The following is a 67,025-nucleotide window of genomic DNA, read 5'->3' on the forward strand; positions in this document are numbered from 1 at the left end:
CCCACTACCAATAGCTCCTACTAAACCATGTCCCTCAACACAACATCCAGTCTTTCCTTGAACACCCCCAGGGTCGGTGACGCCTCCATGGGCTGTCCATTCCAGTGCCTGATCACCCCTTCTGAAAAGTAATACTTCCTAATGTCCAGCTTGAATCTCCCGTGCCATAGCTTGAAACCGTTCCCTCTGGTCCTATCACTAATGACACGAGAGAAGAGGCCGACCCCCAGCTCACTACAACCTCCCTTCAGGAAGTTATAGACCTTTAGAGGGTTAATGGGACTATAGGGGTTTGTGGTGGGCAGTGGGAGGGTCTATAGGATGATAGGGGGCTGGGGAGGGTCTATAGAGAGGGTTGTTATGCTATAGGAAGTTTTGGGGGGACGTAGAGGGGCTGAGAGGGGCAGTGGGGGAATATAGGAAGATATGGGCCTATAGGAGGTGTATGGCAGATGTGGTTCCATAAGTGGCTGTGTGGGACCATAGGGTGATGGTAGGCTATAAGGGGACGTTGGGCTATAAGGCTTACCCTCCTCTCCCACCCTATAACCTATCCATAGGTTTAACCTATCCATAGCAGGGTGGCTGAAATGCCAGTCGTGAAACTTAAATCAGAACTGAAGTTTGATTGGAATGGAATAGCACTGTTTTGTGGTCTTAAATCTGACACGTGTTTTCTCCTTGGGCTTCAGGTACAGATATAGTTTCATAATGGCTTTGGAGAAGGTTTCACTATCCAGTCTCCTGATCAGGAAGAAAGAAGAAGGTTTTTGGAGGACTTAATCACGAGTGGAGCTGCTGCTGAACCTCCACTTCCAAGAAGCAGGCAGGTGAGGACGTTGTGCATTTCAGCCTTTGCTCGCTGCAAGGTACCAGCGACTCAGTCTGTGCTGTGTGGTGATTTTCCATCAGCACTTCTGCTTGTGCCTGAGCACCAGGCATCCAGGCATCTGTATTTCCTCCCTCAGACCTCCCTTACCAGCTCCACAGCCCCCCTGGGATCTTGTTCCCCCTCCAGCTGGATCTGAAGAGCCCTTCCAATGTTGAGAAGGCTGCGAGTTTAGTTCAGCATCTCCTGATGTGTCACAGAGATTCAGGGCGTTCAAGAAGACGCTTCTTTAAAGTGCTTAAGATGGTGAATTCTGCCAGACAGAGCGCTTGTCTAATCAACCCTCTTAACCGCAAGGTTTCTTCTGCAGGTCCCGATGATGGCACAGGCATTAAACAGCACAGAGCTCGTCGCTGGGGAGAGGCTGCGCATTGTGTATGAAGGGAGAGATGGAGGAGGGGTTTGAACAGCGTTGTGCAGGAATGGAAAGCTGGTAAGAGAAGCGGTGTGTGTTGTGAGAGCAAGGGCTGTACAGCTCATCTCTGTGTTCTAACAGGAAACGCACGGCAGAGCTCTCTGCTCTCTGTTCTTTCTTGCAAGGTTACTGCCCTTCAAAGTGCGCTGTGGATGGGCAGCACAATGACAACCCAAGGATGGCAGCAGGAGATGCAGCACAGCCCTCTCCAGCAGCAACGTGCATTGATTCATCTTGCTAATTCTCAAAGGAGAAGGTGTGTGTAGCTTCCAAAGTTGGTGGCAAGATAGCATCTTGTGAAGGCTTTGGGGCTCTTCCTCTTCCGCATCCTAAGGCAGTGAAGGAGTTCCCTTGCTGTGTGGGAATGGTTCCTGTGCAAGGGCACGGTCGTCAGCCTGTAACAGATACTGAAGGTGATGGTTTTGTGTCTGCAATTATGGAGTTGGCCTTGTAGTGGCAGTTGCACCCACTAACATGCAGCTCTTTCTGACACAGGCAGCTGAATGGGCAGCGGTACTGCAGCTTCTCTGGCAGTCTTGCAGCTACGTCAGGAAGTAGAAGATGTGGATTTGAAAGAAGAACTCAGTTCCTGGGACGTTCCCCTGTTCTTCCCCTAGCTGTCCCCTTGCCCCAGCCCAGATTCCCCTTGCATTCCTGCAGGTGTTCCTTCCATCCCCCGTGGCTGCCCCTTGCTTTCCCCAAGATAACCCATTACCTTTCCATTACAGCCCACCCATAATTCCCTCAGAGCCCCGACACCTCCCTCCTCCCTCAATACTTTCCCTGCAAGATCCCAGTAGCCCAGCACAGACCCCATTTCCTCTTAATGACCTCATCAGACTAGGAACTTCTCCACTACAGCTGTCCCAAAACCTCACATACCTCCATAGCCCCCAGCAGCACCCCATATTCCCCACTAGACTCCAGCTGACCCCCATTATTTCCTCCCTCAGATCTCCCTTATCGCCTCCAGGGCTCCTTAGCAACGTCAGAGACCTCCACAGTCCTTGACAGAACCCCTGTCACTATTCCAGGACCCCAATAGCCAACCTGGGCCCCTCCTCACCCCCTTCTCCCTCCAGAACCCATACAACCAAATAATACTGGGGCAGGGGCAGCTGCTGCTGGAGAGGAATGTGGAGCTGCAGCACTTCCTGCACAACACAGATGTGGGTGAAAGTGATGTGGGAGCACTGGGGATATGGGCCACAGGCTGCAGGAGCAGAGTGCTGCGCAGGAGAAGGCAACGTGTGAGGTAAAGGTGGGACTTGTGGGTGTGGGGACATGGGATGGCATGGGGATGTAGAGGGTCTGGGGGCATATGGGGAAGGGTTTGGGGTGAGAATGGGGGATGTGGGGTGGTGCTGGAATGCATTTTTTGATTTCTTCCTGAGAGGGGATTGGGGTTCCCTGTGGCCCTGATCTATAACCCCACATGACCCCAAAACCACATAGAGCTCGGCATGACCCCAAGGCTCCACATGACCCATATCCCTGTGAGCACCATAACCCCGGATGAGGCTGTGGACAGTGGTGGGTCTGTTCTGGGGTCGTTCAGGGGACGCTACAGGGTGGCTCTGGGGTCGCTGTACATCATCCGTGTCCTTTGTCTGTCCCACAGCTTTGTAGGGCTTCCCCCATCCCAGCAGATCCCCCCAAGTGCCCGTGGGCTGTGCAAGAAACGCTCTCATCACTGCTCTTCCATCAGGCACAGCTCTCCCTGCAGCAGCAAAGCTCATCTGTTATTGCTATGGCTTCTCTGCACTCTGCCTCCTTGTGGTGAGGGAGAAAAGGCGCAGCTGCTCACTGAGCTCCTTCTGCTCCTGTAGCTCTCCTCCCTTGGCAGTCCCTGCTCTCCTGTTCCCTCTTGGCTGGGGACTGCAGGCTCACAGTCTAGGCCACGCATCCGCTCTGCTGTTTCTCTAGGTGAGGTCTGTGGCCAACCTGGTCCTTTTGGTGTTATTGTTTGCTTTCCTATGCAGACAGGCAGTCAGGATTTCTGACAGCTGTTGCCATTGCATTGTGCATTGTGTCTCATGCTCTGTCCTGCACCTGTGCCTTCCCTCGTGTGCAGTCTCCACCTTACTTTGGTCCGAACAACCTGGCCCTGCTGTGCTCTGCTCAGCATCTGTCTGCTGAACAACAGCACAGCTCTCACTCTGATCCTACTTATCCTGCTATCCGTGCAGATGTTAGAATGTTTCCTGACCGCAACAGCTCAGATGATTGCCAGCAGCACCCAGCTGACACACACAGCCGTGCTGACCACAGCAGGGTGCAGCTTCTTGTTGCAGAGTCCCGTAGCGGTGGGTGACCGTGCAAAAGGGGAATCCCACCGCTGCTGTTCTCCATCCTTCTCCTTCTGCACCACCATGCATTCCTTCCTCCTCGTGCTGCGCTTCCATCAGAGCTCTTTGTCCATTTCTCGGGGTCTTTGCAGTAATTGCTCCAAGACCTGATGTTGGAGCCATTTCTTTACCACTGTCCCAACTGCTCCAACGTCCCCAGTCTGGGACGCCTTTTTGAAAGGAGGTCTGCTGTTCCTTCTGCAGCTGACTTGGATTTCTTCTCCCACTGTCGCCATTAAGGAGTTGATTTCCTGCAGTCCATTCCAGCTCCATCCCTGGTTCAAGTCTTCTTCATTGCCACGCAGCACCCAAGCTCCAGCCCCTTCCTCAGTCTCGGTGGGATCGCTTTGTCACCAAACCTTGTGACAGGTGTTTCCCTGCAGAAGCATTCATGTCCTCCTTCTGGCTCTTTTGGACAGTTCCCATCTCTCCAAACTGAGAGAAACGGCTGCAGCCCACCCCATGTCGCCTTTGGGGCAGCTCTGGGGCAGTCCCACCCCGAGGAGAAGATGCCTTTTCCCCACACACAGATGGTTCTATGGCCACATGGGGTTAGCACAGGGGGTCGTGGGTCACAGGGGGGTCCTGCAGGTCACAGAATTATGGGGTGACGTAGGGTCAGATGGCACTGCACAGAGTTATGTGGTCAGATGGGGTTCTGGGTCACAGCAATGGGGTCAGAAGGGATTGTAGGGTCAGGTTGGGTGATAGGGAGTTATGGGTCTCAGAGTGTTATATGGTGGGGGTGAGGTGGGGGCAGGGATCCCAGAGTTCTGGGGCCACATGGCAGTGGGTCGCAGCGTGATGGGGGCAGGCAGGGTCAGGGAGTGCCAGGGTCGTGTGGGGGTATGGTTCACACAGGGCAGCCATGGGGTCACGCACGTACAGGGTTATGTGGTCATCTTGGGGTATGGCTCATGTGGGGTCATGGATCGTGGCCCCACCTTTGGGCTACAGGGACCCCCAGTCCCATCTCAGGAAGAAATAAAGGCATTCCAACACCGCCCCACCTTTTTACCTCAGACCACTCCTCACATCCCCCCCTTCCCTCTATGTCCCCATACCTCCCCATATGTCTGTGTCCCACCTGCAGTGTATATCTTGCCTTCTCCTGAAGAGCATTCTGCTCCTGCAGGCTCTGTTTCCACATCCATCCCATGTCCCCCACATGTATATTCATACAACCCCCCACAGATCTCCATAGCTCATTAAGGACCTCCTCAGACCTGGTACTCCTCCCTCACATCCAGCCCAGGACCTCACAGCGACCCACAGTTCCCATCAACAACCCTTATCCCTGCTCTGGGCTTCCTCCTTATCCCCTCCCTGTTTCCTCCTTCGGACCTCCCTTACCCATTCCAGGACCCCCTTGGATCTCACAGATCCCCACAGTTTCTGACTGGACCCCCATCACTGTCCCAGGACCCCTGTAGCCCACGTGGGGCTGCTGAACCTGGCGTCCTCACTGTATTGTGCCACAGTGCTGCACCCTGAGCCCTTCTGCAGTGCTGCAGATCCCAGGGCAGCGGGCACTGCTCTGTATGTCTCCGCCCGGCCCAGGAACGCCATCCCTGCGCTGCCTGTGGAAGTCTTTTCTTTGCTCCTGGCACATCTTCCATCTGCAGAGCACATGAGGAGTGTCCCTCAGACTGCGCTCCAGGTTAACCTGCAGCGTCCAAACGAGGAATCCCGCAGCAGCCCTCATCTCAGGATGGGGCTACAGCTGTGCCCCAGTGCCTTCATTAAAGAGAGGAGATTGAATTAGCGTAATGGGGCATCTTTCCTCCTGACATTTCCCACCGTCTGCGTGTTGGCTGTGTCCTGGGAGTGGCATTTGGTCATAGAGCTGTGAGTGCAGGTACGTGTGCAAACAGGGGTGTGCAGAGATCATAGAATCATAGAATGTCCTGGGTTTTTAGTTTTCCATGAGTGTGTGTGCACATGGCTGTGTGCAAGTCTGCAGCTGCGCTCTTGTACTCCTGCATGTGGGTGTGCAAAGTGGTGGGTCTGCACATGTGTGTTTGTATATGAACACTGATGTGTGCATCAAGGTCTTTGCACATGGCTGTGTGTGTTTTCACACATTTGCATGCACATGGGTGGAGTGTGCATGCAGGTGTGCAAGGATGTGCTTGCATGTGCATGTAAATGCACAGGTTTGTGTGCGGGGAAGTCTTTGCACATGGGTGTGTGGTTCTGCACACCTATGTGCATGCAGATGTGTGTGCAGGGGAGCAGCTGAGGTTCCTGGGAACAGGAGATTCCTGGGAGAGGCGGAACTCACACGAGAGTGCTGGAGAGCACAGGGCCGGGAAGCAGAGCTCTGCAGCTCTGCGCTCTGCACAACAGCCTGCGGGATGGCCTGGAGCGCTGATAGAAGCAGGATAGAGTCACAGAATCACACAGAATGGCCCAGGTTGGAATGGACTTTGAGCATCATCTCTACCACCTTCCCACCACAGGCAGGGCCACCAACCTCCACATTTCATACCAGACCAGGCTGCCCAGGGCCCCATCCAACCTGGCCTTGAACACCTCCAGGGATGGATGGGGCATCCACAGCCTCTCTGGGCAGCTGTTCCAGCACTGCAAGTAAAGAATGTCTCCCTGACATCCAACCTAAATCTTCCCTGCCTCAACTTCAAACCATTTCCCCTTGTCCTGCTGTTCTTTACCCTTTCAGAGAGTTGACTTCCCTCCTCTTTAGAGGCTCCCTTTAGGTCCTGAAAGGCTGCCATTCGCTCACCCCACAGCCTTCTTTTCTCCAAGCTGAACCAGCCCAGCTCCCTTGGCCTGTCTTCTTAGGAGAGGTGCTGCAGCATTCTGATCATCTTTGTGGCACTCCTCTGCACCTTCTCAACATCTCTCTGCCTTCCTTGTATTGAGGGCCCTAGACCTGGATGCACTACTCCAGATGGGGAATGTGCGCCGCCTCAGCTTCTACAGGTGGGTGTTTGGGGGGATAGGGGGGCACCAAGATGGGGACTGGGGCTAAGGGAGCCAGGGGCCGCGTGCTGCTCTGCTTTGCCCCCGTGGGGCTTCTGTGTCACTCAGGGCCTCAGCTCGGTGGCAGGAGGTGCTCTGTGTCCCCCCCAGTGGTTTACCCACAACCCCCCAGTCCCTCTTTCTGACCTCCAGGGTCATACCCTCCTCTGTGCTCCCCTTCCCACCTGAATACTGGAGCACCCTCCCAACTCCAGTTCCCCCATTCTGATCCCTGCAGTCCTCCTCCACCCCCCACCTCACTGCCCCCTTCTCAGTTCCCTCCCCATTCCCCATTCTGACCCCCAGGGTGCCTTTCCTCGTCCCCTTCCCCTGTCCCACCCCTTCTATTCCCCCATTCTGATGCTCCTCTTCCTTTCCCCCCCCTCCGCCAGTGTACCCCCTGAATCCCCCATCCAGAATCACACCATCACACCATCACCAGGGTTGAAATCACCAATAGCTCTCACTAATCCGTGTCCCTCAACACAACATCTCAGTGTTCCTTGACCACCTCCAGGGCTGGTGACTCCACCACTCCCAGTGCAGCCCATTCCAGCACCCAACCACTCTGTTGGAGCAGTAATATTTCCTAACGTCCAGCCTGAATCTCCCCTGGTGCAACTTGAGGCCATTCCCTCTCGTCCTATCGCTGTTACATGAGAGAAGAGACCAGCCCCCAGCTCACCACGGCCTCCCTTCAGGAGTTACAGAGGGCAGTGAGGTCTCCCTGAGATCCTTCTTGCAATGAGGGGCCCAGGACTGAACACAGCGCTCGAGCTGCAGCCTCACCAGAGCTGAGTGCAGCGGGACAATCACTTCCCTGCTCTGCTGCCATCACCATTTCTGATACAGGCCAGGATGCCACTGGTCTTCTTGGCCACTTGGGCACATTGCTGGCTCAGCTGCGTGCCAACCAGTAACCCCAGGTCCGTTTCCTCTACGTTGACTTCCAGCTGCTCTGCCCCACGCCCATAGCGGTGCCTGGGGTTGTGGTGGCCAAAGTGCCTCTCCAGTTGACCAGGAAGGCTGACAGATGATGGAAAGCAGCTTGGCTTTTCACCTCCCCCAGCTCCCCAGCACGCTTGGATGAATCTCATCTGGCCCAGTGGACTTGTGGCAGTCCAGGTGGAACAGGATGTGAACTTTGGTTGGAAATGCAATGCCAAGGGCTGCACAAGCGTGGGACAGCTCTGAGTGTAAGGAAGGGCATCTGCTGGGTGAGTGCTTTGCTGGGTGAGCATCGCCCTGCTGAAGAGCAGCCGTTGTCTTTGCAGACAGCCACATCCACGGGGATTGGAAGCTTTTTCTGCCTTCCGGCTCTTGGCTGTTGCTCTGAGAGTGGAGGTTCTTGCCTGGAGAGAACCACCAGCAGAAAGGATCCCACGCGTGGCCTCTGAGCCCCTTCAGACAAAGCAGCTGGATGAGCGTGGCCTGTGACCTTGGCTTGGAGTTAAGCCAGCAGGCTTTGCCCAAAGCAGAATGACCTGTGGGCACAGCGTCCAGCAGGGGGAAGTGACCAACAGCTGGAGACAGCAGCAGCTTGAGCAGCGCTCTTGAGGGAAAGCCTCACTGTGAACACAGGCCCAGCAGAAGAGTAGCTTGTCCCTGTGCTCACATAGTAAGGTCTTCCTTTCTGACCTGTTACCTCTCAGCTGGTGCCTACAGCTGTGTGATGTGCTCTGCAGGAAGTGCTGACGTTTTGCATTTCACCTTGTCTTTCATCTTGCTTAAAAGCTTAGAGGCCACCTTAATTTCCACAGCCGTGAGCTTCGTGCCACAAGAGCTCTCCAGCTTCTACCTGTGATGTGAGGCTGTATTGTATCTACTTTAAGTCATGCTCTTTTCCCTTTTCATTTTAAGGTAGGAAAATTCATTTCTGGGCCGGGAGGAGAAGAAATGCAACAATCTTCCCTGCACTGTTCAGCTTGCCTGAGTTGCCAAGTGTTCCTCGTTTTTCTTGTACCCTTCAATTCCAACTCCAGGTCAGAGGTAAGCACCTACAGTTAAGTAAGCGATTTCACTATTTATTTCTGACTGTGGCAATTCAGATCACAAGTCACACTTCATTTACAGTGCCTGCCTTAATTCTGACAAAGCTTGCAGTTGCAGCTGACTTCCCAAGGCTGCAGTACATGGTGGTGGCACAGCCTTGGGCTTCTGCATTTGTGCTAAGGCCACATTTCCTTTCCTGTCTTGCAGGTCAGCTGGCGCTAGAAGTGGACGGTATCCCAGTGTGAATGAAGGTCAGTAGGAGCAGCTGCTGATGGGAGGAAGGAAGTGCAGGCTAATGGACCTGAAGCATCTCCCGGTACGGTAGCAGAGGAGGCGGTAGTGATGCTGGGGGGCAGTTGCAGAAGAACGGGAGGAACTCCTCAGCAGGAAGCCACAACCCCTGCAGCAAGCTGCAGGAGACTCAGCACGTGTGGATGCCCAGGAAGAAATGCAGGCCCGGTGTTTGAGCAGCGCTGGCCACGGAGTGCTGCAGCCCAAGAACAAAGCTATTCTGCCTTTGCCGAGATGGCTTTTCAGGGTGGACTAGTCTGTTCTCACAAAAACCAGAGGGCTGACTCATCCAAATGCTTGCTGGTTGCTTGGAAGCCCAAATCCTTCAGTCTCCAAGCTGGGGGCAGCCTGGGGGCAACATCTCCTGCGTGTGATCATGCGGTGCCTGAGCGAGAGGATGAGCCAGGCTGCTTACACAACAGGCATCTTAATTTCTCTGTTTTGTTACTTCAGATCACGCCATTGGGTGGCCCTCGTGTCGTTTTCTTAAAATTTGGTACCAGCCCTGGTGACTCTGGGCCAGAGCCCAAAAGGCAGGAACCAGTCCAGGAGCTTAAAGTCACGGCCCCAGTTAGAGAGGCTGGCGCCAGCCCTGGGACATAAAGATGCTGCCAGAGAAGCCAGCAGTGGCCCTGGGGCCTACAAACAGAGCCAGAGAGACTGGCCCTGGCCACGGGACCTGAAGCCACAGCCTGAGTGGCCAGCACCGACCCTGGGGATTAAAGCCCAGCCCCAGCCAGAGAGGCTGGCACGAGTCCTGGGCCTAAACCTGAAGCCACAACACAAGAAGCCAGCACCAGCTTCGGGCCTGAAGCCACAGCCTGAGAGGCTGGTGCCGGCCCTGAAGTCTGCAGCTCCAGCCAGAGAGCCCAGCACCAGCCCTGGGGCCCAAAGCCAGAGGCAGAGGCCGGCACCGGCCCTGGGGCACACAGATGTGCTTCCCACTGGTTTCTACTCATTCCTATAGGACTCCACTGACCACTCTGAGCCCATACTGGTCCTCACTGGGTTTTACTTTGCCACACTGGACTTCTCTGGTCCATACTGCTGTGCACTCCTCCCAGTTCCCACTACTTCCTCTGGGACTCCTCTGACAACTGCGAGGCCATACTGCATTTTCACTGGGCTGCACAAGAGTCATCTTCACTTCTCTGTTGCTTTCCTTCAATTAACCCCCATTCAATCACCCCCATTCACCCCACTGGGTGACCCTGGCGTTGGTTTCCTAAAACGTGGGTCTAGGAGGTGACCACTCCCTTTGCCTGTGATGAAAGCACAGAAGCGATGCAGGCACTCGCTGAGGTCACAGTCGGTGCCAGGGTGGGAGCGTTTGTGCCACAGCTGGTGAGCAGAGCTGGTGCTCTGGTGAGCGTGCTGCACGCAGAGACTGAGCTCTGTGCTTTTCTTGAGAGAGATCACCCTGTGAGAGCCCACTGGAAGCAGCGCTGCGGCGTGTGTGTGAGCTGGGCACAGCTCGGGCTGAGCAGTGACCAGGTGAGCTGGGTTTGGTGCTGGCTGGTTGCCGGGAGGTGTCTCAGCAGAAAAGCTGGGCTGGGGAGGAGTTCCCAGCTCCAGCAGTGCCCTTCTGGCTGTATCCAGAGGAAATGGGTTCTTGTTGAGATTCCATCCCACGATTCGGTGAGGATGATGAAATGTCATTCCTCCCCTGGAAAACTGCTGCCGAGCCCCCCCTTCATGTCAGACCTTTCCAAGGAAGCAGAGCGCAGACTTCACAGAGTGCAACTTGTGGCTCACTGCTCCATGGATTGCTTGGTGTGCCATACCCAGCAGGTTTTCACCACACCGCGCTGCAGTCACGGCAGAGAGCCAGCTGCTCAGCTGTGGACATGGACGCTCAGCACAGCTGTGGGGGAAAAGGGGACCGGGGGGCACTTGCTGACAGAAGCCATGGCAGTCAGACACAAGCTGGAGCTAGTGATGGGCAGCTGTTGCAGCCAGCTGATGTCCAAGCATTGCCCTCCTCCAGAGACTACATTGCATGGCAGAAGAAAGCTGGGACAATGCTTCTTCCTTGTGACTTTTCACTTGTTGATACTTTCTGTAGGGTTCCTGTCCAGAAGGAGAACTCAGGAGTCAAGGCAGCTGAAGATTGCAGTTGCAGTGCTGTAGGCGATGTCAAGTAAGCATCCGTTTGGAGTGCAGGAAGGGGCAGTGAGAAGTGTTTGTGTCAGTTTGTGTTTGGGCTATCAAAGTAGCACCTTTCTGCTTTCCGGGGGGACATGGGCTTACTGGACAATACTTCTCTGCCTGCTGGTGTCTGTGAAATCAACATACAATCTGTTGTTGTAGGGACAAAAGCAGTGCATCTGTGGAATGGTGCAGGGATTTACGGTTACCTTTCCTGTCCTGATTGATAGTGGGAAGCCAGTGTTTAGCCTAGATCCCTTACTGTGAACATGGTACGGGTGAGCTGGCATTGACTCTTTGGGATTTTGTTGCTTTTCCCTGCAGTGGCGACCAGCTCGGATGTGCTGGAGGACATCACGGACATCCAGGGTTTGCTGTCTTGGATCAACGGTGAGTTTGGGGGCTGCAGAGCTGCAGGTGCGTGTTTGCACAGAGTGGGTGCGGGAAGGCTATCATCACCATTCTGGGGGATGTTCTTGCATTTTCAGATGTGGCAAGAGCTGTAGAGGTCCCCCATGAGAACCCCGGCAGCCCTGCCCCAGGATGCTTCGTCGCTGAGCTCCCTGACAACCCCAGGGACAGCAGAGAGCTCAGCACACAGCCTGCCTCCGGGACGCCCGCCGACCCCTTCTGGGGGCTCCCACCATCCCCCGGGTTCCTGCCTGAGCTGCAGTGTGGGTTGTCGCAGCTGCGCCCCATCACGCCACCTGCGAGTGCCCGGCTCAGTCCACGGCCGACCACGCTGGCTGTCACCACGCCTCCCTCAGCCCAAAGCGCACAGCCCACCGAGGAGGTGCAGCAGATGGAGCCCCAGGAGGTTCAGGCTCACTCGCCCCCGTCACCGGGCTCTGTCCCCAGCCGGGCGGCCGAAAAGAAGAAGAGGGGCAGCACCAAGCGGGCCAAGCGCCCTGCGCCTGCCGGCACCCCCCAGAAAGGGGAGAGCTCCCAGCAGGAGCAGCCCACCACCAGCGCTCCAGCCAAGAAAAGGAAGCTGCCGCCGCGCAGGGAAAGAGCAGAGAGAAAAGGCCGCAAGCGCCCGTGCCAAGCGGAGCTGTCTGGGGCCAGCGCAGGAGCCAGCAGCAGCGGGCAAGCGGGCACTGCCAGCGAGCTGCGCGTGCACTTGTGTAAATCCATCCAGGTCGTGCACCCGCTGGGGCAGAGGGTGACTGTGGTGGGCCCGGTGCGCCAGCCACCCTCTGCGCAGCCCCAACCCTCGGCCAGCACCGGCCCTGCTGCCCTCCGGCCCCAAGACAGCGGCACAGACAAGGCAGCGCCGGCATCTCCAGGCAGCGCGGGGCAAGAGGGGGGCACTGCCGAGAAGACGGCGCCGAGCTGCCTGCGCCCGTCCCCGCAGAGGAGCTCACCGCTGCGGAGGGACCCACCATCACCACCACCACCACCACCACCACCAGCAGTGCTGCACCAGCAGCAGCCTCGGCCGCAGCGCCCCGGGGACTTTGTGCCCTGCGTGGGGCCACGGGCGGGCGGCGGTGCGGTACCCATAGTGATGGAGGTGTCGCTGCCCATCACAGCCGAGCAGCGGCCCGAGCGGGAGCGCATGAAGAAGCTGGCCCAGGAGGAGCGGCAGCGGGCGGCCCAGCAGATGAAGATCGGCCCCGTGCAGTTCCTGGTGCAGCGGGAGATAGACATGGCCATAGCCGACCAGTATGGCTACCCGTAACCCTGCGCTCCTCGCCGGCCCCACAGCACCAGGCAGCAGCGGCAGCGTTCCAGAGGCACCGCCAGCAGCCCCATCCCTCCTTTCCAGAACAAAGCTGTCCTCCGGAGTCATCGCGGCAGTGGGACGGGACGTCATCTGGCAATGAACTCTTGTGGGATGGGAATTTTAGGATTATCGTCCTTCCTGTTACTCCTTGTTTTCTATGATACGTTATTAAAAGCTTTGTGTTCCCTTTGCTGTGTCCCTGTGCCTGCAGTCATTTGGGCCCTGTCACAGCCCCCAGCTCCTCATACCTGCCTCTGGGGCAGGATGGGGCACCACAGATGGCCGTGTCCCTCTGCTGCCACCACCAGCCCCAGCCTTCCTCTCTCCCTGCAGTCCTTTGTGCAGCGGGATGCAGAGGGTGTTTCACACAGCTTCCTGTGCTGCCCAGTACCATGAATTGCTGTGGGGATGGGCAGCAGGCACGGGTAGATGGAGGGGAATTGCCCTGGCCAGAAGAGACTCCGACAGGGGCAGTTCCCATGCAGGGGTGAAGCAGGAGCAGCAGGGCCTGACGTGCAGAAAGGCATAAAGACAGCTCCCAGCCATGGCTCTTCTGCCCCCACGTTGTTTGGGTCCTGCCGGTTTTGTCTTCAGACAGGGACCCAACCAACTCTGTACACACACAGCAGGATTTGCCATCTGGCTGCCGCTCACGAGTGCTGCCCCCCAGGGCTCAGTACTGGGGCTGCTGCTGTTGAACACCTTCATCAATGATTTGATGAGGGGACTGAGGACACCCTCAGTGCCAAATCTCACATTCCAAGCCCACAGTCAACATCCCAACCCCACATCCTACAGCCCACATCCCAATCCCAGTTCCAAACCTCATTCCCAGGCCCTCATCCCAAGGCCATCACCCACCTGTCAATCTCAATCCCTCATCCCAATCCCATCCCCTATGGCAATAGAGAGCACCCCGAGGCCCCGCCCCCACAGCCGCTCCACCCAAGTTTAGTTGCAGTCAAGAAAAAACAGTCACAATTAGGGATTGAGAAAGAGCGCACGGCCTGATTTGTCCAGCGACATTCCATGAGCTGCTGCACTACTACTGGTCCGGAGTAGAAACTGTGCAGCTTTGGACCACCAAGCTGCCATCCTGGCACTGCTCTTGTTGGAGGCAGTGCTCCAAGTTCTCCTGCTGTTGCTGACACCTGACGTTGCCCAGGGAGGACTCGGCCACTGCGCTCGGCTCCACCCCCTGTGCCACACACACGTGTACAGCCCACCACCCTTCCACCTGCTGTGCAAAAACACCATCCCATCTTGCACACTGCGGCCATATTGCCTTCCTCCTCCTCCCCCCACCAGTTCCCATTCCTGCTTCTCTTCCTGTGCCCCCCCCGCTTCGTTGCTGTGGCCCCAATAGCCTGCCACCCCCCTTAGCCCTCCGGTTTGCATGAGGCTTTGCATCGCTTCCTCTGTGCACAACCCCCCATTGCTGTGCCCCTTCTTGCACCCCTCTTTTGCAGCACCGTTTAGCCATCCCCCCCTACTAAAAGCACAGCTAACTCAGAAATCCAGATTGTTTTTAATTAGCGTTTTTAATTAAAACACAGCTTGCAGCCAGTGCTGTGAATCTTTATCACCGGACTGTGAGCTACTCCTGGCAGGGAATTCTCTCTCTGTACCATTGGTTTTGTAGCAGTCACTGTTACCTTTGCCTCAGTATCCCTCTGGGTTCTCTGTACGTGTCCCTTTCTGGAATCTTACCTCTCATTGGGAAACCCCTCACAACCTTTCCTCTTTGCTTTTCTGTACGGAACATCTGTACTTTATCCTCCTTTATATGAACTTTATTATAACCTTTGGGCTGTAATACCCCTGGCAATGAAACACAAATTGCATTTTAAAGTGACGCTGCTGTGTTTTGTACCAATTTCCAAATTTTTAGTTTATTATTATTATTATTATTTTTTTAATCAGGACACATTATACCTGTTGCGGAGCACTGTGGCTCCGCAGCTGCACAGCACAGCATCTTAGGGACAGCTTTTATTGAGCTGGCAGGCATAACTGCCGGACGCCGGACAGGCGGTACATCCCTTGCACCACGCCTTGCTGCTCAGTGAATGCAGCGCCGCCCTGCAGGACCTGGGGGACTACAGAACAAGCGCCAGCCTTCAGCTGAGCTCGTTAGTCAAGACCTGGTTCAGGCTGCGCTCTTCTCTCATAAAAAATCATACATCATAAAATCAATTGAGCTGGAAGGGACCCTTAACGGCCACCTGGTCCAACCCCCCTACAGGGAGCAGGGACCCCCACAGCTCCATCAGGTGCTCAGAGACTCATCCAGCCTGACCTTGGGTGTCTGCAGGGATGGGACAACCACCACCTCTCTGGGCAACTTGTGCCAGTACTGCACTACTCTTACCATAAAACAATGTTTTCCTTATATCCAGTCTAAATCTCCCTTCTTTTCGTTTGAAATCATCCCATCCACCAAGCCCAGCCGGGCTACTGCTTGGTTCTTCCTCGGAGGAGAAAGCTGTCAGAGATGTCACTGCAGGAGCTGGTGAGAAAACTGGACGCAGATGTGTACTTGGCTTTAAAGAAGTGCCAGGACCTAGGAATCAGCCCGGAGAAAGTAATTCTGGGGAAGCCAGAGACACTGCAAGTCTCAACGCAGCTCCCACAAGAGCGGTGGTGTTAAATCGCACAGAATCATAGAGCCATAGAATTGCTCAGGTTGGAAAAGACATTAGAGATCACCGAGTCCAACCGCAACCTGACCATACTCCCCTCACTCTAACAACCCACCACTAAATCATGTCCCTGAGCACCACAGCCAGACGTCTTTTGGACGCATTCAGGGACGGTCAGGGACACATCCCCGCTTAGCCAGGGCTGCTGAAGGATGATGGAGAGCGGCTTTGCAGCCACATCTGCCAACTCCCTCAGCACCCCCGGCTGCAATCCATCCGGCCCCATGGACTTGTGGGTGTGCAGCTTTCGGAGCAGGTCCAAAGCCATCTCGCCGTGGGTTATGCCTATTCTGTTCCCCATCCCTATCTACCAGCACAAAGGGCTGTGTGCCTCACTGGGAAGGACTGAGGCAAAGAAGGCACTGAGTACCTCAGCCTGATCCTGATCCTTGCTCGCTGCGTTCCCCCCTGCGTCCAACAGGAGATGGAGATTCCCCTTCCCTTTCTTCCCTTCCCCTTCCCCTTCCCTTTCCCTTCCTTCCCTTCCCTTTCCTCCCTCCCTTCCCCCCTTCCTCCCTTCTTCCTTTCTCTCTCTCTCTCTTTCCTGTCTTTCTTCCCTTTCTTTGCCCTTCTTTCTTCTCTTTTTCACTTTCTTCCCTTCCTTTCCCTGCTTCCTTTCAGCCTAGCTCTCACCGTGTTGTCCAGATCCCGGTGCTCCTTTTTCCATATCTCCACGTTCTGCCCGGATCCCAGCGTTCCACTGCGTCTCCCTGCGGATCTCCCACCCCACAGCCCCACTCCCTCCGGGCCGCCATCCCCGGAGCTCCGCCCTTCCCCTCCCCCAGCTCCGCAGGAGATCCCTGAGGGCTCTCCGTTCCCCCCCACTCATCTTCGCCCCCCGCCGTCCCTCCAGCCCCACTCCGGCTTCAGGCCGTGCGTGCAGGCCGCGTTGCCGTGGCGACGGCGCATGCGCGACGGCGTCGCCGGAGCGACGGCGCCTCAGCGCGCCTGCGCCGCTCCGTTGCCGCGGCGCCTGCGCCGTCCCCGCCGAGTGACGTCATCAGCCCCGCGACCCGAGCGGGAGGCGGCCGTGCGGAAGTGGTGCGGGGCACCGCGGGGCTCCGAGCGCCGCCTCGGCTTCGACGGGTGGGCGTTCGGGGGGGCACCGGGGCGGGGGCCGGGGTGAAGGGGGTTGGGGGCCGCGTGCCGCTCCGCGTTGGCCCCGTGGGGTCTCTGTGCCGCTCGGGGCTTCCGCTCGGCGGGGGCGGCTGCCCTGTGTCTCCCCGCCTCCCCCACCCCGTGTGTTTCACTGCCCTCCTCCCCTCCCCCTGCCGCTGGTCGCCCACAACCCCCCCGTCCCTCCGTGTGACCCCCGGGGTTGCACCTCCGCCCCCCCGTTTACTCCCCTTCCAGTTCCCCCGTTCTGATCACTGTAGTCCTCTTCTACCCCTCCCCTCTGTGCCTCCCCCATTCTGACCCCCAGGGTCCACCTGTCTGCACCTTCCCCCCCCGATCCCTCCCCAGCCCCCCGTTCTAAATCCCTCGTGTCCCCCCACCCCCTCACGAGTCTCCCCATTCTGTCCCCGAGAGTTCCCCCACTTTCCCAGTCCCCTCTATCTGACCCCCAGAATCCCCTCTCCTCCCCCAGGTACTCCCACTCCAATTCCCCCATTCTGATCCACAGAGCCTCCGATTATTCCCCTATTCCCCTCTCTTTGACCCCCAGGGTCCCATGTCCTCCCTTCTCCCCCCACCTCCTGGCCCCTTTTTCTGACCTTAGAGCCCCCTGTACCCCCCCCGTGTACTCCTCCCTGACCCCTGGAGTCTGTTTCCCCCACTTGGACCTCCATTCCCCCCAAACGGACTCCTTTTCTGTCCAGTAGAAGCCCCCGCAACCCCTGGCTCTCTCCTCCCACCCCTCCCTCCGGCCTCAGATGCACTTTCTGCCTTGTAGAGGCTCTGTTCACCCCTTTCCCTTCCACAGCCCACTAAATTCCCCTCCAACTCTTTTTCAACCCCATAGGCAAGCCACTCTCCTCTTCTCCCCCCAGTACTCCCCTGAGGTCTACCCCAGACTCCCCTTCCAACCCGTAGAAGCCCCCCACAACCACCCAGATTTCCCCTGCCACCCTCTCTCCACTCCTATACCCCCTTTCCTCCCAGTAGAGACCCCACTCACCTTTTTTCCCCCCTCACAATCCCCCGTCCACTCCCAGACCCCCCTTTCTGCCCTACAAAAGCCCCCTTTTCCCCTTTCAACCCCTCAAGTTCCCCTCCAAAATATTCCCCACCACAGTGTACCCCTCCACCCCCAGATCCCCTTTCCACTCACAGAAGCCTTTCTCCCCTTTTCCCCCTCAAAATCCCCTCTCTCTACCCTCAGGCCCCCTTTCCACATCACAGGGCTTCGGGCTCACTACAATTCCCCAGTTTCCCTGTTCCACCCTTTCTCCAACTCCAGACCCTGTTTCCACCTGATAGAAGCCCCACTCACACCTTTCCCCCCATAGATCCCAGAGATGTCCCAGAGGGGTACTCTATGTCAATCTCATACTGTGTCAATTTTGTTGTATTTTTTCCCCGCTTCCTTTCAGAAATGGATGGTTCTTGCCAATCCCCCGTGCTAGGCACCAAGGAAACAACTCTCCCCAGGGCCACCAGGTGACACCAGGACAACCACTGGCGGTGCCAGCACTGGGACAACCACCTGTCCCCAAAGTTCTCACTGTCACTGTGACCATGGAACCCGGGGCCGTACCAACGTACCTCGAGAGCCCCATCAGCATCCTGCAGCTCCTGGAGCCGGGTGACGCTGTCACCCTGGCTGTCCAAGACTGTCCCCAGCTGTCTCCCCTGCCATGGTGGCACAACTGCAGCGCGGTGACATCCTCATCGAAGAGGTGGCGAGGAGGGGTTCAGGGAGGGGGGCTGGGGACAGTCGGGGGACACGTGGGCTGTGACATGGGGTTGGTGGTGTCACCTTCACTGGATGGCACTGGGTGTCACTGAGTGTCACTGTCTTCAGGGGACACCGTGACACAGGGTGACCTCGATGTGGAACAGCCGTGACGCTGTTCCACATCAAAATACAACAGAATACAACAAAATATAAGAAAATTGACGTATTTATTTTAATGGGAACAGACATTTTTGGGGGCAATCTCACGGGGACAGAGCAGCCCGAGAACATGTCACTATGTGAGGTTGTCCTGAAAATCCCCATTCGAGAACTCTGGAGCACAGCAGGAACCACTAGGGACACTCTGGTCACCCCGACACCCGTCTGGGACATCTCCAGACCCTTCTGGATGAGTCCAGGAGCCCCAGACACCTCAAGACATCTCTGGGACATCTCCAGAGCCTTTCAGAAGACTACAGATCCTTGCAGAAGACTACAGGACCCTCTGAACCCACTTGAGGACTCCGTGGACCCCACAGGCTCATTCCGGGACATCTGCAGGCCCTTCTGGATGAATCCGAGGACTCCCTGGATCAACGTGAGGATCCCCTGGACCCTCCAAGTTCTCTCTGGGAATCCCCAGACCCTTCTGGATGACTCCAGGACCACTCAGCCTCACATGACGATTCTCTGGACCCTACCAGACTCTACTGGTGGGACATCTCCAGATCATCCCAGTGGCTCCTGGGAACTCCTGGGCCCATCCTCGGAGCTTCCAGGTCCTTCAAGGGATCCCTGGGACTATCCTGGACACCCCCTGGGCACCCTCAAGACCCTACCTGGACATCTGCAGACCCTTCTGGATGAATCCAAGGACTCCCTGGACCTACCTGGGCCCCCCCCCGCACGCCCCAAACCCCTCCAGGACATCTCCAGATTCTTCTGCATGACTCCAGGGGTGGATAGGGGAGGTCGTGGGAGGGAGAAAGGGGTTAGTGAAGCTTCTAGAGGTGGAAAGAAAATCCGGGGGTGGATAGGGGGGTTGTGGGGAATCCACGGGGGGAGAGGTGTGAGCGGGGCTTCTGTGAGGTGGAAACGGGGTCTGGAGCTGGAGAAAGGGTGGAACAGGGAAACTGGGGGATTGTGGCGTGCACCGTCTGCACGTGCTCTGCAGCATGCCTAGTGCAAGCAGGGAGCAGCAGCGCGGCGGTGGCAGCATGGCACGGGAACCTGCTGTGCTGCAGCGCGAGCCTCCGGTCCTGCTGCTGGGCAGCGCCGGGCGCAGCCTGGCTCCCTGCTCTCCGCACCTCCCTGCAGGGACCGACGGCCGTGCCCGGGATCTGCCCGAGCCTCTTCTGCAGGCTGAGCCGCCCCAGCTCTCCCAGAATCCCGCCCCAACATTTCCCACGCGGTGCTGAGGAGGGCAGGGGACGCGGGGGGAGGAACGGGGCTGGTGGTCGCAGCCCTACGACGCGGCCGTTTGCGCCGCCCCGTCCTTCCCCAGCGGCGGGCACTGGACGCGGTGGGTTCCTGGAGCTGCAGAAACGACCGCGGGCAGAGACGTAGCAAAACGAACGCTGAACGTTTAATCGTTGAACACGCAGAGCAACCCACAGAGAAATGACCGCATTCCCAGCCGGCTCCCATCCGAACGATCGTTCCCCCCTCACAGCTTCCCTCCTCGGGGCCAACACGAAGCGGCTCCACGTCGGCTTCGCGCAGCTCCGGGAGCTCCGCGCGGGGACAGACGGACAGACGGAAAGCGGCGCTTGGAGACGGCAGCTGCGGGGCAGCAGCGCAGCACGGCGCCGCCGACGATCGGAGCCGAGCGAGAAGCGAAGGCGCCCGCCGGACTCCGTGCCGGGCTCGAACGCGAGTCGATCCGTGGGATCGCTCCCTCTCTTTCGGGGCCGCCCGGCTCAGCCGGGAGCCGCTCCCGGGCACCGGGCGGGTCCCGCCGCTCGCGGTCAGCCGCCGCTTCTCGCAGCCCGGCAGCGCCTCGCCGCCACGACGGAGGACGGCGCGGTTCCCCCTCCGAGATCGGCTGCGTTCCGACGGGGGACGGACGGGGGCGGCGGCGGTGCCCGCGGCCGCGGCCGCCGTTGGCGGAGAGCCCGCGCTCGGCCCCGCCTCCTCCGCTCTGCCATTGGTCGGTGTGCCGAGCGGGGCGGGCGCATCGCGCGGGGTCCTTTCCTCCCGCGGTCGCGCCGTCATTGCGTCATCAGCGCGCGCGCCCCGGACGGCCCCGGCCCGGCTGCCCGCGGCGATGCCTGCGGTCGTCGTGGCGCCGGAACTCGGCGCGGCTTCTCTGGAAAAAGGATTTTTGCAGATCAGCTCTCTGGGCGCGCTGCTCCCTCCTGGTTCAGCCCACAGGGTTCCGCCCGTGCAGTGGTTGTTCCCGTGCCTGTTTTCCGAAGCCCCGGCTCCGTGGAGCTGAGCGCTGTTTTGCCGTTGATCTTCGTTGGAGCAGAGATGGATCGTAGGAGGCAGTGCGATCCCACAGAGATGCACCGAGCAGGAGGCAGCAGAAACCTGTTTGTGAGCGGCCGTTTTGAGCCAAACGCGGCGCGGCGCGGTGCGCTGTGGAAGCGCAGGATGGCTGACGTGGGAAGGGACCTCTGGGTCCGCCTGGTCCAGCCCTGCTCCAACAGGGCCACCAGAACTGGTGCCCGGGACACATCCAGCTGGGTTTGGAGATCTCCAGGAGGAGACGCCGCAACCTCTCTGGTCCCTGTGCCAGTGCTGCAGCGCTTACAGTGCAGGAGTGCTCCTGATGTGTGGTGGCAACCTCTGGTCCTGGCGCTGGGCTCCGCTGGATGCAGCCTGGCTCCGTCCTCTGTGCCCCTCCCTGCAGGGATTGGTGGCCGTGGGTGGGATCCCCTGAGCTGCCCTTCTCCAGGCTGAGCAGCCCCTCTCTCTCGGCCTCTTGTGGTAGAAGAGGTGCTCCAGTCCCTTCACCACCTTGGTAGCCCTCCGCTGGACTCTTTCCAGTATGTCCAGCTGTCTCTTGTACTGGGAGCCCAGACCTGGACGCTGTTCTCCAGGTGCAGCCTCACCAGCGTCGAGCAGAGCAAAAGCAATGGTGCAGAATAACGGTCCTTACCTGCTACAAGTCAGGACTAGGGCTATGATGGGAGCACGCTGCTTTATGACTGACATGGAGAACTGCTAGCAAGAGGGCCTGGTGGGCCTGAACACAGATGCCTGGTGGGCCTGAACACAGATGGCAGGTGGTCCAGCTTTTGTTTCACTGGAAACCAGATAACTCCACGGGCAGCAATGTGGAGAAATGTTCTCCGTGTAGTTGTGTCCCTGTGGCTTCTTTCTGATGTGCTTGGAAAGTCCCACTAGAATAGGCTGCTGCGTGAGACAGAAGCCTGATACATATCACTTGTGTGGGTGGAGTTTTATTATCTCTGTGTTCATCTTTTATGTTTGTTTTTTTTCATTTCAACTCTATGTGTGCATCGGGGCAAGCCTTCCTTTGCTAAATCCTTTTCTTGTGGCCTTAGGCAACAATCAAGGGGGTCTCAGGGTTCAGTGCTGAGCAAGAAGCGCAGGCTCTCAGGAAGGCCATGAAGGGCTTTGGTAAGTCGATCTCCCTCCCTCCTCGGGTCAGCTTTTATTTTTTCCCCAGCACTGGGAATGGCTGCTCTGGTGGTTTGTTAGAGGGAAGCGTAGCTGCTTGCATTGCTCTGCTGCACAGCTGCCCTAAAGATGTTTGGAAAGTGGAAACAGAACTGCCCTTCATGTCCCAAAATGCAGCTGCCCTGGAGGTGTGGGTCCTGGCAGCTTTGTGTGCATAGCTGTAGTCCTGGGGCTGTGGAGAGCTGGCTGTGTAGGGGACTGGAGGTGGCACAAGAGCAGAGGGCACTTGTGATTCTTGTGCGAGCAGCCTGACTAGCTTCCATTTGTTTCTTGCAGGCACGGATGAAGATGCCATCATCGACGTCTTGACCAAACTAAACGTTTCCCAACATCAGTGAGTTCTGGTCACCTCTAAGAGCACCAGTGGCAGGGTAGGTGGTCTGCAGAGATGTGTGAACGTGGCTGTGTCACTTGGGTGAAAAGCAAAAAAAACGACCCAATCTCCCTAAGAGAAAGGTCAGCAGAGACTTTACCTGACCAAGGTTGTTTTGTTCTTGTTCAGTTCAGAGCAGTTGTTGATGCAAGAAGGGTTGGAGCCTGAAGAGGAGTGGTGAACAGCTCAGTTCCTTCTGTCCTCGAAGGCCGTACCTTCTGCCAACTCCTTTCTCCTCTCTTGGCCTTCTAGGATTTGATTGATGACTTGAAGTGACTTGAAGCTGAGTGGGAGTTTTGAGAGAGTGATCACTGGGATGATGACTGCCACCACCATGTATGACGTGCACACACTAAGGAGGGCTGTGAAGGTTTGGAAGTCTTCCTTTCGTATTGCTTAAGTTCTGGCCAAGGACTTACTGCTTTGTTATGTATGTCTTCTTATTTATCATTAACCTAAATTATTATTAAAGAAACCTGGTTGCACGTCACGAGCAGTTGCTGGTATCTTAAATCTTGCCTTGGTGATTCCTAGGGAGCAGGAACAGATGAAAGTTGCCTGATTGAAACTGTGGCTTCTCACACCGATGAAGAGATTCGTCACATGGATGAGAACCACAAGCTTCGTAAGTAGAGCAAAAGGCCAGGCCTTGTCCTGCTGTCTGACAGTCAGTTTGTGTGTGTGCAGGCAGACGTGAAGAGGAAGGAGTCTGGGGAGCTTTTTGTTGTGACACACTGGCCGACCTGGGTGTCGCTGTTTGTCCAGAGAGAAGCTAGACTAGAATTGCACCAGCAACTGAACTGGTGTAAATAGAACGGGGAGGAGCGTTCTGTCTGTCAGGGGGATGTGTGGCTCTCTTGCCCGTTTCTTACTGTCTGTGCTTCTTAATTGGAGGCTGTAGCACTAATGATGATGGCTGGAGTGCTGCAGTGATGCTGAGAGCCCTGGGCGCAGTTCTGTACTTAGCAGGTTATGGCTGGTAAATGCTGTGGGCAGCACCCAGGTGGTGGCCCTGCTCCTAATGGGTGCTGTGTGTGTGTTCTTGCTGGAATCTGGCTGCTCCCTTGAGGATGACATCGTATCTGACACATCTTCCATGTTTCGAAGGGTCCTCGTGTCCCTTGCAGCGCTGAGCCACGCTGAGGGGAGGAGGGGGTGAATCTTCAGAGCTGTGGGCACAGCTCTGCACTCAGTGGTGAGGAGCTCCAGGCTGGCTTTTTCTCTCCCTGTGTGTCCCATGGCCTGCTCCTCAAACCCAGCTTCTGCAGGGAGGAGACTCTGACTCTGGGTGTGCATGAGTGCTGTGGGCCCTTTTTTAAACATCCCAGTAAAGTGGGTTGCTGCTTGTTTCAGAAGGAAGCCCGAAGCACACCTGAGCTGTGTTTCACTGTGTTTGTAAGCTAGTGTTCCCTTTGGTGCACTCCATTATCCATCTCCAGCAGCTGTTCCTGAATGGGGAGTTCTCAGGAGTTGTTTCCAGTAGATGCTCTGGTGAACTGAGTCTTCTATCCTTGTGTCTTTGCAGGCAAACAGAGATGGGGGAGTGATGCCTTTGCTCAGCAGGATGCTCAGGTGTGTAAGTAACATGAAGTAATGTGCTTCCCAATCTATTCTTGTGCATGTGATGCGTGGTGAAGAGAAGCCAACCTGTGAAATGGGCATAATGGTTCTAGTCTTGTTTGCAAGTCTCTAATGAGAGGTCTCTAGACAGGCTGGTTACTTGGCAGGGGCAATGACATTTTGGTTGTGGGTTGCCGTGCCTGGTTGGTGCTTGTTGGAAAATATCCCTGATGTAGACAAGTACGGGCCAGCAGTGCTCTAGCTCCAAGGAATTAAAGATCTCCTGTACACCCAGTCTTCTCCATGAGCCTTACTTTGTCATCCATGTCTGTAAGTGCCTATAGGAAGTGGGGGAGAAGAAATGGGGAACAGATGAGGTGCAGTTTATGTCCATCCTCTGTACACGGAACAGGGATCACCTGCTGAGAGGTAGGACCCCTGCACAGTGTCCTGGGTTTTTCTTTCCTTGTTTGTTTGTGTGGGATGCTTTTGTAGGAGCTCCATAGCTGTTCAGGAGATGGGAACTCTTCTGAGGCAGCAGGTGTCCTAGAGAGAGCCCCATTGCATCCATTGCATTTGGGCTGTGTTATTCCCTCCTGAGACTGAAAGGGGCTTCAGAAACCTAAGTACAACTGGCTGTTGCTCCAGCATGGAAGGCAGAGATCATGAAGTGATCTCCACGTCCTTGTAAAGCTCCAACTTGTCAACCTGCTGTCTGAGTGTGGAGCACGACCAGCCGTGCTGCGCTTTGTGTGTACGTTGCCTGTAGGGCTGGAGGTGGGGAAGCTGCCCAGTGACTGCAGAAGGAACTTGAGCTGCACTGTGCCTGGTTACAGGTCAGCCTCATAGTCTTGGTCTGTTTGCCCTGACTGGTGGGAGTGTAAACCATCAGGTGTGTGTGTCAAGTCTTTGCTCTCAGTTAATTGCTGTCATGGAATGGTACCTATGAAAGAATGACTTGTCCATAATGCACATCTCATCAGCTCTGCCTGATGTCTCATGCTGAGCTGCCTTGTGCTGGGGTCACGTACCAAATGTGCCAGCACCTCCTGCTGGGACTCCTGGATAGCACTGCCGTTAGAAACTCTGCTGGTGCTGCCTTCATGATGTGAAATTCTCTACCAACCTCTGAGATACAACTTCCTCCCAAGCCCTGCGCTCCTGTCTGCTAAGCTGTGCGTTCTTATCACTACAGGACGTGGTTCCTGTTTGCTTTTGCAGGTGTTTGTAACTGTTGGTGATGTTGGAAATGTCCAAATAATTTTCCAGGACGGTATCTCTGATAAAGCAGATTTTAGTTGCAGTTGCCATGTTGGGCCTCCTGCAAGCAGGAGCGCACAGAAAACAGTGCTCCACCTTTTATCCCCTGTTGCCCAACGCTGATCTCTTTCTGCCCTGGTTCCTCACTGGCTGAGTACTGCAGGTTCACACTCTTTCGGGACGCTTCACTGATCACACAAATACCAAGCAAACACAAATCCTTGCCATCCAAACACAAATATCTTAATTGGTGAATCGCCTTCTAACCATGGCTTTCTTAACAAACATCCGGTCATCACTTTCGGATGCCTGCTTTACAACATAAACATAAACCTAACCTCTTAATTGTTTAATTACCCCCCTGGCATTTGTGCCCTTTACACTGGGTCATTGTTCTGCTCACCCGTCTGTCCTTGCATAGAGATGAGCTTGGAGGGAGGATAGAGGGGAGTATCCTGGAGTCTGCCTGTGGCATCCTGACATTGCCACAGAGTGGGACAGTTCTGCTTTGTGTAAAGGCCCTGGCTCCTGGAAAGCTTGTTAAATGTATTTCACGTTTGCTGGCTTACCAGTCGTACAATATGTTTTCCAGATCAGAATACTATACCTACATTGTTTAAAAGATTTAAGACCTATTGCAACTTTGTAAGAAAGAATTTGTGGCATAGCTCAGTAATTATGTTTCTAAAAGATGTTACTAATATGTACATGATATTTCTGCTTTTCACACCAGCTACTCCTAAAGACAAGCTACAGAACACAAACGCGTTATGTTCCACTTCTTTAACTCAACTGTCCATCTCAATATCCAGTGCAGAAACAACATGTCTCTCCCACAGCGAATAACACTGTGAAGGCATCACAGAGCGCCTGCTTGTCTCCGCAGTGCTCAGGGGCTTTTCTGAGCTGCAGGCCCCGCACTGCAGCCCCACGGCACAGCCTCACAGCTGGTGACGGACTGAAGCTGGAGAATCCTGGCAGCAGAGGACGCTCCTGCCCCACAGAAGGGCCGGCAGCTCCAGCGCAGCTCCAGCGCCCTCAGTGCTGGAGAGGAGGCTGAGGTGCCTCCAAGCGATGGATGCGGTCCATCCAACCTTCCACCTCGTGTGGTTCACCGTGCAAGGCCAGCAGGAAGAAAGGTGGGCACGGGTAACACTGCATCCAAAGGGACTGCAGAGCTCTCGGGCTGGGAGTCCAGGGTGTGGGGGCCCAGGGGTGCTGTGGGACAGGGGTGAAAGGAGGTGGTGCGTGCCAGTCCTTGGCTGCAGGACTGGTGCTGGTGGCAGGGCCTTGGGTTCTGTGTCTGCAGCACCTATTTGCGGATTGGTGTCTGCTTGGAAGGGATGGGACCCACCTCCCTAAGGGAGGCGAGGATATTTTTGTCAGTAGGATGGCAGCTTCACAAGGGAGGCTTTCAACTAAGAATGGGGAGGGCTGCTGAGCAAAGGGATGGGGTGATGCAAGGGAGAGGGACCAGAAAATGAGCACTTGCAGGAGAGCAAGAAAATGCCTGAAGGCACCATTCTGGGGAGATCCCCAAAGCTCCAGAGGAGGTTCTGGTGGGTAACAGGGGGAGGCTGCTGGGACAGAGGAACAGATGGACAGAGGGACCAATGGAGGAGGGATGGATGGAAAAACGGATTGAAGGATCACTGGATGGATGGAACGATTGTTGGATGAAAGGATGGATGCAAATACAGGTGGATGGAGGGATCAACAGGAAAATATGATTTCTGCCTCAACGAGCAGCGTGCCCCCAGGCCCCACTCCCTCCATGGGGACCAGTGGGGGTGGCCCCGGGGGTACAGGACCCACGTCCCATTGTTTGGAGCCACTCCCTTGGCTGCTAAAGAACCCGGAACCTGTAAGAGGAGTTACACTGTAAAAGGAGGTCTCTTCCCAGGCTAAAACACCTCCCGTGTACATTGAGATAAAGCAAATTAGTAACCGACTCATCTTTTCTTTATGAGTTTAACTTCCAGCCCTGCACTTTCCTTGACAGCACAAGTAGTTCCCAGGCATCCTGGAGTAACCTCCTGCAACAACACTTCAGTTACCTCCTGTGCCTTATTAGTTCTACAAGGGAATGCCTGCAGCCACCCTAAGAAGCTACCAGTACCAACACACAGCAATACCCCCCTTTTCTTGGGAGTTCCGAGAAATCAATTTGCCATTGTTGCCCCAGAAGGCTCCCTTTCCCAGTAGCCCCACTTGTGCCCTGTTCCTGGTACTAGGATTGTCCTTTGTAGTGTCTGTTCCCCGAGTACGTTTTATCACCTTCCTTGGAACCCACTCCCATAAGATACTGAAGGGCATAACAGTGTGTGCATCTGGGCGCGCACCCCTCTGTCAGCTTGCTCTCTTCCCTCCTAAATCATTAATTAGATTCCTGTCCTCTCTGGAATATTTTACAGGTTCCGCCTCAGGTTCAGAGATGTTAAGTTTGCCATCTGGAATTAAAGCCTTTGCCAACTGCCTGTTCTGTCACCTGGTCCACCGTCTTATTTCCAGTTTCCTGCCCAGAGCCTTGTCTTGAGTAAGATTACTTTTAGTAGAGCAAAAGCTTTGAATCACCTTTAAAATACAGAGAAACAAATAATACTGTACTATTTTTTGTTTTATTTTCATATTGTTATTATCAGGTAAAGAGGCAGACAAGTCACATCTCAGAAACGACTTGATTTCAGTGGCCTTAAACGGTCCCTCTGTGATGGTTATTTTCTTACTGACTCGCTGTCAAACACAGCCAGTGGATCTCTGCAGCTTAGAGTTCCTAGCTAAAATGAATTGCATAAATGCAGATTACAAATATTCTTATCTCAGCACACTTTTGAGATGCAATTGGAATGCTCCAAGACCTTCAGTCTACTGTTTTAATCTGACCCAGCTGGAAAACTTCACTATAGTTAGTTTCCTTGATTCCTGTGCAATTTTATTTCAGAACTGAAGCTTGATTTAAACAATTTTTTGCAAAGTCTGAAATGAAAGTTGCATTTCTGCTTATATATAGCTGCTTTGATCCACGGTGAATGAAGTCATAAAACAGAGTATAAGGGGAGTTTCTAAACTGCCTGTTGTTGAGTTCATTGTTGAAGGCAACAGGAGAGCCCAGAATGTGGCTTTTGAGAGTAGATTTGCCTCTGCCTCTTACTGAGTTTTGTATTGCATTTTTCTGTGTGTGCAATTCTTTTGACTCAGAAATACAAGTTATAATGAAGGTGAGGTACTTCACAGCACATTAGAGATTTTCAACAAAAATGCATTTGGAAAACACATTATAAACCTAAATGCTGCAGAAGGACATTGATTAGGATTCTATTTAAGGGCAATAGATTCTATTGTTGCACACAGCCAGAAAATGCTCCTTCTACATTTCATTGATCACCATGTCAGCGCCTCTAGGGATCAGCCCGTCGGTTCATTGCAATAGCAGTACACTGACAAAGTGCTGCTGTAATCCTGGAAACCACGGAATGCTCATGGATTTTGTCAGCCAATTTACAGCCTGGTTTCAGCATTGCTGAATAGGCATTTGTTCTCCAGCAGAACATTTCAGAATCTACAGAACATTGCAAATAACTGCAGTGGAACAGGGAGGAATGGTGAAAACAGATTTCTGCTTAGAATGCTTTCCAATTTAGTAACTAATGCATTTTTACTTTCATAGAATTATCATGAGCTCTAGATATGCAGTTACATTTGAAAATGCTAAACGAGATAGCAAAACTGAATCATAAACACAGGAAACAGATTCTGTATTCAGTTTCCTGCTTTTCTGTCCTGCTAGCATGTTTGTTGTGCTTTCTACCATTTCAGAACCACAGGAGCTAAAACAGTCTGAACAACAAGAGTCCAAATCCTTGTCTTTGGAAGGCCCACCCAGTTACCCAACCCCCAAGCAAAGAAAAAGAAGAATCAAGTCCTCAGTCACCACACATACTCAAGTCAGTCAGCTCTGACATAAAAGCTACCTTTTTCATGCACCTCCACATATGCGTGGGAGAAAAGCGTTCTGGGCATTCAGCAAATGGCTTCCTTCCTTCTGATCACTCAGGCTTTCTGGTGAGAAACTTGATAATGGTTTAAACCAAGCCATTCAGCAAACTCACAGTCCATTGCACACAGTCCTCTTCTGTTGCTGTGGCATCCACAAATGCAGTAAGGTTCCACCCTGGATGGAGGCGCCCAAGTCTCAGGCTCACGAGTTGACCAGCTCTCACAGCTCACTGGGCTGTTCTCACAGCCCTGGCTAACACTGTCCAGGTTAACTGAGTCTTTCCTCCCCGGATTGGGGTTCTCCTCTTCAAAGAGAAATGATGTTAGGTTTCATTTGGTCAAAGCAGGCAAAAATCAATTTGAAAAAAGGCACCTTTCAAATCCAGAAGGTCAACTCCACCTACTCATTCATAAGTTGGTTAATTAAGTGTATGGATTTGCCACAGCTGGGAGCATACCTTCAACCGTTCTATTACTTGCCCTCAAGTCTTACATACCAAAGTACAGCTCTTGCCATCCAGTTTTTCATCATCAAGATTGGGGTGCTGTATTTGGATTCACATTCAATTAGTAATCCAAACTCCAGAAGTTATTTATGATTTCTATCCTTCTCCAGTCTCATATCCTCAAAGGGCACTGCTTTACAGTGGCTGGGCTGGCTCCTGCCTTTAACTTCACTTCCTTTGGGGCTGCCTTTTGGCTCTGCCAGGCATCCCTGATAGCCACACTCCTAACTAATTTAGGATTTAAGATCTCAGTAACTTCTGGGGGTACAGCCTTGTTTTTCCCAGTTTGTGCTAAAGCCAGAGGAGGAGGAGATGGTGGGGAGGGAATGGGGGAGATGGGCGATGGGGAGATGGAAGGGTTGGAGGGGGGGGATATAGGGGTTGGAGGTGGGAGGATGGGGGGGAGGAGAGTGGGATGGAGAACAGAGGTGAAAGGATGGATGGAGAAGAGGATGGATGGAGAAGGTGGAAGGAGGGGTGGGCAGAAGTGAAAGGATGGATAAGGGGAGGGATGGAGAACAAGGAAGGAGGGAGGGACACGCACCAGGCCACGTGCTTGGCTCACGTGCTTGGACAGAGAAGGACCACGGCGGCGCTGGAAGCGATGGGCAGAGCCAGCACGGCGTCCCTGCTGCAAAGGGCACTTTTCCTCTCTCCTGCTTTGATTCTCACCAGGCTCTGCAGGGTTTCTTCCACGCCGTACCCGCTCAAAGTGTCATACAGAGCCAAAGTGGAAAACCTGCTTGCAAAACAAGTCTTGGCACAACCAAGATGAACTGCCAAGCTCAGCTCTCTCTACAGAACCAGTTATTTGTGACTACACCTACAACTATCAGCCCCCATCAGACTGGCAAAAGTGCTTCTTCCATCCCAGGATCACTCATCAGTCAGGGGCCTCAGGTAACTGCTACACAGTAAGGTTTCATATTTGCCTTCCCTGTATTTGTTGCAATCCACTGTTTTTAATTATTAAGCTCATTCCTTTCTTCACTGCATGCTTTTTTCATAATTTTTTTTAACAACCCCTCCCACCCAATACCCTTCCAAGCCCCAACTTAACTTTCCTGCTATTCACTGTCTTCTTGATTCTCTTGGCTTTTGCTGCTACTCTTGCCTTGCTTTCCTTTGCAGTGCCATGCACTGCTCTCTCTCTATTTGTTGCCACCCATTCTTTTCTTAGGTGTTCTTCTTTACTTTTTACTTGACTTTACCTTTTGTCTCTTTTCTTTATTCAATTTTCCTTTTTGTCTTTTTTCATGTTATTTTTCTTTTTTTCTTTTCTTTTTTTTCCCCTTTTTTTCTCATTTCCCCCCTTTTTTTTTCTTTTTTTAAATCATAGCTTTTTCTTTAACCCTCCCCTTTTCCTCTTCTCCCACCCCCTACCCTCCCCTTCCCCCTGCCTTAGCCTATCATTACCTTGCCTGCCCTTCACTTACCTTCTCCTCACTTCCTCCTCCTTGATGCTCTTGGCTTTTGCTGCTACCTTGATGCCCAATCTCAACACTTGCCTGCTCTGCTCGCTGCTCTGCCAAGGGGCTCTCAGCTCTGCTCACAGCTTCACGCCTACTGCCTCCCTTCTCTATTCCCTTCTCTATTCCCTTCTCGTGCCCTCCAGGCTTTTCCTCCCCTTGCTGAGCAAGGCCATGCCCAGTAGCTCCCCTTCGACCTCCTCTGCCCTTTGCCTTCCTCCACAGAGATGCTTGCTTGGCCAGCACTCCTGCCCGCCGCCTAGCCCACAGCCCTCATCTCTTGGGGAGACAGCAAGGTGGCCTGGAGCTACCCACACCTCCTGCCAGGCATGGCTTCTCAGCTTTGCTTCAAGCCCACAACCCAAAGGATTATAACTTACAATAGCAGGTTGAGAGCTGTCTGAGAGACTGTGAGAAAATAAATAGAAGCATTCATCTTCTATACATCAAATAAGTACAAAAATGATGAAGCTAAATGTTACACAAATTATATTGACTGGTATTAATAAAGAGACGTTCACTTCTGAAATACTCAACTACATTTCCATTAGTTGGTACTAGAGATCACGTCTGGACCACAACTGCCCTGGGGATCCTGAAAGGCACCTAAGATTTGTGCAGTGTATTTCTGAACTCTCTTCAAGCACTCAGCGAAGCTGAGATGATGGACAGCTGGACTGAAAATGCTGCAGTATCGTACTGATACAAGAATTTCCTGCCTCTGTTTAAGCAGGAGCAGTTTTGAGCACAGAATTATTTCACTGTAACACTTAAATTAGATTACTTCTAAAGCTTTCTGTCAGACGTGGGTTTTAGAGAGGGTTTTTAAAATGAGAGTACAGTACCTGGCAAATCAACCTGTGCCCTATGACCATGGAATCTAACATGCAGGAGTCTGCCATCAGACACAAGTTCCTGAATCACGCAGCAAAATTCAGAAGCAGGGAAAAGCTCTTCATTCACAGTTAGCTTCTAAAAAGTTGTTACGTGCCCGTAACACCTGGGCACAGAACTGTACTTTTGTGCCTACTCACCATGAAATGCCTCCACTGCTGCTTCTGGTCAGCTTAAGGCCTCTTTGTTTAGAGGCTGAATCCAACGTGCTGGCTCTGTTTTACTGATGCAGAGCAGGTTCTGAAAGGCAACCAGAAACGTGAACAGAGGTTATGTTGGAAGCAAAAAAGCAGCAACAGAGCTTCCAGTGCACAGGCAAACCAAATGCACGCTTGGATTCCCTTTTTGCAAAAAGGGAAGCTAAGAATAGAAACTGACATTATTCCCAGTATTTATTTCCTTTTCCATGAAAATTGGAGCTAGGTAACTTGACAGATTCCTTGACCTATGTCTTCCATAGGTGTTTTTCTTTGGACGGTTTTTTGTTTCTCTGTTGTATTTTTCTTCCTTCCCTTCCCCTCCCTACAGACTCCCCTCCTGATATATCAGCAATCCAGAAAGGGCTTCAGGTGCTTATCTTTGATAGCTCGAGGATAAGTGAATTTGAAATTGTACAACTGGTTTCTAAAGAGCTGACCACACAGAGACACAAAGCTTTAAACACGGCTGTGAAAACCAACTCTGCCAACAACTATATGGATTTTTGAGTACTCAATAAAAATAAGTAAATCACAGAATGGTTGAGGTGGGAGACACCTCTGGATCCATGTGCTCAGCAGACTCAGGGCAAGGTTGCTGGGACCACGTCACGACTGCTTTTGGAGATCCCCATGGATCCACCCCACAACCTCTCCAGGCAACCTTTGCCACTGCTCTGACATCTGCACAGCACAGAAGTGCTTCCTGATGGTCAGACAGAACCGGTGTTCCAGGCTGTGCCTACTGCCTCTTGCCCTGGCGCTGGGCACCACCCAAATGAGCCTGTCTCTGACCTCTCTGAGTGCTCTCTTCAGGCCTCTATAGACATTGCACACTTAGGCATCCCAGCTCTCTCAGCCTTACCTCCTACAAGGGATGCTCCAGGACTTTCATCACCATGGTAGCCCTTTTGGAGCCTTTCTTGTACGTTCGAGTGTCAGAGGAGTCAGAATTGGACCAAGCACTCAGGTGCAGACTCACCAACACTGAGCATAGGGGAAGAATCACCTCCCATCACACGCTGGCAATATTCTGCCTAATGCAGCCAGGAAGCCATCAGCCTTCTTAGCGGCAAGGACACAGTGCTAGCTCATGTTCCCCTTGGTGTCCACCAGGAGCCCCAGGCTCTTTCCTGCAGAGCTGCTCTCCAGCCGAGTGCCACCAGCATACACTGGTGCCCGGGCTCGTTTCTCCCCAGATGCAGGACTCTGCACTTCTCAAGGAACTCCATGAGACTCTCTATAATGAAGTTACTCCGGGAGGGATCCTGTTTTAGCAGGGGCGTTGGACTAGGCGATCTCCAGAGGTTCTTTCCAGCCCCTACAGTTCCACGATTCCATGATCCTGTGTCAGCCACCTCACAGCCTGGTGAGTGCACTCTGGATGGCTGCATGGCCCTCTGGTCAGTCAGTCACTGCCCCCAGTTTTGTGCCAGCTGGCAATCTCCTGAGGGTTCGCTCTGCCCCGCTATCCAGATCCTTAGTGAAGATATTAGAACAGGACCCACTACCGACCTCTCAGGAACTCCTATCATTCCTGGCCTCCAGCAAGACTTGCATCACTGAAATCCTCTTAAGTACCCTTTTCTTCTTAAACATTCCCCTCCTATACTTTCTTAGAGATACATGATTTCATTTCCTTCATCAACATTTTAAACCCACTACCCATTTGTCAGGTCCCCATGCCTGGGGGTGCTCTTAGCAAAATGAGATTGTTTAGCTATTATTTAGCAGCTGAACATGAGCTGGATGACGGGGAACGTAACTCCTCTGTTACCTGCTGCTCTTGCAACAAGGAACAGTTATCAGACTGCAGAAACTGAGTGGTTTGAAATCAGAATTGATTCCACACTGTCATTTACTCCATTTTCAGCATCTGTTACCACGGAAACTTGTACAGAGAACAGTAGGGGGGAAGTCAGACTCCCTCATTTGTTCCCAACAGCTCTGGGCAAGAGAGATCGTGACAGTGCAGGTCCAACAGTACACAGTCCTTTCTACTTGGCTCCTTGTGTGAATTGACTCTCCAACAACAGCCACCAAGCAAAATGAGACAACAAACTATTCCACCCAGAGGTTCCCAGACTCTTCAGGTTATTACCAACTCCAACAGCATAAAATCAAGAACAATAATAAATAAGAACACGCTTTATTTATGGCATTTTTAGGCAGAATCAGAAATACATTTACTTACTCACACAGTCATTACACAGCACTGAGCTGCCTGCTGCACTTTCAGCCCCAGTTTGCTTTAACAAATCTTAGCCCACACAACAACACAGGCAGTCATCAGCACAATGATCTTCAGGTAAGAGTAGAAGAAGGAAAGAGACAAAAGTCCCACGAAAGAACAAACAGAAAGCCTAGGCAGAAAGACAGTGCTGCAGCACTACAACTCACAGCATGTTCTTACCCAAAGGGGCTTTCCCTTTCCCCCATTCCACAGTACGATTCAATCAAACCCCAGGCTCCTCCCCTAAAATGAGGTACAGTTAATCCATGCCACAGAAACCAGCTGCCAATACAAGGCTTGGGCTGTCACCTCATGGCCACCAACAGTCCCTCCAACACAGCATTTCCACTGCCAAGCCTAACTAACTTCTCAGCTGCAGTGCGCTTTCAGAAGGCATTACTAGTCTCACTGCTGCTGGGAGAGTGGCAAAGGAACCCAAGTCTGCCTGACAGCTCCACATCGCTCACAGCAAAGCTGCACGAGCAAACAAAACGCTCTCAGCTGCAGAAACGGAGAAACATACTTCACTCCTGCCTTGCACAACTAGAAGCAGAAGGACCTCCACGCCGCTTGGCCTCGCCAAGGAATTCACACAGCTCTAAGCACCACCATTCACACACACACTCAGATCACTCTACAACTAACAACTGCCACTGACTAATGCTCAAAGCCAGAGACCCTCAGGGGCCTCCTGAGACCCAGCCCACAAACTCTAAAGAAGAACCTTCACCCAAAACAACAACTGGATACCCAGGCAACAGCAGACACAGCTTCTCGTTACCCCCAAGAGGCAAAGAACTCAAGCCGAACACAAAGACAAAACTGCTTAACCCACTCTGAAGATCAGGGCACACAGAACACCAACAAAGAACACACCTCCATGCTGACAGCCCTCACAGCTGGCAGCCAGCCCCTACGTGAGGGTAGGGAGGGCTGGAACCAGGCTCCACCCTTTGCCAGACAAGTGAATTGCTTCCACCTGTCCTCCACAGCAGAACAAGGCCTAATGAAGATCAAAGGCCAGTCGGCTGGGGGCAGCCTGCCAGGCCTGCTCTTCTTGGTGCTCTGCCTGGGCAGTTGGAGTGCTCCACGAGGCAGCTGTGGCAGCCTGGATGGTCTGCCTTGGGGCTGCGTGGAGCGGCTGCACTCAGGCCTTGAGGGAGATCCGGAATCTCTGGTGAAGCTGGCTGACTGGCTGGGGAAGCCTTCCGAGGCCTGAAGCCTCCTGGCCGGCCAGTTGGGCCAGGCCGAAAGCCGGCTGGCCGTTCAGGGGAGCACTGCCAGGCGAGAGGTGGCCGGCCGGCTGGCCCATGGAGCTCTGCATTTGCAGACCTCTCCAAGCCGGCCAAAGGGGCCCTGCCAGGCCAAAAGCCCGTAAGTTGTGATCCAGATAAGACAGAAGAGACTGTGCTGGATTTCCCTGGGCATCCAAGCACCGTGAGACGCTCTGATGCCCTCTCGCAATTCTTTCTCCCTCCACCAGCACAAGAGCTGGCGTCAAAAGGCGCAATGACACTGTCACAGGCGTTCTGGAGGTTTTTAAAGGGTAGGCCCCTGATAAGGCTTTATTGATGGTTTTGCCCCTCTACATTTCACTCTAGATCTCCTTGTTGGCCTGGAGAAGGGAAGGCAGCGGGGTGACCTCCTTGCAGCCTTCCAGTACATAAAGGGAGCCTACAAACAGGAGGGGAGTCAACTCTTTGATGGTGTAGCTAATGGCAGGCCAAGGGGAAGTGGTTTTGAGTTGAAGATTGGATGCCAGATTGGATTGTTCTTTCCAGAGAGAGTGGTGGGATACTGGAACAGGCTGCCCAGAGATGTCAGTTGTGGAAGCCCCGTCCTTGGAGGTGTTCAAGGCCAGGTTGGATGGGGCCCTGGGCAGCCTGCTTTAGTAGTAGATATGATGCAGATGGGATTGACGCATCTGTTTTGCAGCCTCCATTGTTGCTCTGTCTGTCCTGGGCCCCCCATGCCCGCATCAGCGTGGGTAGGGTGTGGCCTTCCTGCAGAGTGAGGGTTTGGTCTTTGGAGGCTGGCACTCGGGAGACCCCGTTTCTTCTTTTATGGGTGGCAGCAGTCCAGGTCGGGTGATGGAAGACTCCTCAGGCAGCCTGGACTCCCCACGAAGTGGTGATGCTGCCATCTGCCCCAGTGCATCCTGCACTGGCCAGATCTTCCTTGCCCTCTGCCTGAGAAGTTTAAGTGAGTCGCATGCCACTCGGAACCTGGATGGTTGGTCTTGAGGCTCCGTGGACTCAGCCCTTGAGGAAGATCTTCTTGAATCTTTTATGAAAGATGTTATTGGCCTCAAGGTGATGTGATGGGCTAAGCCCTTGGCTGTCTGCAGTTTTCGCGTCGCACCCTCACGATGGGCTTTTCCTGCTCCCTGTTCTTCATCAGGGGAGCTCACGTGTTTGGTTCCCGGTGCTCGACGCAGGTCTTGTTGGCTTGCTGTTACTGCCTCCCCCTGCAGCTGGCAGGTCAGCGGCTGCTTTTGGGCTTCAGACGCCCTCCGGATGGGTGGCAGCGGACTGAAAGGACAGAGCGGGAGGGGTCCGCGTGAGTGGCTGATGGCTTTGGGGCCGCATGCTGCAAGCCTGAGCCAGGAGCCTTGGCTGCAACGCAGCCCTCCCCACAGACTGCTCGCCGGCTGCCCCGTGGCTCTCCTGAGATGCGGAGAGGGGCCAGCCCTGTGAGCCGCGGGGCTCCTGGCGTCCCCATCCCAGCACGGTGGGTGCTGCGTTCAGCACTGCTGGGCAGCCACCAAGAGTGACTGACCCTTTGGGGCTAGGGAATGGGCTCTCATTAGGTCACCCCCATGCACATCCCAGCCCAGAGCCTCCAGCCTCACCTGGCCTTGGAGCTCTCCTTCAGCAGTAAGCTCCGTATCCTTCTCAAGTGTCCTCCATCAACGCTGTCTATGCTCAACCGTTTGATATAGGTTGGAGTGTCAGCAAATCTCACTGGAATGGAGAAGGCAGAGGAGATTCACCGTAAACCCTTTGGCTCACTCACAAGGGGCTCTCAGGCTTGTTCCCAGAACATCCGAGAGGGACGCTCTGCTCCCCCACTGCTGACATCTGCACCGCCCTCGGACCCTCCCTGACACCATCCCTGGCCCCACTCCTCCTCTCTGCAATTCAGCTCTGTTTTGGGACTGCATTAGTGACGTTGGCTTTGGGAAAGAGGAGCTGGGTGGTGATGATGAGGTGGCAGGGTGGCTTTTGGGGACCATATCCTTCTGCTAGGGAAGGGCAGGGCCTAAGATCCGCACATCCTCCTGCCATAGCCAGGGATGAGGGCACGTCACACCCAGCACCTTAGTTTGTGAGAGGCCAACAATTCCTCATGGGAAGAGGCCGTGCTGAGTTGGCGTGAAGATTTGACACGAGTCAGAGCCCTTGGCTGATGGTCAGCAAGGGATTTCCCATCTCAAGCTGGTTGCCCGTGCCACGGACAGGAGCTGACAGCTGCTTTACCTCTCTTGCCCTTTGGTTTCTCCTGACCATGGATGCTTCCTGAGGACCTGCGGTTTATTGCGGGCGGTGGTTTGGGTACAAACTCCATTTGAAACCTGTACGAGAGGAGAAGACAGCGACCAGTGTGACGCAGCGCTCCAGCAATCCTTGTTGCTCTCTCAGATTGTCTGTTCCCAGGCACATTGTCATGCTGCATGAAGCACACTACTTTCTAGAGTCTTTAGCAGGGCCAGTCAGGATAGGTAAAGGGGAAATAGTTTCAAACGGCAGGAGGGAAGATTTAGATTGGATATAAGGAAGAAGTTTTTGACAGATGGATGGCAGGCACCAGAGCGTCTTGCCCAGAGAGGTGCTGGGTGCCTGGAAGGGCATTCAAGGTCGGGCTGGACCAGGCTCAGTGCAACCTCATCTGGCTGTAGGTGTCCCTGTTCCCTGCAGGGGAGTGGGACTAGGTGTCCTTTCAGGGTTCCTTCCAGCTCAAATCATTCTATGATTCTGTTACATATGCTCATGGGCAGGACACTCATGGACATAAGGAACAAGCGTTATGGAATGAGAGCCGAGCAGCTGCATCAAGCAGCAGCTACAGCCACCAACATACTCACATGGGAAAGACGACAGCGCAGCCAGAGAGCACCATGGAGGCCACCGGTGCCACCTGGGACACCACCGTGTCCAGAAGCCAGGGGGCCTGCAGGGAAGAAATGGGGAGGATGTGGAACGTCCTCATCAAGGCTGAGGCACTGGGGACACGAGGAGCCCAAGGCAGGGAGAACTGACAGCACACAGCACCTGCACGGCCCGAGCAGCTGGCCAGGTCCTGGTGGGCCGTGTGCGGGCACAGCAAGGGTCACGGCAGTGCCTGGGCCACGGAGAAACCACACAGCTCACCTTGAAAACAGCTCTTCTGAATGTATCTTTCCCTGATAGCTTCTCGAGGAAGTCAAAGAAGAATTTCATTTGGAATGTCAGTCCGTCAATGAGGAGCACACCAATGTCCTTTAGGACAACAGCAACGTTCTCCCCTTTCTTCAGGCAGCTGGAGAGCAGAGACACGGTGCTCTGGATGCAAGTCCTGAGTGTCTCCCAGCTCAGAGAGGCAGCTGCGGCTGCCTTGCTGTATTTCAGGGGCTCCATCTTCCTATGGACTGAAAAATGTGAGAGGGACAGAGTTGATGATACGGGTGGTTTTCCACAGGTGCTTGCCTAGATGGACATCAGCCAGAACGGCCCCATGTTTGGACAGGCTCCTCAGAGGGGGAGGTTTGCTTTTGAGAATGGAAGTGATGGCCGTTTGCCCTGTTCATGAAGCCAACAAAAGTTGATTCCCCCCTCCTACCTGGCAGGGACTCCCTGCAGGCCTTGAGGTGGTGCGTGGCTATGAGGTTTGTAGCCAGGTGAAACACGGGCCACCGCAGAGTCAGGGTCTCATCCTCAGTCCGGACGTCTTTGGAGACAGTGTCAAAGGAGCCGAAGGTGGGAATCCAGACCCCCTGCAAATGGAAGGGAAAGGAAGGGCGAAGGGTTATGGGACGGCTGGAGGAAGAGCCAGAGGGGTCCAAGGTAGGGACAGAGCTCAGGAGCCCTCTGCCGCTGTTCAGAGGCACAAGCCAGGGCATGGGGAATGGCTTTGGGAAGGGGCTGCACAGTCCTCTCCTTCCCCTCGCCGTCCCAAATGCAGCACAGCAGGCAGGGCAGAAGCAGCCTCGTGGGATCCAGAGGCTTCCAGAGACCGGCATCAGCCCTGAGATAGACAGTGCCCAGCACAAGTGATCGTGCAGGATTTGCAGGAAGCCCGTGGGATGCCCAGGAGAGAAATGTGGGGGCAGTTTCCTGCTTTCTGTGGAGGGGAAGACTCAGAGGAAGTCCAGGCTGAGCTGGACAGGGAGAGGAGGAACCCGACAGCCAACACACCTTCTGCACCAGGAGCTGCTCCCGTATGTAGGCGGCCACCGCATCCCAGACGGCAACTCGCTCTGGAGGGCAAAGGAAAAGCAGGTCACACTCTGCATCTGCCGCTTCCCGGCACCGCTACCGCTGCCAGGCGGGAGCGAGGTGGCAGATGGAAAGTGTCATCTCGTGCCAAGGTTGGCTGCAGCACCGCTCCTGTGCTGGCTGTGGACCCGTGTACCTTCGGTGTCGGTGCATGTCGGTCTGGAGGCACGCCTCGCTGCGGGGCCGACCTCGCTCATCCCATTCCGCCTCTTGCCAGCGGCTTGCTCCTTGTTGGCGCCAGCCATGCCGGAGCTCATCCTTCAGATGCGTCTGCTCTCTGCCAGATGCTCCTTCAGGATGCAGGACCCACCAGCGTGCTCTGCCTTTACACCCCTCCCGGGTGCCCGTGTCACAAACGTCGCCACGGCGACGCGATGACAGCGTGGCCGGTGCTGGCCGCTGCCCATTGTGACGCTGGCACCAGCAGCCTGCTGCCCGCCCCGGGTGGGAGCGCTGACCCCTCTCTGTTTTCTCTCTCTTTTCATTGCTCTCCATGCGGTATTAGTCGTTTTCCTTTAGTGGCCGTTGCCTGAAGTGATGTTCAAGAAGGAGATAGGGAAACAAGTACTGTTCCAAAGTACTCTACCCGTTACGCTGATGACCTGTGGTCAGAAAGTTGCTTAGTTTTGCCCGGAAGTCGTTGATTCCTTGTTAGAACGCTCCATAAATTACCCGGCATTGATCCTCTGTGTCACAGTCATGACTCCATGGCTCCCGCGACCCTGCCGGGCAGGGAGTGCTTTGTTTGGGGGATCCCAGAGATTTGCTTTCCTCACAGCCTTCCAAGCGGGATGAGACATTTCACATGGACATTGTGGGCAGGATCACCTGAAGGAAGGAAGAGGAACGAAGAGGGGATATCGGCTGAGTTAAGAAAGCGGGACGTTGGATTGGATGACATCAGATTTGTGAACAGAAAGTAGAACCCGGGATCGTAGGGGTTGGAAGGGACCAGCGGGGGTTCACCACGTTCACCACCCCTGCCAAAACAGGTTCCCAGCAGTAGGTTGCCAGCTATCACTTGTCTTTGTACAATTTCTGAGCGGATGTCACTCTGTGGTGTCTGTGGGAATGGAATGTTGTTTCTGCATTAGATACTAAAAAGGGCAACTGGTTTGAAGAAGAACTTTCCTCCTTCCGAGCTTATCTCTATGCAAGGGAGGTCAAGCAGATATCCAGAAACAATAACCAAGTGTGGAGTGAGGGTCAGACGTTAATTAATTAATTAGAAGTTTACACTTAGCCAGCAGAGATCTATGTTTGTCCAGTGTTTGTATGTTTAGTGAAGCGTTGAGAAGATTGGGAACCTAAAGTATTCAGCCAATGAGGAACTGGGGGAGAAAGAGAGAAGCATCGGGCAATAGGGAATAAAAGATGTAACGCTGTTTTCTGAGTGCTGTCCTGCTTGCAGGAGGCCCGCCATTGCAATTGCAAATAAAATCTGCTTTATCAGAGATACCGTCCTGATAAAGTATTTGGATATTTCCAACATACCTGTGGTGGAAGAGGAAGCGATCAGGGAATGCTCAAGCAAACAGGATGCAGGGAATCCTGACTGGAAAGGAACCACACGGGTGATGGAATCATTGAATAGCTTGGATTGGTAGGGACCTTCAAGCCCATCAAGTTCCAACCCCCGTGTCATTGTCAGAGTTGCCACCCAGGAAATCAGGCTGTCCAGGGCTCCATGGGACCTTGCCTTGAGCATGGGGCATCCACAACTTCTCTGGGCAATCTGTTCCATTGCCTCACAACCTGATGTTAAGGACATTAGGAATTCCCTCCTAACATCTAATCTTATTTTCTCTTTTAGTGTGTAACCATTTTCCTTGGGCCTATCACTGTCAAAGATGGGTTTTTTTCTGTTGTTTTGTTTGTTTGTGTGTTTGTTTTGAGGCTGTAGGTGTGAAAGATGTTATGTAATGTAAAACTGGAACAAAGAACTGAAGAGAAAGATCCAAATCACAGAAAATGTGCCAACACACCTCTCAGTTTCTAAACTGCTTTGGGGCCTGGTTTCTCTCCTTATTGGAAATACCAGTCTTTGAGGAGATTTATTGTGTCACTGTTTTCCAGAACTGTGTTTGGAGGACACAAAAGCATTCAGGTGCTGGGACACAGGCAGCTGCTAGCCCTGCTTGGTCTCACCTCTGTATTTCATCTCCCTCTCCCTGCAGGTGTTTCCAGCTCTCCTGAATAAATGACCATGGCTAAGGTCGTGTTTTCTGCAGGCAGTGTGGGCATGTGCCCTTCCCACTGCTCTCCAGATTTCCCCCTCCCTTTGCTCTTTGTTCTTTCAGATACCTCCCAGCTATCTGGTTACTCTAGGAGCTCCCATAAGTTGGAAACTTGGGCCATCTCAAAAGTCTAATGAATTCTTTACTCAACTTCTTATTTGTGTTTGTATGTACTTTCTCTGTCAGAAGTTCTTCTGGCACCGAAATTCCCCCTGGAAGGCAGACAGCTTGAACATGGCATCCAGCTGAGGAGAGTGTTTCACTCTCAATTGCATCCTGTTTATCCCCGCTTGTTGGCAACAAGGAGGAATCCCTCTGTGCCCATGTGCAGCTGGTCTCTGAGGAAAGCAAGTGGGAGTTGATGCAAAGGAAAAGCAACACTGAGCTGCAAATTTCAGAGAAGACTGATGTGAGGAAAAGGGATGAAAATCCCACGGGGCCAATGTGAGCAGTAATGGGCTTGGGAGGCTGAGGAGAAAGTCTGTCCACACAGTGAAAGAGCAAACCTCATTAGGAGATGCCTTGGATGAAGATGGACTGCAGAGTGCTGCCTTAATGTGCTATTAATGCCGGGGGAAATATAAATTAATAAATAGACTCATTAAATGTACTTTGGGCTCTTCCACTTTACATGCACTCCTGATAGCTCTCCAGCTATCTGTACAGGTTCTGAAGACTTGAGGAAGATGTCAGGAAGGCACAAAGCACTTGAGGGCTCTCGGGGTTGTACTGGTCTCCTTGGGGTGTTTGGTGCTGAGTCCATCATCCTCCAGTGCTGAGAGAAGATTGCACAAAATGCTCAGGAAGATAAAGTTGGAAGGAAGTTTCTGGGAGTATGAATGGGCCCCGCTGAGAGCCATTGCCAACACGGCCCCCAGGGACTTGTTAGAGCAGATAATTGGAAGCCATGATTACAGGGAGACAAAGGCGCTGTGCTGGTGGCTGTGATGCTGAGAACAGCATCCTTTGCCTTATGGAGCAGAAAGGCCAAACCCTGATGCCCGGGCCTTTGGAAGGGAGATCCTGTCCCTTATGCAGGATCGAGACTATTCCTGGGGCAGTGGGAGCCTTTGCATGGGGCACAAGGAGGCCACGAGAAGATCAGGGCACACAGAACACCAACAAAGAACACACCTCCATGCTGACAGCCCTCACAGCTGGCAGCCAGCCCCTACATGAGGGTAGGGAGGGCTGGAACCAGGCTCCACCCTTTGCCAGACAAGTGAATTGCTTCCACCTGTCCTCCACAGCAGAACAAGGCCTAATGAAGATCAAAGGCCAGTCGGCTGGGGGCAGCCTGCCAGGCCTGCTCTTCTTGGTGCTCTGCCTGGGCAGTTGGAGTGCTCCACGAGGCAGCTGTGGCAGCCTGGATGGTCTGCCTTGGGGCTGCGTGGAGCGGCTGCACTCAGGCCTTGAGGGAGATCCGGAATCTCTGGTGAAGCTGGCTGACTGGCTGGGGAAGCCTTCCGAGGCCTGAAGCCTCCTGGCCGGCCAGTTGGGCCAGGCCGAAAGCCGGCTGGCCGTTCAGGGGAGCACTGCCAGGCGAGAGGTGGCCGGCCGGCTGGCCCATGGAGCTCTGCATTTGCAGACCTCTCCAAGCCGGCCAAAGGGGCCCTGCCAGGCCAAAAGCCCGTAAGTTGTGATCCAGATAAGACAGAAGAGACTGTGCTGGATTTCCCTGGGCATCCAAGCACCGTGAGACGCTCTGATGCCCTCTCGCAATTCTTTCTCCCTCCACCAGCACAAGAGCTGGCGTCAAAAGGCGCAATGACACTGTCACAGGCGTTCTGGAGGTTTTTAAAGGGTAGGCCCCTGATAAGGCTTTATTGATGGTTTTGCCCCTCTACATTTCACTCTAGATCTCCTTGTTGGCCTGGAGAAGGGAAGGCAGCGGGGTGACCTCCTTGCAGCCTTCCAGTACATAAAGGGAGCCTACAAACAGGAGGGGAGTCAACTCTTTGATGGTGTAGCTAATGGCAGGCCAAGGGGAAGTGGTTTTGAGTTGAAGATTGGATGCCAGATTGGATTGTTCTTTCCAGAGAGAGTGGTGGGATACTGGAACAGGCTGCCCAGAGATGTCAGTTGTGGAAGCCCCGTCCTTGGAGGTGTTCAAGGCCAGGTTGGATGGGGCCCTGGGCAGCCTGCTTTAGTAGTAGATATGATGCAGATGGGATTGACGCATCTGTTTTGCAGCCTCCATTGTTGCTCTGTCTGTCCTGGGCCCCCCATGCCCGCATCAGCGTGGGTAGGGTGTGGCCTTCCTGCAGAGTGAGGGTTTGGTCTTTGGAGGCTGGCACTCGGGAGACCCCGTTTCTTCTTTTATGGGTGGCAGCAGTCCAGGTCGGGTGATGGAAGACTCCTCAGGCAGCCTGGACTCCCCACGAAGTGGTGATGCTGCCATCTGCCCCAGTGCATCCTGCACTGGCCAGATCTTCCTTGCCCTCTGCCTGAGAAGTTTAAGTGAGTCGCATGCCACTCGGAACCTGGATGGTTGGTCTTGAGGCTCCGTGGACTCAGCCCTTGAGGAAGATCTTCTTGAATCTTTTATGAAAGATGTTATTGGCCTCAAGGTGATGTGATGGGCTAAGCCCTTGGCTGTCTGCAGTTTTCGCGTCGCACCCTCACGATGGGCTTTTCCTGCTCCCTGTTCTTCATCAGGGGAGCTCACGTGTTTGGTTCCCGGTGCTCGACGCAGGTCTTGTTGGCTTGCTGTTACTGCCTCCCCCTGCAGCTGGCAGGTCAGCGGCTGCTTTTGGGCTTCAGACGCCCTCCGGATGGGTGGCAGCGGACTGAAAGGACAGAGCGGGAGGGGTCCGCGTGAGTGGCTGATGGCTTTGGGGCCGCATGCTGCAAGCCTGAGAGCCCTCCCCACAGACTGCTCGCCGGCTGCCCCGTGGCTCTCCTGAGATGCGGAGAGGGGCCAGCCCTGTGAGCCGCGGGGCTCCTGGCGTCCCCATCCCAGCACGGTGGGTGCTGCGTTCAGCACTGCTGGGCAGCCACCAAGAGTGACTGACCCTTTGGGGCTAGGGAATGGGCTCTCATTAGGTCACCCCCATGCACATCCCAGCCCAGAGCCTCCAGCCTCACCTGGCCTTGGAGCTCTCCTTCAGCAGTAAGCTCCGTATCCTTCTCAAGTGTCCTCCATCAACGCTGTCTATGCTCAACCGTTTGATATAGGTTGGAGTGTCAGCAAATCTCACTGGAATGGAGAAGGCAGAGGAGATTCACCGTAAACCCTTTGGCTCACTCACAAGGGGCTCTCAGGCTTGTTCCCAGAACATCCGAGAGGGACGCTCTGCTCCCCCACTGCTGACATCTGCACCGCCCTCGGACCCTCCCTGACACCATCCCTGGCCCCACTCCTCCTCTCTGCAATTCAGCTCTGTTTTGGGACTGCATTAGTGACGTTGGCTTTGGGAAAGAGGAGCTGGGTGGTGATGATGAGGTGGCAGGGTGGCTTTTGGGGACCATATCCTTCTGCTAGGGAAGGGCAGGGCCTAAGATCCGCACATCCTCCTGCCATAGCCAGGGATGAGGGCACGTCACACCCAGCACCTTAGTTTGTGAGAGGCCAACAATTCCTCATGGGAAGAGGCCGTGCTGAGTTGGCGTGAAGATTTGACACGAGTCAGAGCCCTTGGCTGATGGTCAGCAAGGGATTTCCCATCTCAAGCTGGTTGCCCGTGCCACGGACAGGAGCTGACAGCTGCTTTACCTCTCTTGCCCTTTGGTTTCTCCTGACCATGGATGCTTCCTGAGGACCTGCGGTTTATTGCGGGCGGTGGTTTGGGTACAAACTCCATTTGAAACCTGTACGAGAGGAGAAGACAGCGACCAGTGTGACGCAGCGCTCCAGCAATCCTTGTTGCTCTCTCAGATTGTCTGTTCCCAGGCACATTGTCATGCTGCATGAAGCACACTACTTTCTAGAGTCTTTAGCAGGGCCAGTCAGGATAGGTAAAGGGGAAATAGTTTCAAACGGCAGGAGGGAAGATTTAGATTGGATATAAGGAAGAAGTTTTTGACAGATGGATGGCAGGCACCAGAGCGTCTTGCCCAGAGAGGTGCTGGGTGCCTGGAAGGGCATTCAAGGTCGGGCTGGACCAGGCTCAGTGCAACCTCATCTGGCTGTAGGTGTCCCTGTTCCCTGCAGGGGAGTGGGACTAGGTGTCCTTTCAGGGTTCCTTCCAGCTCAAATCATTCTATGATTCTGTGACATATGCTCATGGGCAGGACACTCATGGACATAAGGAACAAGCGTTATGGAATGAGAGCCGAGCAGCTGCATCAAGCAGCAGCTACAGCCACCAACATACTCACATGGGAAAGACGACAGCGCAGCCAGAGAGCACCATGGAGGCCACCGGTGCCACCTGGGACACCACCGTGTCCAGAAGCCAGGGGGCCTGCAGGGAAGAAATGGGGAGGATGTGGAACGTCCTCATCAAGGCTGAGGCACTGGGGACACGAGGAGCCCAAGGCAGGGAGAACTGACAGCACACAGCACCTGCACGGCCCGAGCAGCTGGCCAGGTCCTGGTGGGCCGTGTGCGGGCACAGCAAGGGTCACGGCAGTGCCTGGGCCACGGAGAAACCACACAGCTCACCTTGAAAACAGCTCTTCTGAATGTATCTTTCCCTGATAGCTTCTCGAGGAAGTCAAAGAAGAATTTCATTTGGAATGTCAGTCCGTCAATGAGGAGCACACCAATGTCCTTTAGGACAACAGCAACGTTCTCCCCTTTCTTCAGGCAGCTGGAGAGCAGAGACACGGTGCTCTGGATGCAAGTCCTGAGTGTCTCCCAGCTCAGAGAGGCAGCTGCGGCTGCCTTGCTGTATTTCAGGGGCTCCATCTTCCTATGGACTGAAAAATGTGAGAGGGACAGAGTTGATGATACGGGTGGTTTTCCACAGGTGCTTGCCTAGATGGACATCAGCCAGAACGGCCCCATGTTTGGACAGGCTCCTCAGAGGGGGAGGTTTGCTTTTGAGAATGGAAGTGATGGCCGTTTGCCCTGTTCATGAAGCCAACAAAAGTTGATTTCCCCCTCCTACCTGGCAGGGACTCCCTGCAGGCCTTGAGGTGGTGCGTGGCTATGAGGTTTGTAGCCAGGTGAAACACGGGCCACCGCAGAGTCAGGGTCTCATCCTCAGTCCGGACGTCTTTGGAGACAGTGTCAAAGGAGCCGAAGGTGGGAATCCAGACCCCCTGCAAGTGGAAGAGAAAAGAAGGGCGAAGGGTTATGGGACAGCTGGAGGAAGAGCCAGAGGGGTCCAAGGTAGGGACAGAGCTCAGGTGCCCTCTGCCGCTGTTCAGAGGCACAAGCCAGGGCATGGGGAATGGCTTTGGGAAGGGGCTGCACAGTCCTCTCCTTCCCCTCGCCGTCCCAAATGCAGCACAGCAGGCAGGGCAGAAGCAGCCTCGTGGGATCCAGAGGCTTCCAGAGACCGGCATCAGCCCTGAGATAGACAGTGCCCAGCACAAGTGATCGTGCAGGATTTGCAGGAAGCCCGTGGGATGCCCAGGAGAGAAATGTGGGGGCAGTTTCCTGCTTTCTGTGGAGGGGAAGACTCAGAGGAAGTCCAGGCTGAGCTGGACAGGGAGAGGAGGAACCCGACAGCCAACACACCTTCTGCACCAGGAGCTGCTCCCGTATGTAGGCGGCCACCGCATCCCAGACAGCAACTCGCTCTGGAGGGCAAAGGAAAAGCAGGTCACACTCTGCATCTGCCGCTTCCTGGCACCGCTACCGCTGCCAGGCGGGAGCGAGGTGGCAGATGGAAAGTGTCATCTCGTGCCAAGGTTGGCTGCAGCACCGCTCCTGTGCTGGCTGTGGACCCGTGTACCTTCGGTGTCGGTGCATGTCGGTCTGGAGGCACGCCTTGCTGCGGGGCCGACCTCACTCATCCCGTTCCGCCTCGTGCCGGCGGCTTGCTCCTTGTTGGCGCCAGCCATGCCGGAGCTCATCCTTCAGATGCGTCTGCTCTCTGCCAGATGCTCCTTCAGGATGCAGGACCCACCAGCGTGCTCTGCCTTTACACCCCTCCCGGGTGCCCGTGTCACAAACGTCGCCACGGCGACGCGATGACAGCGTGGCCGGTGCTGGCCGCTGCCCATTGTGACGCTGGCACCAGCAGCCTGCTGCCCGCCCCGGGTGGGAGCGCTGACCGCTCACTGTTTTCTCTCTCTCCTTTTCTTTGCTCTCAGTGTAGTATTACTTGTTTTCCTTTAGTGGCCGTTGCCTGAAGTGATGTTCAAGAAGGAGATAGGGAAACAAGTACTGTTCCAAAGTACTCTACCCGTAACGCTGATGACCTGTGGTCAGAAAGTTGCTTAGTTTTGCCTGGAAGTCGTTGATTCCTTGTTAGAACGCTCCATAAATTACCCGGCATTGATCCTCTGTGTCACAGTCATGACTCCATGGCTCCCGCGACCCTGCCGGGCAGGGAGTGCTTTGTTTGGGGGATCCCAGAGATTTGCTTTCCTCACAGCCTTCCAAGCGGGATGAGACATTTCACATGGACATTGTGGGCAGGATCACCTGAAGGAAGGAAGAGGAACGAAGAGGGGATATCGGCTGAGTTAAGAAAGCGGGACGTTGGATTGGATGACATCAGATTTGTGAACAGAAAGTAGAACCCGGGATCGTAGGGGTTGGAAGGGACCAGCGGGGGTTCACCACGTTCACCACCCCTGCCAAAACAGGTTCCCAGCAGTAGGTTGCCAGCTATCACTTGTCTTTGTACAATTTCTGAGCGGATGTCACTCTGTGGTGTCTGTGGGAATGGAATGTTGTTTCTGCATTAGATACTAAAAAGGGCAACTGGTTTGAAGAAGAACTTTCCTCCTTCCGAGCTTATCTCTATGCAAGGGAGGTCAAGCAGATATCCAGAAACAATAACCAAGTGTGGAGTGAGGGTCAGACGTTAATTAATTAATTAGAAGTTTACACTTAGCCAGCAGAGATCTATGTTTGTCCAGTGTTTGTATGTTTAGTGAAGCGTTGAGAAGATTGGGAACCTAAAGTATTCAGCCAATGAGGAACTGGGGGAGAAAGAGAGAAGCATCGGGCAATAGGGAATAAAAGATGTAACGCTGTTTTCTGAGTGCTGTCCTGCTTGCAGGAGGCCCGCCATTGCAATTGCAAATAAAATCTGCTTTATCAGAGATACCGTCCTGATAAAGTATTTGGATATTTCCAACATACCTGTGGTGGAAGAGGAAGCGATCAGGGAATGCTCAAGCAAACAGGATGCAGGGAATCCTGACTGGAAAGGAACCACACGGGTGATGGAATCATTGAATAGCTTGGATTGGTAGGGACCTTCAAGCCCATCAAGTTCCAACCCCCGTGTCATTGTCAGAGTTGCCACCCAGGAAATCAGGCTGTCCAGGGCTCCATGGGACCTTGCCTTGAGCATGGGGCATCCACAACTTCTCTGGGCAATCTGTTCCATTGCCTCACAACCTGATGTTAAGGACATTAGGAATTCCCTCCTAACATCTAATCTTATTTTCTCTTTTAGTGTGTAACCATTTTCCTTGGGCCTATCACTGTCAAAGATGGGTTTTTTTCTGTTGTTTTGTTTGTTTGTGTGTTTGTTTTGAGGCTGTAGGTGTGAAAGATGTTATGTAATGTAAAACTGGAACAAAGAACTGAAGAGAAAGATCCAAATCACAGAAAATGTGCCAACACACCTCTCAGTTTCTAAACTGCTTTGGGGCCTGGTTTCTCTCCTTATTGGAAATACCAGTCTTTGAGGAGATTTATTGTGTCACTGTTTTCCAGAACTGTGTTTGGAGGACACAAAAGCATTCAGGTGCTGGGACACAGGCAGCTGCTAGCCCTGCTTGGTCTCACCTCTGTATTTCATCTCCCTCTCCCTGCAGGTGTTTCCAGCTCTCCTGAATAAATGACCATGGCTAAGGTCGTGTTTTCTGCAGGCAGTGTGGGCATGTGCCCTTCCCACTGCTCTCCAGATTTCCCCCTCCCTTTGCTCTTTGTTCTTTCAGATACCTCCCAGCTATCTGGTTACTCTAGGAGCTCCCATAAGTTGGAAACTTGGGCCATCTCAAAAGTCTAATGAATTCTTTACTCAACTTCTTATTTGTGTTTGTATGTACTTTCTCTGTCAGAAGTTCTTCTGGCACTGAAATTCCCCCTGGAAGGCAGACAGCTTGAACATGGCATCCAGCTGAGGAGAGTGTTTCACTCTCAATTGCATCCTGTTTATCCCCGCTTGTTGGCAACAAGGAGGAATCCCTCTGTGCCCATGTGCAGCTGGTCTCTGAGGAAAGCAAGTGGGAGTTGATGCAAAGGAAAAGCAACACTGAGCTGCAAATTTCAGAGAAGACTGATGTGAGGAAAAGGGATGAAAATCCCACGGGGCCAATGTGAGCAGTAATGGGCTTGGGAGGCTGAGGAGAAAGTCTGTCCACACAGTGAAAGAGCAAACCTCATTAGGAGATGCCTTGGATGAAGATGGACTGCAGAGTGCTGCCTTAATGTGCTATTAATGCCGGGGGAAATATAAATTAATAAATAGACTCATTAAATGTACTTTGGGCTCTTCCACTTTACATGCACTCCTGATAGCTCTCCAGCTATCTGTACAGGTTCTGAAGACTTGAGGAAGATGTCAGGAAGGCACAAAGCACTTGAGGGCTCTCGGGGTTGTACTGGTCTCCTTGGGGTGTTTGGTGCTGAGTCCATCATCCTCCAGTGCTGAGAGAAGATTGCACAAAATGCTCAGGAAGATAAAGTTGGAAGGAAGTTTCTGGGAGTATGAATGGGCCCCGCTGAGAGCCATTGCCAACACGGCCCCCAGGGACTTGTTAGAGCAGATAATTGGAAGCCATGATTACAGGGAGACAAAGGCGCTGTGCTGGTGGCTGTGATGCTGAGAACAGCATCCTTTGCCTTATGGAGCAGAAAGGCCAAACCCTGATGCCCGGGCCTTTGGAAGGGAGATCCTGTCCCTTATGCAGGATCGAGACTATTCCTGGGGCAGTGGGAGCCTTTGCATGGGGCACAAGGAGGCCACGAGAAGATCAGGGCACACAGAACACCAACAAAGAACACACCTCCATGCTGACAGCCCTCACAGCTGGCAGCCAGCCCCTACATGAGGGTAGGGAGGGCTGGAACCAGGCTCCACCCTTTGCCAGACAAGTGAATTGCTTCCACCTGTCCTCCACAGCAGAACAAGGCCTAATGAAGATCAAAGGCCAGTCGGCTGGGGGCAGCCTGCCAGGCCTGCTCTTCTTGGTGCTCTGCCTGGGCAGTTGGAGTGCTCCACGAGGCAGCTGTGGCAGCCTGGATGGTCTGCCTTGGGGCTGCGTGGAGCGGCTGCACTCAGGCCTTGAGGGAGATCCGGAATCTCTGGTGAAGCTGGCTGACTGGCTGGGGAAGCCTTCCGAGGCCTGAAGCCTCCTGGCCGGCCAGTTGGGCCAGGCCGAAAGCCGGCTGGCCGTTCAGGGGAGCACTGCCAGGCGAGAGGTGGCCGGCCGGCTGGCCCATGGAGCTCTGCATTTGCAGACCTCTCCAAGCCGGCCAAAGGGGCCCTGCCAGGCCAAAAGCCCGTAAGTTGTGATCCAGATAAGACAGAAGAGACTGTGCTGGATTTCCCTGGGCATCCAAGCACCGTGAGACGCTCTGATGCCCTCTCGCAATTCTTTCTCCCTCCACCAGCACAAGAGCTGGCGTCAAAAGGCGCAATGACACTGTCACAGGCGTTCTGGAGGTTTTTAAAGGGTAGGCCCCTGATAAGGCTTTATTGATGGTTTTGCCCCTCTACATTTCACTCTAGATCTCCTTGTTGGCCTGGAGAAGGGAAGGCAGCGGGGTGACCTCCTTGCAGCCTTCCAGTACATAAAGGGAGCCTACAAACAGGAGGGGAGTCAACTCTTTGATGGTGTAGCTAATGGCAGGCCAAGGGGAAGTGGTTTTGAGTTGAAGATTGGATGCCAGATTGGATTGTTCTTTCCAGAGAGAGTGGTGGGATACTGGAACAGGCTGCCCAGAGATGTCAGTTGTGGAAGCCCCGTCCTTGGAGGTGTTCAAGGCCAGGTTGGATGGGGCCCTGGGCAGCCTGCTTTAGTAGTAGATATGATGCAGATGGGATTGACGCATCTGTTTTGCAGCCTCCATTGTTGCTCTGTCTGTCCTGGGCCCCCCATGCCCGCATCAGCGTGGGTAGGGTGTGGCCTTCCTGCAGAGTGAGGGTTTGGTCTTTGGAGGCTGGCACTCGGGAGACCCCGTTTCTTCTTTTATGGGTGGCAGCAGTCCAGGTCGGGTGATGGAAGACTCCTCAGGCAGCCTGGACTCCCCACGAAGTGGTGATGCTGCCATCTGCCCCAGTGCATCCTGCACTGGCCAGATCTTCCTTGCCCTCTGCCTGAGAAGTTTAAGTGAGTCGCATGCCACTCGGAACCTGGATGGTTGGTCTTGAGGCTCCGTGGACTCAGCCCTTGAGGAAGATCTTCTTGAATCTTTTATGAAAGATGTTATTGGCCTCAAGGTGATGTGATGGGCTAAGCCCTTGGCTGTCTGCAGTTTTCGCGTCGCACCCTCACGATGGGCTTTTCCTGCTCCCTGTTCTTCATCAGGGGAGCTCACGTGTTTGGTTCCCGGTGCTCGACGCAGGTCTTGTTGGCTTGCTGTTACTGCCTCCCCCTGCAGCTGGCAGGTCAGCGGCTGCTTTTGGGCTTCAGACGCCCTCCGGATGGGTGGCAGCGGACTGAAAGGACAGAGCGGGAGGGGTCCGCGTGAGTGGCTGATGGCTTTGGGGCCGCATGCTGCAAGCCTGAGAGCCCTCCCCACAGACTGCTCGCCGGCTGCCCCGTGGCTCTCCTGAGATGCGGAGAGGGGCCAGCCCTGTGAGCCGCGGGGCTCCTGGCGTCCCCATCCCAGCACGGTGGGTGCTGCGTTCAGCACTGCTGGGCAGCCACCAAGAGTGACTGACCCTTTGGGGCTAGGGAATGGGCTCTCATTAGGTCACCCCCATGCACATCCCAGCCCAGAGCCTCCAGCCTCACCTGGCCTTGGAGCTCTCCTTCAGCAGTAAGCTCCGTATCCTTCTCAAGTGTCCTCCATCAACGCTGTCTATGCTCAACCGTTTGATATAGGTTGGAGTGTCAGCAAATCTCACTGGAATGGAGAAGGCAGAGGAGATTCACCGTAAACCCTTTGGCTCACTCACAAGGGGCTCTCAGGCTTGTTCCCAGAACATCCGAGAGGGACGCTCTGCTCCCCCACTGCTGACATCTGCACCGCCCTCGGACCCTCCCTGACACCATCCCTGGCCCCACTCCTCCTCTCTGCAATTCAGCTCTGTTTTGGGACTGCATTAGTGACGTTGGCTTTGGGAAAGAGGAGCTGGGTGGTGATGATGAGGTGGCAGGGTGGCTTTTGGGGACCATATCCTTCTGCTAGGGAAGGGCAGGGCCTAAGATCCGCACATCCTCCTGCCATAGCCAGGGATGAGGGCACGTCACACCCAGCACCTTAGTTTGTGAGAGGCCAACAATTCCTCATGGGAAGAGGCCGTGCTGAGTTGGCGTGAAGATTTGACACGAGTCAGAGCCCTTGGCTGATGGTCAGCAAGGGATTTCCCATCTCAAGCTGGTTGCCCGTGCCACGGACAGGAGCTGACAGCTGCTTTACCTCTCTTGCCCTTTGGTTTCTCCTGACCATGGATGCTTCCTGAGGACCTGCGGTTTATTGCGGGCGGTGGTTTGGGTACAAACTCCATTTGAAACCTGTACGAGAGGAGAAGACAGCGACCAGTGTGACGCAGCGCTCCAGCAATCCTTGTTGCTCTCTCAGATTGTCTGTTCCCAGGCACATTGTCATGCTGCATGAAGCACACTACTTTCTAGAGTCTTTAGCAGGGCCAGTCAGGATAGGTAAAGGGGAAATAGTTTCAAACGGCAGGAGGGAAGATTTAGATTGGATATAAGGAAGAAGTTTTTGACAGATGGATGGCAGGCACCAGAGCGTCTTGCCCAGAGAGGTGCTGGGTGCCTGGAAGGGCATTCAAGGTCGGGCTGGACCAGGCTCAGTGCAACCTCATCTGGCTGTAGGTGTCCCTGTTCCCTGCAGGGGAGTGGGACTAGGTGTCCTTTCAGGGTTCCTTCCAGCTCAAATCATTCTATGATTCTGTGACATATGCTCATGGGCAGGACACTCATGGACATAAGGAACAAGCGTTATGGAATGAGAGCCGAGCAGCTGCATCAAGCAGCAGCTACAGCCACCAACATACTCACATGGGAAAGACGACAGCGCAGCCAGAGAGCACCATGGAGGCCACCGGTGCCACCTGGGACACCACCGTGTCCAGAAGCCAGGGGGCCTGCAGGGAAGAAATGGGGAGGATGTGGAACGTCCTCATCAAGGCTGAGGCACTGGGGACACGAGGAGCCCAAGGCAGGGAGAACTGACAGCACACAGCACCTGCACGGCCCGAGCAGCTGGCCAGGTCCTGGTGGGCCGTGTGCGGGCACAGCAAGGGTCACGGCAGTGCCTGGGCCACGGAGAAACCACACAGCTCACCTTGAAAACAGCTCTTCTGAATGTATCTTTCCCTGATAGCTTCTCGAGGAAGTCAAAGAAGAATTTCATTTGGAATGTCAGTCCGTCAATGAGGAGCACACCAATGTCCTTTAGGACAACAGCAACGTTCTCCCCTTTCTTCAGGCAGCTGGAGAGCAGAGACACGGTGCTCTGGATGCAAGTCCTGAGTGTCTCCCAGCTCAGAGAGGCAGCTGCGGCTGCCTTGCTGTATTTCAGGGGCTCCATCTTCCTATGGACTGAAAAATGTGAGAGGGACAGAGTTGATGATACGGGTGGTTTTCCACAGGTGCTTGCCTAGATGGACATCAGCCAGAACGGCCCCATGTTTGGACAGGCTCCTCAGAGGGGGAGGTTTGCTTTTGAGAATGGAAGTGATGGCCGTTTGCCCTGTTCATGAAGCCAACAAAAGTTGATTCCCCCCTCCTACCTGGCAGGGACTCCCTGCAGGCCTTGAGGTGGTGCGTGGCTATGAGGTTTGTAGCCAGGTGAAACACGGGCCACCGCAGAGTCAGGGTCTCATCCTCAGTCCGGACGTCTTTGGAGACAGTGTCAAAGGAGCCGAAGGTGGGAATCCAGACCCCCTGCAAATGGAAGGGAAAGGAAGGGCGAAGGGTTATGGGACGGCTGGAGGAAGAGCCAGAGGGGTCCAAGGTAGGGACAGAGCTCAGGAGCCCTCTGCCGCTGTTCAGAGGCACAAGCCAGGGCATGGGGAATGGCTTTGGGAAGGGGCTGCACAGTCCTCTCCTTCCCCTCGCCGTCCCAAATGCAGCACAGCAGGCAGGGCAGAAGCAGCCTCATGGGATCCAGAGGCTTCCAGAGACCGGCATCAGCCCTGAGATAGACAGTGCCCAGCACAAGTGATCGTGCAGGATTTGCAGGAAGCCCGTGGGATGCCCAGGAGAGAAATGTGGGGGCAGTTTCCTGCTTTCTGTGGAGGGGAAGACTCAGAGGAAGTCCAGGCTGAGCTGGACAGGGAGAGGAGGAACCCGACAGCCAACACACCTTCTGCACCAGGAGCTGCTCCCGTATGTAGGCGGCCACCGCATCCCAGACGGCAACTCGCTCTGGAGGGCAAAGGAAAAGCAGGTCACACTCTGCATCTGCCGCTTCCTGGCACCGCTACCGCTGCCAGGCGGGAGCGAGGTGGCAGATGGAAAGTGTCATCTCGTGCCAAGGTTGGCTGCAGCACCGCTCCTGTGCTGGCTGTGGACCCGTGTACCTTCGGTGTCGGTGCATGTCGGTCTGGAGGCACGCCTTGCTGCGGGGCCGACCTCACTCATCCCGTTCCGCCTCGTGCCGGCGGCTTGCTCCTTGTTGGCGCCAGCCATGCCGGAGCTCATCCTTCAGATGCGTCTGCTCTCTGCCAGATGCTCCTTCAGGATGCAGGACCCACCAGCGTGCTCTGCCTTTACACCCCTCCCGGGTGCCCGTGTCACAAACGTCGCCACGGCGACGCGATGACAGCGTGGCCGGTGCTGGCCGCTGCCCATTGTGACGCTGGCACCAGCAGCCTGCTGCCCGCCCCGGGTGGGAGCGCTGACCGCTCACTGTTTTCTCTCTCTCCTTTTCTTTGCTCTCAGTGTAGTATTACTTGTTTTCCTTTAGTGGCCGTTGCCTGAAGTGATGTTCAAGAAGGAGATAGGGAAACAAGTACTGTTCCAAAGTACTCTACCCGTAACGCTGATGACCTGTGGTCAGAAAGTTGCTTAGTTTTGCCTGGAAGTCGTTGATTCCTTGTTAGAACGCTCCATAAATTACCCGGCATTGATCCTCTGTGTCACAGTCATGACTCCATGGCTCCCGCGACCCTGCCGGGCAGGGAGTGCTTTGTTTGGGGGATCCCAGAGATTTGCTTTCCTCACAGCCTTCCAAGCGGGATGAGACATTTCACATGGACATTGTGGGCAGGATCACCTGAAGGAAGGAAGAGGAACGAAGAGGGGATATCGGCTGAGTTAAGAAAGCGGGACGTTGGATTGGATGACATCAGATTTGTGAACAGAAAGTAGAACCCGGGATCGTAGGGGTTGGAAGGGACCAGCGGGGGTTCACCACGTTCACCACCCCTGCCAAAACAGGTTCCCAGCAGTAGGTTGCCAGCTATCACTTGTCTTTGTACAATTTCTGAGCGGATGTCACTCTGTGGTGTCTGTGGGAATGGAATGTTGTTTCTGCATTAGATACTAAAAAGGGCAACTGGTTTGAAGAAGAACTTTCCTCCTTCCGAGCTTATCTCTATGCAAGGGAGGTCAAGCAGATATCCAGAAACAATAACCAAGTGTGGAGTGAGGGTCAGACGTTAATTAATTAATTAGAAGTTTACACTTAGCCAGCAGAGATCTATGTTTGTCCAGTGTTTGTATGTTTAGTGAAGCGTTGAGAAGATTGGGAACCTAAAGTATTCAGCCAATGAGGAACTGGGGGAGAAAGAGAGAAGCATCGGGCAATAGGGAATAAAAGATGTAACGCTGTTTTCTGAGTGCTGTCCTGCTTGCAGGAGGCCCGCCATTGCAATTGCAAATAAAATCTGCTTTATCAGAGATACCGTCCTGATAAAGTATTTGGATATTTCCAACATACCTGTGGTGGAAGAGGAAGCGATCAGGGAATGCTCAAGCAAACAGGATGCAGGGAATCCTGACTGGAAAGGAACCACACGGGTGATGGAATCATTGAATAGCTTGGATTGGTAGGGACCTTCAAGCCCATCAAGTTCCAACCCCCGTGTCATTGTCAGAGTTGCCACCCAGGAAATCAGGCTGTCCAGGGCTCCATGGGACCTTGCCTTGAGCATGGGGCATCCACAACTTCTCTGGGCAATCTGTTCCATTGCCTCACAACCTGATGTTAAGGACATTAGGAATTCCCTCCTAACATCTAATCTTATTTTCTCTTTTAGTGTGTAACCATTTTCCTTGGGCCTATCACTGTCAAAGATGGGTTTTTTTCTGTTGTTTTGTTTGTTTGTGTGTTTGTTTTGAGGCTGTAGGTGTGAAAGATGTTATGTAATGTAAAACTGGAACAAAGAACTGAAGAGAAAGATCCAAATCACAGAAAATGTGCCAACACACCTCTCAGTTTCTAAACTGCTTTGGGGCCTGGTTTCTCTCCTTATTGGAAATACCAGTCTTTGAGGAGATTTATTGTGTCACTGTTTTCCAGAACTGTGTTTGGAGGACACAAAAGCATTCAGGTGCTGGGACACAGGCAGCTGCTAGCCCTGCTTGGTCTCACCTCTGTATTTCATCTCCCTCTCCCTGCAGGTGTTTCCAGCTCTCCTGAATAAATGACCATGGCTAAGGTCGTGTTTTCTGCAGGCAGTGTGGGCATGTGCCCTTCCCACTGCTCTCCAGATTTCCCCCTCCCTTTGCTCTTTGTTCTTTCAGATACCTCCCAGCTATCTGGTTACTCTAGGAGCTCCCATAAGTTGGAAACTTGGGCCATCTCAAAAGTCTAATGAATTCTTTACTCAACTTCTTATTTGTGTTTGTATGTACTTTCTCTGTCAGAAGTTCTTCTGGCACCGAAATTCCCCCTGGAAGGCAGACAGCTTGAACATGGCATCCAGCTGAGGAGAGTGTTTCACTCTCAATTGCATCCTGTTTATCCCCGCTTGTTGGCAACAAGGAGGAATCCCTCTGTGCCCATGTGCAGCTGGTCTCTGAGGAAAGCAAGTGGGAGTTGATGCAAAGGAAAAGCAACACTGAGCTGCAAATTTCAGAGAAGACTGATGTGAGGAAAAGGGATGAAAATCCCACGGGGCCAATGTGAGCAGTAATGGGCTTGGGAGGCTGAGGAGAAAGTCTGTCCACACAGTGAAAGAGCAAACCTCATTAGGAGATGCCTTGGATGAAGATGGACTGCAGAGTGCTGCCTTAATGTGCTATTAATGCCGGGGGAAATATAAATTAATAAATAGACTCATTAAATGTACTTTGGGCTCTTCCACTTTACATGCACTCCTGATAGCTCTCCAGCTATCTGTACAGGTTCTGAAGACTTGAGGAAGATGTCAGGAAGGCACAAAGCACTTGAGGGCTCTCGGGGTTGTACTGGTCTCCTTGGGGTGTTTGGTGCTGAGTCCATCATCCTCCAGTGCTGAGAGAAGATTGCACAAAATGCTCAGGAAGATAAAGTTGGAAGGAAGTTTCTGGGAGTATGAATGGGCCCCGCTGAGAGCCATTGCCAACACGGCCCCAGGGACTTGTTAGAGCAGATAATTGGAAGCCATGATTACAGGGAGACAAAGGCGCTGTGCTGGTGGCTGTGATGCTGAGAACAGCATCCTTTGCCTTATGGAGCAGAAAGGCCAAACCCTGATGCCCGGGCCTTTGGAAGGGAGATCCTGTCCCTTATGCAGGATCGAGACTATTCCTGGGGCAGTGGGAGCCTTTGCATGGGGCACAAGGAGGCCACGAGAAGATCAGGGCACACAGAACACCAACAAAGAACACACCTCCATGCTGACAGCCCTCACAGCTGGCAGCCAGCCCCTACATGAGGGTAGGGAGGGCTGGAACCAGGCTCCACCCTTTGCCAGACAAGTGAATTGCTTCCACCTGTCCTCCACAGCAGAACAAGGCCTAATGAAGATCAAAGGCCAGTCGGCTGGGGGCAGCCTGCCAGGCCTGCTCTTCTTGGTGCTCTGCCTGGGCAGTTGGAGTGCTCCACGAGGCAGCTGTGGCAGCCTGGATGGTCTGCCTTGGGGCTGCGTGGAGCGGCTGCACTCAGGCCTTGAGGGAGATCCGGAATCTCTGGTGAAGCTGGCTGACTGGCTGGGGAAGCCTTCCGAGGCCTGAAGCCTCCTGGCCGGCCAGTTGGGCCAGGCCGAAAGCCGGCTGGCCGTTCAGGGGAGCACTGCCAGGCGAGAGGTGGCCGGCCGGCTGGCCCATGGAGCTCTGCATTTGCAGACCTCTCCAAGCCGGCCAAAGGGGCCCTGCCAGGCCAAAAGCCCGTAAGTTGTGATCCAGATAAGACAGAAGAGACTGTGCTGGATTTCCCTGGGCATCCAAGCACCGTGAGACGCTCTGATGCCCTCTCGCAATTCTTTCTCCCTCCACCAGCACAAGAGCTGGCGTCAAAAGGCGCAATGACACTGTCACAGGCGTTCTGGAGGTTTTTAAAGGGTAGGCCCCTGATAAGGCTTTATTGATGGTTTTGCCCCTCTACATTTCACTCTAGATCTCCTTGTTGGCCTGGAGAAGGGAAGGCAGCGGGGTGACCTCCTTGCAGCCTTCCAGTACATAAAGGGAGCCTACAAACAGGAGGGGAGTCAACTCTTTGATGGTGTAGCTAATGGCAGGCCAAGGGGAAGTGGTTTTGAGTTGAAGATTGGATGCCAGATTGGATTGTTCTTTCCAGAGAGAGTGGTGGGATACTGGAACAGGCTGCCCAGAGATGTCAGTTGTGGAAGCCCCGTCCTTGGAGGTGTTCAAGGCCAGGTTGGATGGGGCCCTGGGCAGCCTGCTTTAGTAGTAGATATGATGCAGATGGGATTGACGCATCTGTTTTGCAGCCTCCATTGTTGCTCTGTCTGTCCTGGGCCCCCCATGCCCGCATCAGCGTGGGTAGGGTGTGGCCTTCCTGCAGAGTGAGGGTTTGGTCTTTGGAGGCTGGCACTCGGGAGACCCCGTTTCTTCTTTTATGGGTGGCAGCAGTCCAGGTCGGGTGATGGAAGACTCCTCAGGCAGCCTGGACTCCCCACGAAGTGGTGATGCTGCCATCTGCCCCAGTGCATCCTGCACTGGCCAGATCTTCCTTGCCCTCTGCCTGAGAAGTTTAAGTGAGTCGCATGCCACTCGGAACCTGGATGGTTGGTCTTGAGGCTCCGTGGACTCAGCCCTTGAGGAAGATCTTCTTGAATCTTTTATGAAAGATGTTATTGGCCTCAAGGTGATGTGATGGGCTAAGCCCTTGGCTGTCTGCAGTTTTCGCGTCGCACCCTCACGATGGGCTTTTCCTGCTCCCTGTTCTTCATCAGGGGAGCTCACGTGTTTGGTTCCCGGTGCTCGACGCAGGTCTTGTTGGCTTGCTGTTACTGCCTCCCCCTGCAGCTGGCAGGTCAGCGGCTGCTTTTGGGCTTCAGACGCCCTCCGGATGGGTGGCAGCGGACTGAAAGGACAGAGCGGGAGGGGTCCGCGTGAGTGGCTGATGGCTTTGGGGCCGCATGCTGCAAGCCTGAGCCAGGAGCCTTGGCTGCAACGCAGCCCTCCCCACAGACTGCTCGCCGGCTGCCCCGTGGCTCTCCTGAGATGCGGAGAGGGGCCAGCCCTGTGAGCCGCGGGGCTCCTGGCGTCCCCATCCCAGCACGGTGGGTGCTGCGTTCAGCACTGCTGGGCAGCCACCAAGAGTGACTGACCCTTTGGGGCTAGGGAATGGGCTCTCATTAGGTCACCCCCATGCACATCCCAGCCCAGAGCCTCCAGCCTCACCTGGCCTTGGAGCTCTCCTTCAGCAGTAAGCTCCGTATCCTTCTCAAGTGTCCTCCATCAACGCTGTCTATGCTCAACCGTTTGATATAGGTTGGAGTGTCAGCAAATCTCACTGGAATGGAGAAGGCAGAGGAGATTCACCGTAAACCCTTTGGCTCACTCACAAGGGGCTCTCAGGCTTGTTCCCAGAACATCCGAGAGGGACGCTCTGCTCCCCCACTGCTGACATCTGCACCGCCCTCGGACCCTCCCTGACACCATCCCTGGCCCCACTCCTCCTCTCTGCAATTCAGCTCTGTTTTGGGACTGCATTAGTGACGTTGGCTTTGGGAAAGAGGAGCTGGGTGGTGATGATGAGGTGGCAGGGTGGCTTTTGGGGACCATATCCTTCTGCTAGGGAAGGGCAGGGCCTAAGATCCGCACATCCTCCTGCCATAGCCAGGGATGAGGGCACGTCACACCCAGCACCTTAGTTTGTGAGAGGCCAACAATTCCTCATGGGAAGAGGCCGTGCTGAGTTGGCGTGAAGATTTGACACGAGTCAGAGCCCTTGGCTGATGGTCAGCAAGGGATTTCCCATCTCAAGCTGGTTGCCCGTGCCACGGACAGGAGCTGACAGCTGCTTTACCTCTCTTGCCCTTTGGTTTCTCCTGACCATGGATGCTTCCTGAGGACCTGCGGTTTATTGCGGGCGGTGGTTTGGGTACAAACTCCATTTGAAACCTGTACGAGAGGAGAAGACAGCGACCAGTGTGACGCAGCGCTCCAGCAATCCTTGTTGCTCTCTCAGATTGTCTGTTCCCAGGCACATTGTCATGCTGCATGAAGCACACTACTTTCTAGAGTCTTTAGCAGGGCCAGTCAGGATAGGTAAAGGGGAAATAGTTTCAAACGGCAGGAGGGAAGATTTAGATTGGATATAAGGAAGAAGTTTTTGACAGATGGATGGCAGGCACCAGAGCGTCTTGCCCAGAGAGGTGCTGGGTGCCTGGAAGGGCATTCAAGGTCGGGCTGGACCAGGCTCAGTGCAACCTCATCTGGCTGTAGGTGTCCCTGTTCCCTGCAGGGGAGTGGGACTAGGTGTCCTTTCAGGGTTCCTTCCAGCTCAAATCATTCTATGATTCTGTGACATATGCTCATGGGCAGGACACTCATGGACATAAGGAACAAGCGTTATGGAATGAGAGCCGAGCAGCTGCATCAAGCAGCAGCTACAGCCACCAACATACTCACATGGGAAAGACGACAGCGCAGCCAGAGAGCACCATGGAGGCCACCGGTGCCACCTGGGACACCACCGTGTCCAGAAGCCAGGGGGCCTGCAGGGAAGAAATGGGGAGGATGTGGAACGTCCTCATCAAGGCTGAGGCACTGGGGACACGAGGAGCCCAAGGCAGGGAGAACTGACAGCACACAGCACCTGCACGGCCCGAGCAGCTGGCCAGGTCCTGGTGGGCCGTGTGCGGGCACAGCAAGGGTCACGGCAGTGCCTGGGCCACGGAGAAACCACACAGCTCACCTTGAAAACAGCTCTTCTGAATGTATCTTTCCCTGATAGCTTCTCGAGGAAGTCAAAGAAGAATTTCATTTGGAATGTCAGTCCGTCAATGAGGAGCACACCAATGTCCTTTAGGACAACAGCAACGTTCTCCCCTTTCTTCAGGCAGCTGGAGAGCAGAGACACGGTGCTCTGGATGCAAGTCCTGAGTGTCTCCCAGCTCAGAGAGGCAGCTGCGGCTGCCTTGCTGTATTTCAGGGGCTCCATCTTCCTATGGACTGAAAAATGTGAGAGGGACAGAGTTGATGATACGGGTGGTTTTCCACAGGTGCTTGCCTAGATGGACATCAGCCAGAACGGCCCCATGTTTGGACAGGCTCCTCAGAGGGGGAGGTTTGCTTTTGAGAATGGAAGTGATGGCCGTTTGCCCTGTTCATGAAGCCAACAAAAGTTGATTCCCCCCTCCTACCTGGCAGGGACTCCCTGCAGGCCTTGAGGTGGTGCGTGGCTATGAGGTTTGTAGCCAGGTGAAACACGGGCCACCGCAGAGTCAGGGTCTCATCCTCAGTCCGGACGTCTTTGGAGACAGTGTCAAAGGAGCCGAAGGTGGGAATCCAGACCCCCTGCAAATGGAAGGGAAAGGAAGGGCGAAGGGTTATGGGACGGCTGGAGGAAGAGCCAGAGGGGTCCAAGGTAGGGACAGAGCTCAGGAGCCCTCTGCCGCTGTTCAGAGGCACAAGCCAGGGCATGGGGAATGGCTTTGGGAAGGGGCTGCACAGTCCTCTCCTTCCCCTCGCCGTCCCAAATGCAGCACAGCAGGCAGGGCAGAAGCAGCCTCATGGGATCCAGAGGCTTCCAGAGACCGGCATCAGCCCTGAGATAGACAGTGCCCAGCACAAGTGATCGTGCAGGATTTGCAGGAAGCCCGTGGGATGCCCAGGAGAGAAATGTGGGGGCAGTTTCCTGCTTTCTGTGGAGGGGAAGACTCAGAGGAAGTCCAGGCTGAGCTGGACAGGGAGAGGAGGAACCCGACAGCCAACACACCTTCTGCACCAGGAGCTGCTCCCGTATGTAGGCGGCCACCGCATCCCAGACGGCAACTCGCTCTGGAGGGCAAAGGAAAAGCAGGTCACACTCTGCATCTGCCGCTTCCTGGCACCGCTACCGCTGCCAGGCGGGAGCGAGGTGGCAGATGGAAAGTGTCATCTCGTGCCAAGGTTGGCTGCAGCACCGCTCCTGTGCTGGCTGTGGACCCGTGTACCTTCGGTGTCGGTGCATGTCGGTCTGGAGGCACGCCTCGCTGCGGGGCCGACCTCGCTCATCCCGTTCCGCCTCTTGCCAGCGGCTTGCTCCTTGTTGGCGCCAGCCATGCCGGAGCTCATCCTTCAGATGCGTCTGCTCTCTGCCAGATGCTCCTTCAGGATGCAGGACCCACCAGCGTGCTCTGCCTTTACACCCCTCCCGGGTGCCCGTGTCACAAACGTCGCCACGGCGACGCGATGACAGCGTGGCCGGTGCTGGCCGCTGCCCATTGTGACGCTGGCACCAGCAGCCTGCTGCCCGCCCCGGGTGGGAGCGCTGACCCCTCTCTGTTTTCTCTCTCTCCTTTTCTTTGCTCTCAGTGTAGTATTACTTGTTTTCCTTTAGTGGCCGTTGCCTGAAGTGATGTTCAAGAAGGAGATAGGGAAACAAGTACTGTTCCAAAGTACTCTACCCGTTACGCTGATGACCTGTGGTCAGAAAGTTGCTTAGTTTTGCCCGGAAGTCGTTGATTCCTTGTTAGAACGCTCCATAAATTACCCGGCATTGATCCTCTGTGTCACAGTCATGACTCCATGGCTCCCGCGACCCTGCCGGGCAGGGAGTGCTTTGTTTGGGGGATCCCAGAGATTTGCTTTCCTCACAGCCTTCCAAGCGGGATGAGACATTTCACATGGACATTGTGGGCAGGATCACCTGAAGGAAGGAAGAGGAACGAAGAGGGGATATCGGCTGAGTTAAGAAAGCGGGACGTTGGATTGGATGACATCAGATTTGTGAACAGAAAGTAGAACCCGGGATCGTAGGGGTTGGAAGGGACCAGCGGGGGTTCACCACGTTCACCACCCCTGCCAAAACAGGTTCCCAGCAGTAGGTTGCCAGCTATCACTTGTCTTTGTACAATTTCTGAGCGGATGTCACTCTGTGGTGTCTGTGGGAATGGAATGTTGTTTCTGCATTAGATACTAAAAAGGGCAACTGGTTTGAAGAAGAACTTTCCTCCTTCCGAGCTTATCTCTATGCAAGGGAGGTCAAGCAGATATCCAGAAACAATAACCAAGTGTGGAGTGAGGGTCAGACGTTAATTAATTAATTAGAAGTTTACACTTAGCCAGCAGAGATCTATGTTTGTCCAGTGTTTGTATGTTTAGTGAAGCGTTGAGAAGATTGGGAACCTAAAGTATTCAGCCAATGAGGAACTGGGGGAGAAAGAGAGAAGCATCGGGCAATAGGGAATAAAAGATGTAACGCTGTTTTCTGAGTGCTGTCCTGCTTGCAGGAGGCCCGCCATTGCAATTGCAAATAAAATCTGCTTTATCAGAGATACCGTCCTGATAAAGTATTTGGATATTTCCAACATACCTGTGGTGGAAGAGGAAGCGATCAGGGAATGCTCAAGCAAACAGGATGCAGGGAATCCTGATTGGAAAGGAACCACACGGGTGATGGAATCATTGAATAGCTTGGATTGGTAGGGACCTTCAAGCCCATCAAGTTCCAACCCCCGTGTCATTGTCAGAGTTGCCACCCAGGAAATCAGGCTGTCCAGGGCTCCATGGGACCTTGCCTTGAGCATGGGGCATCCACAACTTCTCTGGGCAATCTGTTCCATTGCTTCACAACCTGATGTTAAGGACATTAGGAATTCCCTCCTAACATCTAATCTTATTTTCTCTTTTAGTGTGTAACCATTTTCCTTGGGCCTATCACTGTCAAAGATGGGTTTTTTTCTGTTGTTTTGTTTGTTTGTGTGTTTGTTTTGGGGCTGTAGGTGTGAAAGATGTTATGTAATGTCAATAAAACTGGAACAAAGAACTGAAGAGAAAGATCCAAATCACAGAAAATGTGCCAACACACCTCTCAGTTTCTAAACTGCTTTGGGGCCTGGTTTCTCTCCTTATTGGAAACACCAGTCTTTGAGGAGATTTATTGCGTCACTGTTTTCCAGAACTGTGTTTGGAGGACACAAAAGCATTCAGGTGCTGGGACACAGGCAGCTGCTAGCCCTGCTTGGTCTCACCTCTGTATTTCATCTCCCTCTCCCTGCAGGTGTTTCCAGCTCTCCTGAATAAATGACCATGGCTAAGGTCGTGTTTTCTGCAGGCAGTGTGGGCATGTGCCCTTCCCACTGCTCTCCAGATTTCCCCCTCCCTTTGCTCTTTGTTCTTTCAGATACCTCCCAGCTATCTGGTTACTCTAGGAGCTCCCATAAGTTGGAAACTTGGGCCATCTCAAAAGTCTAATGAATTCTTTACTCAACTTCTTATTTGTGTTTGTATGTACTTTCTCTGTCAAAAGTTCTTCCGGCACCGAAATTCCCCCTGGAAGGCAGACAGCTTGAACATGGCATCCAGCTGAGGAGAGTGTTTCACTCTCAATTGCATCCTGTTTATCCCCGCTTGTTGGCAACAAGGAGGAATCCCTCTGTGCCCATGTGCAGCTGGTTCTCTGAGGAAAGCAAGTGGGAGTTGATGCAAAGGAAAAGCAACACTGAGCTGCAAATTTCAGAGAAGACTGATGTGAGGAAAAGGGATGAAAATCCCACGGGGCCAATATAAAATATAAATAAATAAAGAGACTCGTTAAATGTACCTTAGGGTCCTCCTCTTTAAGTGCACTCCTGATAGCTCTCCAGTTAGCTGTACAGGTTCTGAAGACTTGAGGAAGATGTCAGGAAGGCACAAAGCACTTGAGGGCTCTCGGGGTTGTACTGGTCTCCTTGGGGTGTTTGGTGCTGAGTCCATCATCCTCCAGTGCTGAGAGAAGATTGCACAAAGTGCTCAGGAAGATAAAGTTGGAAGGAAGTTTCTGGGAGTATGAATGGGCCCCGCTGAGAGCCAGTGCCAACACGGCCCCCAGGGACTTGTTAGAGCAGATAATTGGAAGCCATGATTACAGGGAGACAAAGGCACTGTGCCGGTGGCTGTGATGCTGAGAACAGCATCCTTTGCCTTATGGAGCAGAAAGGCCAAACCACCACGTGCTGTCCTACACTGTCCCATGCAGTCTGCACCCGTTTCCCTGCAGGACGTCGGCACCAAGCCTGCTTCCCACCACAGCATCTCCCTGCCTGGACT

At 54.1% G+C, this 67,025-nt stretch overlaps 5 protein-coding genes and 3 long non-coding RNA genes across 11 annotated transcripts; 4 read left to right on the plus strand and 4 right to left on the minus strand.

The window, feature by feature from the left end:
- The first annotated feature begins 2,183 nt into the window (after positions 1-2,183).
- Positions 2,184-11,255, plus strand: LOC149912040 (uncharacterized). 3 transcript variants are annotated; one of them, XR_016462431.1, is made up of 3 exons: positions 2,184-8,255; positions 8,498-8,626; positions 8,837-11,255. It is a non-coding gene; the product is annotated as an uncharacterized LOC149912040 (long non-coding RNA). The 3 variants fall into 3 exon arrangements; XR_016462430.1 differs by having other exon boundaries at positions 2,184-7,833; positions 7,912-8,626; XR_016462432.1 differs by having other exon boundaries at positions 2,184-7,563; positions 7,707-8,626.
- Positions 11,256-11,337: 82 nt separating this feature from the next.
- LOC149912041 (uncharacterized) lies at positions 11,338-14,677 on the plus strand. The gene is made up of 2 exons (XM_090132799.1): positions 11,338-11,346; positions 11,478-14,677. The coding sequence occupies exons 1-2, from the start codon at positions 11,338-11,340 to the stop codon at positions 12,747-12,749; spliced, it is 1,281 nt and encodes a 426-aa protein (XP_089988925.1). The 3' UTR covers positions 12,750-14,677.
- Positions 14,678-22,521: 7,844 nt separating this feature from the next.
- LOC149912042 (uncharacterized) lies at positions 22,522-24,372 on the plus strand. Its single transcript, XR_016462425.1, has 3 exons — positions 22,522-22,726; positions 22,891-22,981; positions 23,882-24,372. It is a non-coding gene; the product is annotated as an uncharacterized LOC149912042 (long non-coding RNA).
- Positions 24,373-27,510: 3,138 nt separating this feature from the next.
- On the plus strand, positions 27,511-35,353 carry LOC149912043 (uncharacterized). The gene is made up of 3 exons (XR_016462426.1): positions 27,511-27,712; positions 28,993-30,578; positions 31,373-35,353. It is a non-coding gene; the product is annotated as an uncharacterized LOC149912043 (long non-coding RNA).
- Positions 35,354-35,712: 359 nt separating this feature from the next.
- Positions 35,713-40,099, minus strand: LOC149912044 (uncharacterized). Of its 2 annotated transcripts, XM_090132809.1 has the most exons (8): positions 40,082-40,099; positions 39,865-39,926; positions 39,290-39,443; positions 38,842-39,098; positions 38,556-38,641; positions 37,951-38,045; positions 37,323-37,434; positions 35,713-37,002 (listed from the first exon to the last, which is right to left on the minus strand). In XM_090132809.1, the coding sequence occupies exons 4-8, from the start codon at positions 39,085-39,087 to the stop codon at positions 36,450-36,452; spliced, it is 1,092 nt and encodes a 363-aa protein (XP_089988935.1). In that variant the 5' UTR covers positions 39,088-39,098; positions 39,290-39,443; positions 39,865-39,926; positions 40,082-40,099; the 3' UTR covers positions 35,713-36,449. The 2 variants fall into 2 exon arrangements, with proteins under 2 accessions (XP_089988935.1, XP_089988934.1); XM_090132808.1 differs by lacking the exons at positions 39,865-39,926; positions 40,082-40,099 and having other exon boundaries at positions 39,290-39,713.
- A 3,579-nt stretch (positions 40,100-43,678) lies between these two features.
- LOC149912045 (uncharacterized) lies at positions 43,679-48,137 on the minus strand. The gene is made up of 8 exons (XM_090132800.1): positions 48,029-48,137; positions 47,812-47,873; positions 47,237-47,390; positions 46,789-47,045; positions 46,503-46,588; positions 45,898-45,992; positions 45,270-45,381; positions 43,679-44,971 (listed from the first exon to the last, which is right to left on the minus strand). The coding sequence occupies exons 1-8, from the start codon at positions 48,135-48,137 to the stop codon at positions 44,419-44,421; spliced, it is 1,428 nt and encodes a 475-aa protein (XP_089988926.1). The 3' UTR covers positions 43,679-44,418.
- Positions 48,138-51,627: 3,490 nt separating this feature from the next.
- On the minus strand, positions 51,628-56,136 carry LOC149912046 (uncharacterized). Its single transcript, XM_090132820.1, has 8 exons — positions 55,979-56,136; positions 55,762-55,823; positions 55,187-55,340; positions 54,739-54,995; positions 54,453-54,538; positions 53,848-53,942; positions 53,220-53,331; positions 51,628-52,921 (listed from the first exon to the last, which is right to left on the minus strand). Exons 1-8 carry the CDS (start codon positions 56,097-56,099, stop codon positions 52,369-52,371), a joined length of 1,440 nt encoding a protein of 479 aa, XP_089988946.1. The 5' UTR covers positions 56,100-56,136; the 3' UTR covers positions 51,628-52,368.
- A 3,441-nt stretch (positions 56,137-59,577) lies between these two features.
- Positions 59,578-64,058, minus strand: LOC149912047 (uncharacterized). Its single transcript, XM_090132801.1, has 8 exons — positions 63,950-64,058; positions 63,733-63,794; positions 63,158-63,311; positions 62,710-62,966; positions 62,424-62,509; positions 61,819-61,913; positions 61,191-61,302; positions 59,578-60,870 (listed from the first exon to the last, which is right to left on the minus strand). Exons 1-8 carry the CDS (start codon positions 64,056-64,058, stop codon positions 60,318-60,320), a joined length of 1,428 nt encoding a protein of 475 aa, XP_089988927.1. The 3' UTR covers positions 59,578-60,317.
- Between the last annotated feature and the right edge of the window lie 2,967 nt (positions 64,059-67,025).

This window comes from Phasianus colchicus, unplaced genomic scaffold, assembly GCF_987193195.1.
Source record: "Phasianus colchicus unplaced genomic scaffold, bPhaCol1.hap1.1 HAP1_SCAFFOLD_44, whole genome shotgun sequence".
NCBI classification, from domain to species: Eukaryota; Metazoa; Chordata; class Aves; order Galliformes; family Phasianidae; genus Phasianus; species Phasianus colchicus.

What these genes read in the sequence shown, in the direction of transcription:
- LOC149912044 (XM_090132808.1), bottom strand. Translation starts at nt 39,689, where the DNA reads ATGCCGGTCTCTGGAAGCCTCTGGATCCCACGAGGCTGCTTCTGCCCT. An exon ending in CTGCAGGGAGTCCCTGCCAG is followed by an intron (nt 39,099 to 39,289) that starts GTAGGAGGGGGG and finishes CACATTTTTCAG; the next exon opens with TCCATAGGAAGATGGAGCCC. An exon ending in AAGGAGAGCTCCAAGGCCAG is followed by an intron (nt 37,003 to 37,322) that starts GTGAGGCTGGAG and finishes CTGTCCTTTCAG; the next exon opens with TCCGCTGCCACCCATCCGGA.
- LOC149912046 (XM_090132820.1), bottom strand. Translation starts at nt 56,099, where the DNA reads ATGAGCTCCGGCATGGCTGGCGCCAACAAGGAGCAAGCCGCCGGCACG. An exon ending in GACATGCACCGACACCGAAG is followed by an intron (nt 55,824 to 55,978) that starts GTACACGGGTCC and finishes TTTGCCCTCCAG; the next exon opens with AGCGAGTTGCCGTCTGGGAT. An exon ending in TGCGCTGTCGTCTTTCCCAT is followed by an intron (nt 53,943 to 54,452) that starts GTGAGTATGTTG and finishes CCTCTCGTACAG; the next exon opens with GTTTCAAATGGAGTTTGTAC.
- LOC149912045 (XM_090132800.1), bottom strand. Translation starts at nt 48,137, where the DNA reads ATGGCTGGCGCCAACAAGGAGCAAGCCGCCGGCACGAGGCGGAACGGG. An exon ending in GACATGCACCGACACCGAAG is followed by an intron (nt 47,874 to 48,028) that starts GTACACGGGTCC and finishes TTTGCCCTCCAG; the next exon opens with AGCGAGTTGCTGTCTGGGAT. An exon ending in TGCGCTGTCGTCTTTCCCAT is followed by an intron (nt 45,993 to 46,502) that starts GTGAGTATGTTG and finishes CCTCTCGTACAG; the next exon opens with GTTTCAAATGGAGTTTGTAC.
- LOC149912047 (XM_090132801.1), bottom strand. Translation starts at nt 64,058, where the DNA reads ATGGCTGGCGCCAACAAGGAGCAAGCCGCTGGCAAGAGGCGGAACGGG. An exon ending in CTGCAGGGAGTCCCTGCCAG is followed by an intron (nt 62,967 to 63,157) that starts GTAGGAGGGGGG and finishes CACATTTTTCAG; the next exon opens with TCCATAGGAAGATGGAGCCC. An exon ending in AAGGAGAGCTCCAAGGCCAG is followed by an intron (nt 60,871 to 61,190) that starts GTGAGGCTGGAG and finishes CTGTCCTTTCAG; the next exon opens with TCCGCTGCCACCCATCCGGA.